A 72,089-nucleotide genomic window follows, 5' to 3' on the forward strand; every position below is an offset into this window, starting at 1 on the left:
TATTAAAAACGTGCTAAGAAATGAAGGTTGTTCAAAGATGTTTCCCGTTCATTGTTCAATGCTTCCCTTGTAGGGCTAAAATATGAACAGAAAAAAAAAAATGAATGATGCTCACTTTCAGCTTGATGAAAAAGCCAGTGACATTCTTTCCCTAAAAAATAAGATTTTTTACTTAAGATATATAATAAAATGCCTTTTTTTAGGGAGAGTATTATCTGTTCTTTTTGAAAGTAACATTTTTCTAGAAAAGGTGGAAGATACATTTTTTAAACAATGAATAATTATTACCATTTTTGTCCATAATTTTGCTACTGTATATAATAATTTAACCGATAAATATAGTTAAATACGGAAAACACAACAAAGTCTAATTAAAAAGCAAATTAAATTTGTATGATTTTCAAATAAAGTTAATTGCTATGCCCATAAATCAAAATAAATAAATAATTGTTAATGAAATAAAATTAACTGTAATTATATATGTAAAATATATGGATGTCAAGGCATGTATCTAATACCAATTAAAATAGCATAAATCATATATATTAGTAAATAATGAAGTGTATCTGTCTGTCTGTCAAACTGTTTGTTTGTTTATGTGCTGGATGAGGACTCATTTTTAGCAACGAGCTCATTAAAAAAGATGAAGAAGAGGGAAGTAAATAGAAAGTAATTAATTTGACTTTAATGAGGTTGAACAACGAGCCTGGGAAGCAAAAGCTCAGCCAGGCAGCGTTTTAGAGACTAGAGTACTCCCTGGCTCATCATATCATATTAAAACAATAATTATCTAGCTTTTATCAATAATTTTTCATACTTGAGGAGAGACCATCTAAGTAATGAGTAGCTACGTGTGGGGCTGCTCATGAAAAACGGAGAGTCACACTCATTATTTCTTGGGCCAATGATCAGGAGCGTCCAGAGGATTATATTTTGGAGGGGGCTTGGTTTTTGTAATTGAAAAAAAAATTCCAAAATTAAAACCTTTAAAAAAAAAATTCAAATGTTAAATTTTCTGATTCTGACCCAAAAAAATCTATTAAAAAACTTCCTCAATTTGGGGGTGTGGATACAGCCCCTTCATGGCAACCCCAGCTGACGCCCTAATGACGTTTCATTAAATGAGCTGTGAGATTAAGGTGGAATAAAAATAAATCCTTGCTCCGTATTTTGCTAGGACATACGCAGAAATTACAACGAGTTCGATACTTAATTTTACTCTGAGTCCAACAATCCTTTATTGGAGAAATATTACATATTATCTTTGAGGAGCTTATTGATCAACACGCTCGGGAAAAGTAATTATATTGAAACCAGTGTACACGAGTTTGATACATTTGTTACTTATATTGACTCCAAGATATTTCCTAAGTCAAATCCATTAGATAATTGTGATTCGACAATGTCTACTAATATATCATCGATGCAAATACATCCAACCAATAAGGAAGGGGGGAAAGACTTTAGTTTGAATCATCTTTATTTATTACATCAGAAAAATACAACACAAAATAAATATCGTGTTCATATTTCCTCAGTATTACTCACATTATTATGGAAAAACAGTTGAGATATAACGATTCTCATAATTGAGAAAATATAATCAAAATATTCATCGATACACATATATTAATCCGGAACATCTTCAGATAAAAAATTCTATAAAAATTATCATAATACCTTATACTTTTTGTGTTGGGTTGTCAAAAACCTCAGGGAAGAGTTTATTTTGGGATTTGAAAAAGATACTATCCGATGGAAAGTTAAGAAATCTTATATAACTGACTTAATTCCCCGGAACTACGTTTTTTCAAAATGTGGGAGTGTAGAACCGTATCCCACCTCCCAAATAATAAATGAATAGCTGTGTACCACCTTTAAAAAAAACAATAACAATCTATGAGTGCATGATGACTGATTATATTAAAATTAGTATAAAATTTCCTCTCCCTACATGCTCCACCATAATTTTAACATTTCCTGATTTTTTGGCAGCTAGCACGACCCCCCCTTTAAATGTACAACTTCCAGTTTGAAAACCTCTCCTCTAAACTTCTCAACAGTTATAGATATACTTTTTATTTGAAATAGGTACAAACGAAATAGAACTAAACAATTTTTTACCAGCGCTGATGAAGGAAATCTCACTAAATGCATCAGTGATGATCATAGAGTTGGACGAATTTTTAGATGTTAATACAAACGAACTGGCAAATGTGTTTCAAGAGAAGAATGATAGGTAATGTCTATGGAGTATGTACTTTTCCTTAAACTCCTTTCATCTCTCTTAGTCCTGTTTTGGTGAGCTTATCCATTGATCATTGGCTCAAGCATTTGAACCAAAAGTGGACTCAAGCACACATATCACTAATTTTTGGAAGATTTAATTCCTTAAAAGATTTTTTAAAAGAGGTACGTAACAAAAAATGAAGAGAAATATTGTTTTTTTTTCCTTCTATTTTTCTATTCGTGCAGATTTGGGACAAATCATTGTGTAGTAATTGTCAAAAGTATGTTTTCATCACAGACGAAGACTCATTAAAATTAATCATTGGGGAAAGAAAAATCCAAGATGTCTTTCATTTAATCATTATTAGTATGAATGAACAAAGGGATGAGGTATGTCTTTGTAAATATGGAGGCTCTGACAATTTTGCAGTTAAATTCATAACCAATGCAATTATTTTTTTAAAATGTGAACTAAACGAGGGCAAAAAATTTCAATATGCGGGCGTTCTAATATATCGATACACATGCATCATCTAGTTTTAATTTTAAAATGATTTGATATCTCTAAATAAAAAGTTATGAAGTTTTCACATCGAAACAATGATGAAAATCACAGACTTAATTGCCCTTATAAACTATCACCTATCCCTCCCAGTTTTCTTAAATGATCTATTTTTAGTTACCTTGTCATCTCTAGGACCAAGGATAGCTTCTGAGATCAAGACTGTTATTAATTAATCAATTAAAGATTGGAACTTATCCATAAGCCAAATCAGGATAATCGTGTAGAAGGCTAAAAAAGAAGATGGATACCATTAATTACTTCACGTCAAAGAAAAAAATAAGAGAATGATATATACAAATATAGATATCCCAAAGGCAAAATTCGGTCTAGTTCCGTCCCAAAAACAAATTGGTCTAGACCTATTTTACAGATAAATTGTTTATAACATGACATCATATGTTTTTTCAAATACAATGACGTCATTTAAACAGAGATAGCTCGGATTAATTTTTGATCCCGCCGTCTCTTATATGTATACAGTATTTGTTCTAGAACTTATCGTGTACTTTTGAGATTAAAAAAAAAAAAAAGGAGTCCATGGTCACATAGTGCTTTCCGTACCAAAAAATTGGTCTAGAAAAAACTGCTTGAGACCGAACCGAAAAAAAATTCGGTGCTGGACCGAGTCTCAACACTAGTGATTACATCCAAAAAATAATATTCATATTTCATGTTCGAATCTAAATTAATAAATTAGTTATTGACTTATACGGATATTGAATTTTATTAATTTCGGATAATAAAAGTCGAGTAATTAGTTGCTAAAAATATTAATTAATCCAACTTAAAGATATCCACCATGTAGCTAAGCGAAGACCACATAATAAATATAGCAACACGACAGCTAGTTTGTCTGCTGAGGCGTATTGAGTATATTTGAATATTACTCTATAACCTACTATATGTACAACTTTCATAAATTCATCCTTTTAATAAAACTGCGATTTTATTTAACCCAAATTATGTCAAATTGCTTCAAATCTTTTTAGTATGCTCCTGAAACATCCTTAAGAACAAATGATACTTTTTGCTGTTGTCAAATATATATTTATTTAGTAAATTTTGCAATTTTTAATTATGTTTTGGTGAATATTATTAATTTGTTTGGCTTTTTCTTTTGCTTTTGCTATACCCTTTCTAACAATTTAAAATATACACGATGCTACTAATGAAATATTCCCTTTTATTCTATGTATCACACTGAATCTCATCCAACTTAAACCTAAAATTTGTTAAACGTGATTAATATTCTATGTAATTTTTTATCAAAAATGAAATTATAATGTTTAACTGTAGTTTCTGCACATTGTCAGTGTACCGTAAACTGATATACTCTTTAAAATCATAATCTGAAAATTTTTTCATTTATTAAAGGGTATTTTCAACTTGTATGAGGTCGATCCAAGCCAGAGGGGTCAATTTTTTAAATTTGGAATTTGGCGTAGGGGACTTACAAGTATGTATAATATTTAAATTGAAAAGATGTTATTCAAATCAGGAGATTTGATATTTTTTCAAGAGGTATCCAGAGTGATTTTTCGAAACAAGTTTCTAGACTTTAAACGTAAAGTGATAAAGTGTGCTCTAATGCCACTCTTTCCCAATGTCAACATCCTTTCTGAAAACATACCAAACCATATGAAAGTTGATGGGATTGATTATGACATTATTTCAAATATTGGGGAAAAATTAAACTTCCAAATTAAGTAAGTCCAGTTATATGATAAATCATTAAATTTTTTATTTATATGAAATATATTTCATAATGGTTGAATAACATTGACAGATTTTACCTTAGGCATTGACTTTCAATGTTTATTTGTTTGTTTTCTGTTCAATAACTCATTGTAAATATGATTCAAAAAACCTACATTCTAGAATGTAGGAATCCCAACATTTTGACGTCCCGTCTTAAATCTTGTATCCAAATCGGATTTAAAAGTTGCCCCATTGAACAATCTTGGTTAAAATACTTCTTCTTAGATGTCTGCATTGTGACGTCACCATATGTCAATATCGACCATCAAGGATTCAAGGTTTATAAAAATAATAAGTACTTCAATTCGCCGTAAATTAAGAATAATAATGACTTCAATTAGACCTAAATTAAGAATAATTGCAAACTATTACTGCATTTCAGCAATTCTTAAAGTTAAAAAAAAATAATTTAATTGGTAAACTAAAAAAGGTTCTTTAAAGTAATATAAGTGAAAATAATGGATGGTAGAGGTGGTTTAAATACTTGGACAATCTTCAAGAACCGGTAACTGGGTTCGATTTTTAGAACCTTTAAGGACTGATATACACTTTTCCATAATGTTGCTTTACGGTTTTAAACTTTTCAAATGCAAAAATTTATATAAAAAGTATAATTTGAAGAGAAAGTGAGATACTTTTTTTTTTTTAATGTTTTATGTTTATGGTAGAATTAATATTTAATTTGTTTTTATCTCAATATTTAAATATGACATTAACGGCTGAATCACAAGTTACACTGATAAAAATTACTATCTACAATTTCCCTGCAGATTGGGGTCCCAAAAAAATTTAAATAATATATTTAGCTATAATTTTTATTTATATGTTCTCCTTCACAAGCAATAAAATCCTCGATACGCCGGCGAACAGATTGGCAGTTCTTGACGATGAAGGACGTTTCCATGGTGAGCCACACTCTCATGACGGCCGCACGAAGCGTAAATGAAGATTTGACTCATATTTTTAAATTATAGACTTGTGTCCAGAAAAATAATGATTGTCACTCACTAGATAACAACCTTTTATTTTATTATTCAATAGATTTATAAAATCCATCGATGGGAATTATGGAACATTAAATGTAACAAACAAACAGTATAATGGAATAATTGGAATGGCTCAAAGACAGGTAAATTAAAAATTGTTTATTCGACATGGAATAAACCAAAGCTTTCACCACAACTTGATAAAATTTATTGTACATTAGAAACTTTTTTTTTTCAATCATCAATTTTTTTTTTTTGCAATCAAATGATTCATTCATGAGATCCTTCATTTTTACCATTTTTGATATAATTTTTTTCTGTAAATTGTCATATTTTTTCAACCTGTAGTTAGTTTCAACAGACAAAGTATTTTTGAAGCGTAAAAATGTGTGTTTAAGGTAAATCCTTTTTCTATTTGTATGGGCTTTTTTTAAATTTCTTCATTCTGTATATATTTACAAATTCTTTTCCACGCGGGCTCCCAATCAAGAGCAGGGTTCGGAAATTGTTTCAACCCTTAAAACTGGACCCAGAAATGACCCGTTCTATTATAAGTTGTATATATTTTTTGTATAATAATCAATAATTTTTCTATTTCAGGAAGTTGACGTTTCAATTGGAGGTGTGGTTCAAATCTACGAAAGGTTTGGATTTATAGATTTTTCATCTTTGACTTCTCAAACTGAAGTATCCTTTTTGATTCGTAAACCTGGTTCACTTCCAAGATGGATTGCCTTTTTTTTCTCCATTTGAGGTAACTAAACGAATAAATTTCAGCAATATAATATCTGGATTAGAGTTGTAAATCAAATCAAAAAAATAACAAGTTAATCCTGAAATGGTGTGGATTACTTTATAGTTCTGAACATAGAGATTTACACCCCACGAATGAAGGAATAATGATGAAACCTTAGAAAAATATGTAAAAAAAGCACAACAACTTTTCAGATTACCAAATACAAAAAAAAAATGCACATCAATAATTTTCTTATAATACTTACCTACATATTTATTTTGCAGTTATCAGTATGGACTGGCTTATTAATAATTTTAATCGTTTACATATCCGCCAGCTTCATTCTCATATCCATGACATCAAGATCTAAAAAAGAAACGGCATTAGCATACATTTTATTAAATATATGGGCATCATTTATGAATCAAGGCATTACACACCCTCAACGATCATCACTCCGAATTCTTCGGGCAGCTTGGTTCTTATTTTCATTATGCATTGTGTCCAGTAAGGTTCATATTATCTACAATTAAGTAAGATGCATGTGGGGAGAGTTGCAACACTTTTTATTTTAATTCGGCTCAAATACTCGGAATTTGTTTTCACTTAAACATTACAAATCTTGACGTAGTATGACACAATGTCTGTCCGCTGTTTTTTAAAATATATTTACAAATTATACAAGGCAGTTGTTTCCGCCAAATAAACCAACTACAGAGACAGTCACAATAGTTGTTGTGGACGTTTACAAAAAGCAACAAAAAAAACCATAGTTTGAGTCATAAATTAAGAAAATTAGACTTAATAGTATTAAAATTGTACGAGGGTTCGAAAAGTCTTGGAATGTTATTAAAATAAAAAGTTAAGAGGTTTCGTAGGCATTTTTTTGTTAACATACGGTTCAAAAAATTTGACGAGATAGTTTTAGAAGTGAGGTCACCTGTTTAGGTTAGATTAAATACTCTTAAGTGGAAAATGTAAGGCAAAAGAAAAAATCTTCATTAATGATACTGTTATTAACAGGAAAGATGATAGATATTAATTCCTTGATAAAGGGATTGCAAGAGAGAAACCACTTATAAAACTATCTTGTCCAAACGTTCAAGCCTAATATTTATAAAAAAAATGCCAAAGAAACCTCTTAAATTTCCCTGTTAATAACATTCAAATTATTTTTGAACCATTTTACTTTATAAAGAAGGATATAAATATATCACAAAGGTCCCGGAGTTAGCAATATTGATTTTACTATCAAATTATGGTTTTAACTTTACTGTATTTTTAAAATAAATAAATCTTAAAATAATAAAGGTTGAAATTATCTGGCCTAGCTTTACATTTTCCTCTGTATTATACTTTGTCAAGGAATAAGCGTGCAATACAAAAAATTCACAACTGTATTAGGCTGTGAAGTACCATTTGAAACCATTGGTAATACTGAAGTTTTATCCTGTTTCAACTCTTGGATGTAAATATTCTCATTTATACGAATTTATGAATTAAAAACTATCGTAACCATTTTATTTCACAAACAAAAGTTTTAATCTTCCATCAACGATTGGTTACAAATACTCGAATCTTGATCTAAACTAACCGCACAAATTTGGAATTCTTTGACAACGGGGAATCCAATAGCAACAATTATAGAACTATTTTAAATTAGCTTGTTATTCGCATTAAAATAATTTAAAAAATTATAATTTAACAAAACACTAATTAATGAGTGATCATGTTTCTCTATCTTGACAACTGACCAAAAATGAAAACAAACGGAAATGCATTCTATTAGTCACCTACCTCACCTTTTGTTTGAGGAGGGCAAAAACTCAGCCGTGATCCACGCATTCGTTATCTGGGTGAGGTCAAAGTTGGTTCCAATTGTAGTGCACGACCCTGAATATAATTATAATTTAAATTTGAAGCTCTAAAAAGGGACTGTTATTATCTTTCTATGTTTCAACAGCTGTCATTAGTCCCCCATAGACTATGTTGCACCTAATCTTCAAGGATTGTTTCTTATTTAGGTTATGCCGGCAGCCTCTTTTCATGGTTAACTGTACCTAAATATGAGCCATCAATTGATTCACTTGAGCAGCTCTTAAATTCTTCGCTGAAAATTATAACTCTAAAAGGAACTTACCACAATGACATATTCAAAGTATGTATAGGTCATTCTATAAGGCATTTTATTTTGTTCATTTTTTGTAAGTAGAACTCTGAGGATCCATTGTTTCAAAGGACTTATACACGAATTTATAGAGGTCCAACCCTATGTACAAGTTTTTCAGAGTGTTTTCATTTCATTAATAACAATATAGGGTAAGACTTTCATTCTGTAATAGGTATTTGATTTCTTTAAACATTAAAAAGATATACATAATTATACATCAATAGTTACAGTTTTATCTTCGAGATAGATGTCCTGGAATCCTTTATTTCCACGTTTCCTACACATCATGGAAGACAAATTAAAGTACGAATGGCGAAAGAAGGGTTCTATGAAATTCAATGTGCAACAGTCTTTCGCAAAAATCATCCCTTGAGATATGAATACAATAACTAGTAAAATATTTTTATAAAAAACATATGTGATTCGTCAACACAAAAACAAGTTTTATTATTTGTTTTTCAAACTTGAATCCGCATTAAATTTGTATTTTTCGACGAATTAATTATCTTCACTTATTTATAAGCAAATTATATTTAATTATTCCTTAAGGTGGGCAGAAAGGTCACATCAGTTGACAATAAAAGGAGAATAGATGAATTGGTTTTATTTGTTAGGTCATATGAGGTCCAAATTTTGTTTAGTAAATTAAATAAATGTTTATAACTATGGTTAAAACTCTTGGATATCTCATCTCATCCCAGATATTTGAATACACAGCCTTTAACTCTTTAGTGTCGATGGTATGTTTGAACACACCATTATTTAAACTAGTTTAAACATTAAATACTTTCTTGAATATATTTTTTACTAACGACGCTCATGATGATCTATCGTTTTTAATTTTTCTAATTATGAAGTACTTTAAAAATTAAAATTTGTTTGACACCTCTTCATTAAGTAATAAGAATACTTACTTAATTTTTTTTAAGTGACTTCAATTTATTAGCAATGGGACGATTAATCGGAATCGGAGAATTGTTTTTTTGTCTGGAATCGAGATCGAGGAAACAATGTTAAATTTGTGATTATGATTCTTATGTATTACTGCTTATTATCGGTATTTAACTATTATTTACTTTATGGGAATACGTTTGGTAAAGAGATCTCGGAAAGGTTGTCATTGCAAAATTTGCCTTTGGAAAGTTTGCCATAAAGATTATTCACCCTGGGAAAATGTCCTTGGGAGAAGCTCGCTGGAAAAAGTAATTAATTGCCTTCCTTTATTTTATATAAATATTATTTGCATTAAATAAAGGAAGAAGATTTTTTTTTTATCCGTTGCAATTCATAGAATTTTATAAAGAGATGTTATTTTTTGAACTATCAAACTAAGGGTTTTAATTTACTGCAATATGTCTATGAAAGATTGGACTGTTCATAGGTGTATGACATTAAAAAAAGTGCATTTGTGTTCAAGATTGTTTTTGAGTCAACATATCATATACCTATAATAATGAAAAAACTATTTCAGTTAACCATTTTTCCTAACATTAAATAGCATTTTAAAGATTCAACAATCTGGATTGGAAATTTTTTGGAGGAGTCGATACCTTTTTAAGAAAAAACTTGATAATTCTGTGATAGATTTGGATGTGAGTGATGACTTTTATTTTGGGTTATTAACAAATTTGAAAATTTTATTTTGCAGAAACATTTTAAACAGATTTTGACAAGTGGGGATGAAAATGATAAGATGGGACAACAGCCTTTGTCAATAGAACATTTTCAGGGTGCATATATGTTGTACGCATTTGGAATGACATGTAGTTTGATTGTTTTTTTACTAGAAAAAAAAACAAAAACTAACACCTACGCCATGAAATACTAACATGTTTTCAAAGTATCTTTTAAACAAGAATTCAAGGGATTGTTATAATATCTTGCTGTGAATATATGCTGCTTTAATTAAAATTTGTTGTTTCTTTTTTTACATGTAATGCTTATTTTAATGTCTCAATTTTAAGAGTATTTTAAGTTTCAAGTATAATAAACTTTATTAAAAATAGTATTTTATAAAAAAAAAAAAAACCTTGCGTATCAAAAATAAAGGAAATGGTTACAAATATTCACTTTGGTGAATGTATTAATTTGATTGTACCAGAAAGTTCAACAGGTTTACTTTTAAAAATTTACGTATTTTTTAGTTTAACAGCTTTTTTTATGGTTTTAAAGGATAATTGTAGCCTGTCAACACAAAAGCAAGCTAGAATGATTTTCCCCCCTAAATGGTGTCCGGATTACATTTGTACTCTTTAATCAATTATAGTGAATTTTTATCAACAAATTATCTTTATTTACTTTGTATGTGTCGTAAATTCCACTGAAGTACACACAGTTGATATTCACAGTAAAAGAATGAAAAATTGATAGATTTTATTTGAATAGCCATATCAGGTTCAATATAAGTATTTTAAATGAAATAGAGGTTCTGAACAATAGCTAAAATTCTTCAGTATCCTAAAAAATTATATAAATTTGAATTCAAAGCATATCATTGACTCAAATAAGTTTTTAAAATATTTGACTGTATGCACAGTTGAGTCCAAAACTAACACTGACAAAAATACCAAGAAAACATAATTAAATGTTCCTTCTGGATCTACAAACTCATTTAAAATATGCCTAGTCATTCAAAAACTACTCTCAACTAAAAAAAAAAAAAGATATAATAATTTATTCATTTTTTGAAGTGTATTAAAAAAATATCATTTTTTGCGTTTCATAAGTAGTCATACCCAAAGAGCAAAATGACTTTTGTGACCACACCTCTGGCTTTCTTCAAATATTGAATACGCTTGGGATAAGTCCTTACCAAATTAAGGCAAACACTGGGATCGATTTTAACCCACTCTTCTTGACATAATTTTGAAAGGCCATCAAGATTTGTTGGATGCCTTTTCCACAATGTTTTTTTTTTTCAATGTGTAGTCCATAGATTCTCAATAGGATTAAGGACCGGATTTTGTACTGGCCAGTCTATGAACCTAACCTTATACCTATTGAACCATTCTTGAATTTTTTCGGATGTCTGCTTTGGGTCATTGTCTTGCTGGAACCACCAATGTCTTCCAAGCTTAAGCATCTTTGCAGATTCGTCTATCCAAAGTTCCAGTCGCTTTCAACCACTGAATTTGAGAGCTCTTGTCGGATACTTGGCAACCTCTCCGACTGCAAATTCCACTTATCAACCTGCAAGTAAATTTTGACCGACCCCCCAACTTATCATGAACAACCATCTAAATATAGGCATACTACTCCACCATGACTTATGTAGCAATAGCTGTTTGGCCCTCTTCTGTAGCTGTTTGGCCCCTACTCTCCAAAAGGTTGCCGACTCCTGCTTTAAACTATAGTATAGTTGTTCCAAAATATATTATAACAAAGTTTAAATTCTACGGAAACGAGCCTTGAATCCAAATATTCACTTATATTCAGACATAAGATGATAAAATATAAAGTATTAATTGTTTTTGCCGATTCTTTATTTTCTAAATTAATATTTTTTAAATTCTAAAGTAACTATCAATTATTGATATAAAATAATTTTCTTTTTTAACAATATTACATAGTTTATCTATTATAATGATTATAGATAAGTGTGTATGTCTGTCTTTTTGTCTGCCAAGGACTCATGTTTGATTGTGCACTTAATATCTTAGAAATGTGGGATAACTTGATCCAAAAAAACAACAACAATATAGTAAAGAAGGCGTGTGATGCTTAGTGCGACATGCTAAAAAAATAATTTCAGTCAATTATACCTTGGATGCTTAGTTTATATTAAAATGGGGTTATATGTCTTGATGCAAGACGGAAGTACTAAATATAATGCTTAAAAAAAGTATTTTAGTATTTGTGTATTTAAATTTAAATATATATTTTTTATTTGATCTTTTTAATTTTCGAAGAAAAGGATTTTAATTTTCAAATAAATCTTTAAAATTAAACTTGGGCAAAATTATTCATAATTATAAAAAATTATTAAACGCCTTTAAAAACTTTGTGTTATAGTTTGACATTTAACTCTGAGCAATGTCAGATAACCCAATAGTACAGGGTTTTCCAATAAGAGTTTTTATTTTGATGTTCAAAGAAAAATTGCATTTTTCTAGACAAATGATCGGATTATTATTTTAATGTATAAAGAGAAAGGTTTTCCATTAATAATGAAAAACAATATCAGGCAAATGGCTGCCACAGCTACACTTACAGGATCGTATCCTTCTTATGAAATTTTCCATCCCCAAATCGCAAAGTGGTCGTTGTATACCATCGATAGCTTCAAGAATTCCTTTTTGAAGGTATTATATCGACACTGGACTGTTGGCGTAGACTTCATCTTTTATATGACCCCAAAGAAAGAAGTTACAAGGTTTTTAACAACGAGATCTCGGTGGCTAATTGTGATCACATCTTCGAGAGATAACACGGTACGGAAACTTTTCCGGTAAAAGAGCGATGGTTTCCTTGCTTCTGTGGTAAGTAGCACCATCTTGTTAAAATTAAACGTTTTGCAGATCAATAAATCCAATTCCAGCCATAAAAAGTCATTAATCATCTCTCGATAGCGCAATCAACTAATTCATCGTAACTGTTGCTCCAGCCTCATTTTCGAAAAAGTAAGGTCTAATTATCCTGCCAGACCATAAACCGCAACAAACAGTTACACGTTGTGGATTGAGAGGATTTTCAAAAATAAATCTTGGATTTTCTGAGCCCTAAATACTACAGTTTTACTTGTTGACGTAGCCATCGAGGTGGAAATTGTCCTCATCAGTCAAGATGATTTTTATTAATTTTTTTAAAAATTGAATTTCATTACGTTGTTGAAGCGTGTATCATTCCATTTTTATTAATGGCGTAGGTTGTACTTGTCAAATGTAAACAAATTAGACTTTCAAAAGTGACCTCTCCCGAAATAGTGAGCAATTCAAAATTACAGCTCTTATTGGAAAACCCTTATCATAATATTATAAATCTGAAAAAATCCTCGTTTTTCACATTTCGGTTTTTAGTTCATAAATATTTGAAACAAAGTTTTTTTGTTTAATATATGGATAGTGTATTTTGAAAAAATATAATAATAAATTACAAAAAACAATGTTTAAACAAATTATTCTAAAATAATTTATATAAATAAACAGCATACTAATCATCCAGACGGACCCACATGTAAAAAGTAGGAAAATGAAAGGATGAAATATATGCCGGAAATAAGTTAGGATATTTTAATTGGAGAGGGATGAACCATACAAGGATGTTATTACCGTAACAATATAGAGTCTGGCTAGGGGTTTTTGTCCTACGTCTCATCCAAATTTCGCCAATATATACATATGTAATATGTAGAGCATTAGTCCGCTCAAAAAATCCTGAGCGGGCTTTCGCTCAGTTAAAATGAGTGACCCCGATTTCTTCGCTCGTATAGCTATATTTAATATTGACAACTCTTTATGCTAGCAATTAAATTCAACATGTTTCAAGTTCAAGTGTGCTGCACAATTTGTGACAACCATACATTATTTGCAATAGCTCAGAATAGTCAAAATAATTAGTTTAATAGGTGTGTCAGTAAAATTTTATTTGTCTTTTTGTTAACCTTGGGTACAAAAGGTTTGGGGCACAATGTATTTACGAGGTTTCGTGCACGATCACACAGTTAAGCCTGATAATTAGCTTCAGCTTGAACAAAGATTCATCACGTTTATTTATGTTTGTGTGAGATTTTGGGATCTTATGTCGATTCAATACATAAACAAATAAGAAAATCGTATTTCAGCTGGGAAAATTCGATTACAAAATATATAGATTTTGTTATCTCCAGAAAGGAAGGAACTGGCAGTGTTTTTTAGGGAAATGATATCCCTAAATATTATTAGAGTGGACAGGTACATGTAAGGGAAACTCTTCTATCAAAACAGGATTGAGTCCCAGGTACAGCCTGTAAAAAAAGACAAAACTTCAACCGTCTATTCTTGCAATCTTTAAAATTATTCATTATCCCTCAATTTTTTTGATATTATGTCATGAGAGTTAGAAATTAAATTTTTAATTGAATAAATATGAAGTTAAAAAATAACCTAATTTACTTTTTAAATATTAAATACTTCAATGAATTTTACACTATACAAAAGATGGGCAGAAGTATTTACACTACACCTTAAAGCTCCATAATTTTATATATTTCTTACTTATTTATTTTTGCTCTTGGACCTTCATTTTGAAGACTGGGAGTTAAAAGGTTGGAGTAAATGTTTTTTATATTTGTTGCGCTACTTAGAAATAATAACAATAATTAAAAAAAATAAAAGCACCCCATAAAGATGTACATCAAAAACAAAACCAGAGTAAATAATTCTGCCCTCCTTTGTAAGCTTAAATAATATTTTTAGGAAATAATACATTTAAATAATTAATTATAATTAAATGTGCCAATAATCAAGACATGTGTTGTTGCACAATATCGTGCATACTTCCACTTTTTTTAATTTTGGTTAAACGGGAGCTCTCGTTGTCTTTTATTCAAATAAAGTAGGAATGTCATTATGTACGAAAAGCCACCGTCCCTTTGGAGAAACATTGACTCTTCAGTGAGATTAAAGCGAATAATTTAACTATGAATCATTAGAATAAGGAGGCCAGTGACGTCCTTATGAAACAACCCATTAATTTAATTTTCATAGAAAAATACTTTATTATATTACTTGTTAAACTTTTGAGCTCTTGGTTGGATTCAAATTCTCACGTTTGATGGCACTGATTCACAACTTCCTTTGATTGATTATGGGCGATAAGCCTGAAAATGTTTTACTCGAAGTTGATCTATTATTGCACTACTCTTTACCATTATGAAAAATATATTACAGTTTATAAGTATTGTCTAATTATCATAATAATTAAATCAAGCAGATAATGTAGTACATAAATTGCCTTCAAGACCCTTAAGATAGACCTGATGGTATCTGACAATTTTAGGACAATCAGAAAAGAGAAGGAAAAAACATGCTCCACTCTTTCCCCTGAGTCCTTTAGCCAACTCAAATGCCAATGCATCCGCTGATATAAAACTACGAGGTTTAGAGATTTATTTATTATTTTTCCGATAGTTGGGTGACATTTTGCTTTGTCGACATTGTCATAACTTGTAATACATTGCCACATGACGTATATGAATAAAAAGCACACGTTATTTCAATGAAATGGAGATTATGTTGAAAAGTCATTTGTAATAAAGTTTTATCTAAGCCCAGTAGTTTGGCTTCTATATGTTCTTTCGTATTTGTGTTGGCTATCCCCTCATACATACATATTTGTCTTCTCATGTTTCAATTACCTTTTTTTTATGCAAATATTTTGAAATATTCGTGTATAAACAACATTTTTTAAGATACATACATATGGAGAGATATAAAATGTTCTTTCAAGGAAAGGAAGGGTCTTCTCAAAAAGTATTCATTGGATTTTTTTTTGTGTCATACACTTATTGTCTGGTTGAGTGTTGCTATTTTTCAAAAGGACGAAGAGGTAGAAATTATACGATTCAATTCTTTAGCATCTTTATGAATATTCTTTTATTTTCCTATGGTTCTATTGTTTAGAAGCAAATATACTTTGTGTAGAAGGTAAGACTTATTTACATGTTCTGATTACATGCACATTACACACGTATACAAAAGCGTAGTAGAAACATAGGCAATAATCCCCCCTCCCCCATTTCTGGGGAACCAATTAATAACCACGGCAATATTTGAGTTTTTTTTAATCAAGAAGGAATAATTTTTCTAAATAATGCTACTCACAAATAATTGGGAAAAATATTAGAGAATTTATTCTACAGTTTGTCCAAAAAATAATGGTGGTACTAAAAATATCCGTTTTATTGTAAAAAAAAAATATTTTTGGTGCGAAAAAAATGCAATTGGGCTTATACAATCCTTTGGCAATATTGAATTTTTCTTATGCAATAATTTTTGATGATTACATCATACATCAGTATAAAAGGGCTCAGAAATCACCGCAGGATGTTAGTTGAAATTCAATATCCGAAATGGTGAGAGAGCACTCTTTGGTGACCAGGGCAAAGACTGTTGGCATGATAGAGGGTGGATCAAGCAAGAGAGACGTTGCTCAAAGGTTACAGCTTCCTCTCGGGACCATTGAGAGCTGGTGTAAGAAAAGGAAGGATGGACAAACCCTTGCAAATCAGAAGGGTCGAGGAAGGAAGAAAAAAATTAGGAAAGTTCCCAAATTGGTAATTTCAAAATCTTTGACCAAAAATAGGCAATCCCCAAGGAAACTAGTAGCAAGATTGACTTCAAAGGGCTATCCAATATCCAAGTCATGTGTCCACAACTACCTGAGGCACTCTTTGAATGCTTTGCCATACAAACCTCGTCTATACCCTAAACTTTCAGAAAGCCAAAGGAAGGCCCGGATTCAATTATCTCGTGAGCAGAAACACTGGACTGCAGATGACTGGAAATGTATCCTGTCCAGTGATGAAAGTCCATTTGGACATGAAATAGCACAAGATAAGGGAGATGTGGAAACCAACAGTGAAATTTCCTCTGAAAATTCAACTTTGGGCCGTTATCAGCCACCAGGCAGGGTCAGATCTTCACCTTATTCCACGAAACCAAACTGTTACGGCCGAGTACTACGTAACGGAGATTCTTAGCAATTCTCTGATGTTATCTTTGTCTCTTACTGAAGAAACTGTACCTCCTGTGAAGAGGAAAATGTTGTCTGACACATCACAAAACAAAAGACATATTGACAAACGGCACACAAGTGGTGTTCAGACAACTTGGATTCTTTCTGGGGCAAAGGCACATGGTCTTCCAACAGTTATGATTTGATCCCATTGAAAATTTGTGATCCGTGGTCCAGAGAGAACTCTATGAACATGCGCCAGCAACTTCAGAGGATGAATTAAAAAAAAAACTTGCTTAGGTTATTTCATGATTTTTTTTGAAAAAACCACCATCAATTGTTTGATATAATACTGTATTTAACTCTATGTACGTTCATGGTCGCTATCAGGGATGGGAATAAACATTATTTATATACAATTGAAAGAAATTCGTTGGTCACAAAATATAATTGGTAATGATAAAAATCGTGCGTATTTTGGCCATTTTAAAACTTTATTTGCCAGTAGTAATTGCAACATGTCATTACAGTTGTACAAAATATGATCAATAACAAATAGTTTGTAGTAGCCATCTGAAGATGCTATATTTCTATTTTTCAAAGCTGTTATTAATATAATTAAGGAGGAAATATCTAAGTATAAAGTAATAGCTAGTGATTGTGCTCATAAAAGAGAGAAAGAAAAATCCTTAGAGTATAATTGAAGATCGACATCGGATTAATTCCAGGCTATGTGTTCATACTATATATGTAAAGAGTAGGATTTTCGTATATTTTCTTTCTTTAACGGATGCTTGCAGCTAATCTTATAAAAAGTCTTGACAGCTAAGCTGCTCTCCTCCAAAACATTCTTCAAATTGTCAACATTACCAGGTTCATTTTCACAGGTCATATTTTCTATAACTCCTGATATCACTATAAACTATAGTGCTTCGTACTCGCTGATACGTAGAATTTTCAAAATAGGAAGAATAATTAGTACAGAAAAATATACTTTTTTTTACACCCACCACAATTTAGAGAATTCTCTTATCCAGAGGCGTCTGCAGGATTATATTTGAGGGGGAGAGGGGAGGCCTTGGTTTTGGGAATTTATTTTGAAATAACATCCAAAACTTAAAATTCTGAAATATTAAATTTTCTTGTAAAAAAGAAAAATTCCTTAATTCAAGAAGGGGCTACACCCCCTCCGGCCCATCCTATGTGGACGCCCCTGCATTCCATAATTAAAAACTAGAATTGAGTCCAATTCGAATTGTCAATCTTTAACTGTACACAAAAGCACAAGCACAAATATGTATTTTAAATTAATTAAGATTTTTTTCCCCCCTGAATAGATTATTTCGATATCAACGATGAGGTTCAGGTAACTATGTATTCACACAAAAAAGTTTTAATGAATCAATAACATTTTCCCAATATTTATATTTATCAAATATGTTTAATCATTATAGACTGAAAAGTCCCTAAACAGTGAAAATAGAGGTGAAAGTGATGAAGAAATTGGTGAAAATCTGGAATTTACAGAAGCACCAGGTGCATTCCAAAATATGTTAAATTACAATTTATATATTCTACCAAATACTAATCTACTTTTTTATTCTTAAATCCAGTGAATGATAAAATAAATGGTAAGTTTCCAAAAAAAAAAAAAAAGTGTCATTCCATTTTCCCCCTCATTAATTAATTATATAAATGGAAAAAGCACTGTAATTTTTGAAGATGTAGTAAATTATTTTTATTGTTAAGAGACTCTAGGAAAAGAATTGGCATCTAAGATTCAACGTGAAACTTTTTTTTAAATATGAAAGACTGTAAAGTTCCCAACTGCGCGTAAAAATAAGGATGAATTTATGGGTAGAAAGAAGGAATATGTAAGGAAAAACGCAAATCTCAATACAGTTCGTATCTCCCAACTGAAATATAAACAAAACTTTGCACCCAATTCAAAATTCGTAGATTGCTCAACAATCGTTTGTTTTTAAATAAATGTCTGCCCTACCTGAGACTATAGTAAAAAAAATTAAAAGAATAATAATAAAATGCAAAACAAACAGTCAGGGCTTTTATAAAAAAACGTCACCAAAAAATTTCACGAATAAATTAATTAAAATGTAAACTCACAGCAATCCCCCCAAAAAAATTCACACCCCTGATCCTTCACAAAATCTGGAGTCCGTAGGATTATATTTTTTTTGTATAAGTCTTGGTTTTTGGATATTTTTTCGAAAAAAAATCAACTTTGTTGATTTTTGTATAATTATAAATAAAATAAATTCAAAATTGAAATTAATATGCAGCTGACGATTGAAGGGTAATCAGAGAGGGAAAAATGATGCATTCAATGATATTCATGTCAAGTCTTTCCCTAGAGTTCTTTGGCTATTGTAAGACATGGTCATTTAACGAAATGGGATGTTCATTCAACAATATATTCTTTTCTAATTAAATATGAGAAATTTTTTTATAACTATCCATTTAATTAAAGTTTATTTTATTTGGCAGAAGGAGATGGGGCCTATAACGTTATTAAACCAGGTAGGTCTTTTTTGATAAATTTTCAATGAATGTACTGATTCAAAAAATCTTTAGGAAATGTTATGAATACAACATGGACGACTGAAGGTAAAGGGGTTCAACATTATTTAATACTTTTACATTCTAAGCAATTCCATATTTTAGGGAATACTGTCATCACAACAACAAAAAAAGGTATTTGAACATTAAATGAATAAATTACTTAAATAATTTAGATAAAACCACAAACACTCTACTTGTAATTTGAAACAATAAAGAGCTGTACTTAACGGTGAAGATTTTTATAAAATGTTTTTAATTGCTTTTTAAACAATATTTTTAACTTATTGGAGTTGTATTTCTTAGATGTCATTGCTTTAATTGATAGGAGGTTATTTAAATACTGATTATGAATACGGAAAAATTTTGGAAGACAATTTTTCCAAAAATAATTAAACTATCAAAAGGTCCCACTCCATTTACGCTTCATTTTATTGCTAGAACTTTGTAGTATGTTTCTAAAATGTATATTTTGAATCACTGCAATCTTTGTTATTGCTATGATAAAATATTTTCTAGGAATTATACGTATTTTTAGCCCTTTCTAATAAAGGTTTCGTGAATATAATTACACTTTTTACTTATAAGTTGTTTTTTTTCTATTATTTTCAATGAGAGGCGTACTTGTTGCTACCAAATCTATTAATCAAGTGGCGAAACGAATACCACATGCTCAAAGATTATAAATAATAATCGGAATCGCAAATTCAACATATAAATATTTATTATTATTTATGACTAGTATTAAACTATTAATTACTTTTCTAAGTCAAGAAAAAAAATAGCCCAAAATATAATATTTGAAATTTAATTTAACCTTTCAAATTGTTTATCCAAAAAATTAAATGTTCTGTTAATAACTATGTATTTTTGAAATGTTTCTCTTTTTTAATTAGAAATTTTTTTTCAAAAAAATTTATATTAGAAATTTAATTTTTCAATTTTTTTTCCAAAAATTTACTTTTTTGAGAACAGCTGTAGATTTTTGAAATTTTTCCATTTTTTAATTAGAATTTTTTTTTCAAAAAAATTTATATTAGAAATTTAATATTTCTATTTTTTTTCAAAAAAATTTATATTAGAAAACTAATTTTTCTATTTTTTTTTCACAAAAATTTATATTAGAAATTTAATTTTTCTATTTTCTTCCAAAAAATTTACTTTTTGAGAACAGCTGTAGATTTTTGAATGTTTTTCCAACAAATGTAATATTGGAATTTTTTCCCGGAATATTTAATATCTTATGACTACTGTAAATTTTTAAGAATAGACATGGGTTTTTGAATTTTTTTTCACAAAAAAATTACTTTTTTGTAAATAGCTGTTAATTTTTGGATTTTTTTTTAAATATTAAATTACATATTTGAATTTTATTTTTTAAATTTAATATTTAAAATTTCATTTGTAAGTTTTTTTCCAAAGATTTTTTTTTTTCAAAAAAAATTTAATTTTGAAAAATGTTATTGGAATCGTTGGATTTGAAATTCATTTTAATGACATTCTTAATACAAACTTAATTAATAGTGTTGAGTTTCGGTCTGGAAATCCTAGACCGGTATGAGATCATTATATTTCTTGATGGGGCGAACTAATTTGTTCCAACAAAAAGCTGGGGTTGGAACGGTCTCATAGAAGAATTCAGTCTAAATCGGTCCGAAGGAAAAATTCATTCTTGTTCAGTCCCAAAAATATTGGTTTAGACCGATTTTACAGATAAATCGTTTTCAAACCCAGCCCCTCCCAAAATTTAATCCTGATCTGTGGGCGGTCCTTGTTATACAATTTGTACACTTATTAAAGACGGTAAAAATCATATGACGTCATTTTACCGATGTTTGCAATTTAGAAACAGACCTGACTTCATGATAAACTCATGTTTAAAATAAGTCTAGATTGAATTTTAAATGACACCGATTTTTTTATTTTTTTTGTGAGACTGATTTATTTCAATATTATTTGAGGAATCAAATTAGTCAGATTCAACATAATTCATAACGGTTAGAGACGAAGATAGAATGTCCAGACAAAATACTAACACTCATATGTATATATAGGGTTTTCCAATCGGTTATGATTTATAATACTTTGATAAATTAAGGTTTAACCCTTTTTTTTTAACTAGGATTTTTTGCACCCCAATTTTGATAAAATCATTTTTAATATGTTTTTTGGTCTCATATTGTATTACACCTATTTTTTATTTTTTTTCGAAAAAAATCTCAGAATTACGATATGTTTTAGAACAAATACTGTATACATATAAGAGACGACAGGATCAAAATTAATTCAAGCTACTTCTTATAATATTATTTTTTTTTTTTTTGAATAAAATTTCAAAAACCCATAGCAGTGTACAAAAAACTAAATTTTTTCACAAAAAAATCTAAAATCTACAGTTTTTCACAATTTTTTCTTGAAAATCAAAGTTTAAATATAACATTTTTTTCGACAAAATTTGCAATATTAAATATTATTATTACCTACTTGGTAAATTGTAATAATAACGAGTGTTGACTGTAGGTATTTCAAAAATGTTTAGATTGATTTATAATGTAAATTATAGAAATGGATTTAATAGATAATTATAATTTCAAATGCTGAAGAATAAATACATTAAATTTTTGTTAAAAATTAAAAATAGCAAAAAAAAAAAAAAAATATTCAATACAAAAAATCAAAAACCGAAAAATTCCCTGACGGGTTGAATAGCTTATTTTTTAAATTTAATTAACCCTTTCAACTTTTCCCTGTCTTTTAAACTATAGATAATTTAACTTCGGGATCCGGAATAATTCGTGAGTATCAGAGATTAATACTCGATAAATGAGAGGTGTAGTAATTTGATTTCAATCTATTTATTTTCTGCTTCAACAGCAAAAACTACATCAAAAGCTGGTGAGTTAAAGAGTTTTTCCTTTCTTTTCAACTTTTTTCTTTTCTATAAATTATATGTAGGTAATTCAACTTTAGAATTCAAAAAATCCTGTGAGTATTATAAAATAATTAAAAATCGAAAAACTTTTACAAGTGTTACAATTTGATTCAAATCTCTGAATTTTTAGCTCCAGTAGAAAATGTTCCATCAAATTCTGGTAAGTATATACATATTGAAAAGGTTGAAAAAATCGTTAGTACTGAGGTTAGTGTAAACAAAAATGTTTTTCGAAAATTTGTCTAAAAGTCAGAAAAATGATGTTGGATTAATATATATGTTGTGTTCTAGTTATGAGCTATGTACAAGTATGTGCAATTTCTTGGTCTTAAAATGCACTACTTAATTGCGATATTTGTTATTCTAATTATGGCTATTGTGTATTTACGAGTAATATAATTGTGGGCATTTTAACTATTTAATGTGTGAGATTATACTAATATTTTTTGTATTAAAATAGCCAAAAATTACATCAATCATCCATCGAATATTCAATGATTGCGTTATCCTCATACAAAATACAATAACTCCTTCATTTAAAATTATTCATATCATTTTTTGGTTGCAACTTGTAGACAAAATATATAGAGATTAGCTATATATTAAGTCATATCTTTTAATTAGCTAGAGGCTCTTGAAAAACTTATAATGAGTATGGTAATTTTTGACGGCTAGAATGTTGTATTTTTTCAATTGCATTAGTCAACTATCAACTTTTTACTATCCTTTAATTTCTAGAGAATTCGACATCAGGATCAGAAATATCTCGTGAGTATTAGAAATTAAAACTCAATAAATGACTAATATTGTAATTCTATTTCAATCTTTGGATTTTTTTAGCTTCAACAGCAAATGTTACATCAAATTCTGGTAAACAAGGACATTTAAAAACAGTTTTTCTAATAAAAAAATCAATGGCATCGTTAGTTCCTTCAAAATTTGTAGGAAAATCATAAATATAATGGAAAAAACAAACAAGAATTGCATTAGTTTATTGCAATTTTTAATTTATTTGAATTAATTAGATGCTATTGCCAACCTCATTATCAGGATGGTAACAGTTGAATAGTCTAAGCTGATTCTTTTCTTTCCAAAATTATATATAGATAATTCAACGTCAAGTTCCGGGATATCTCGTGAGTGTCATAAATTATGACTTGATAAACCACTTCTGTTCTACTTGCATTTCAATCTTTGTATTTTCAGCTACAACAGCAAATCCTCAAACAAACTCTGGTAAGCAAAGGCTATTAAAAGAAGTTATCTAAAAAAACTATCTAAATCAATCATTCTTAACTTTGATAAAATTCGTCTTTTTCGGAAATTTATTTCTTTGAATGGATGAGATGTTATTGCAATACTTATTATGAGATTATCAATATTATGAAACTAGATATTTGCCTTTTTTATTTGAATTAAATCTTTTTTTATACTTGTCTTCAAAATTTTAGAAACTTCAACTCTAGGATCGAGAATACCTAGTAAGTGTTTGAAATTATGACTCAATTAATTTTTGACAAAAGAAAAAAAAAAAAAAAACGAAATCAGTCGCAAAAAAATGAATGCATCATTTTATAGAATGTAAAACTTTTTATAGATTTGCCTGATCATAAAAAAAAAGACGGATTGGGAACCAAAACTTGTAGTAGTTATGACTAAATTACGAAAAACGTGATTTTTATGTTGTCAAGAAAGGACAGGTCAAAACCAATTTTTCAGATGTTTAAATACTATATTTAGCATTATTTTTATTCATTATGTCTTCCTTTACAAAAAATAACAGACTCGACACGCTCGCAAACAGATGAGCAGCGCTTGTCCATGAAGGCTGTGTCCATTACCTACCACGCTGTTACAACGACAGCTCGGAGAGAATCCAAATTTGGATGAGATGTGACAGTCATTCTCTTCCAAGACACCCCCAACTGAAAAGTCAGGAGGGCGGAGGTCAGGGCTGGAGGAGGGCTACATTAAAGCAGCCCAGAAATCAGTTATATTGTTGCTCCAGAAGTTTTGAGTCTTGTTAGCTGTAAACAATTATAAACACCATTCCCAATCTTATTGGCCTCTTGATATTGTAGGCGGTCTGGATGGAAATGTCAACAGACTCTGCAGCCTTCTCGGGGCTAACACTTGCACAGAGGACATGCGTTGTTTTTTGTTGTTGCTCTGAAATTTTACACTTAAAGACATGGGATAAAAACAAAACATGCTTATTGTCCACCTGCTGTTTGATTGCGTAATGAAACCTGGTAATTAAAAATAACGGGGATAAATTAATTGTTAGATGATACTTCAAGTTTTTGGGACCCCTCTGTATTTTGGATTTCATTTTTTACAAGTTTTTATGTTACTTAAATCATTTTCTTTATTTTGATCCTTCCTCTATTAGTAAGAGGCTCTAAAAAACGTACTATGAGATGATATCATGTAAAACAAATTTTGATAGTCTGAGTTGCTATTTTGTCAATGGATTTAACCTATTTTAAATTTCTCTTTTCCTTTAAATTGTAGATAATTCAACTTTAGGATCTACGATATCTCGTGAGTGTGAGAGATTATTATTGTAATTTCATTTCAATCCTTGTATTTTCAGTGTCAACAGAAAGCACTCCTTCAAATTCTGGTAAGCAATGGTAATTGAATACAGCTATTAATAAAATTGATAGCCTGCCCCCCGCTTTTTTCCAATGAATTATCCTTTTTTTAACGTTTTTCAACTCCAACAGAAAATGCTCCATCAAATTCTGGCTAGTAACTAGAATCAAATCAACTCAGTTTTGAATAACATGATAACATAATTATTTCTTAAGATAAAATATGGGACTTTTTTATAAAATTTGTCTCCAAAAGATCAAATTTAAGTGGGATTTTATTTATAAAAAAGTATTTTTTTAAGGGCATTAAATGATCTCTTGAATTTGACAAAAATTTCTTCCTGGACAAAATCCTCAAACTGCTTCACAATAACGGTATAAATTAATCCTACAACAATAACATTTGCTCGTCACTCTTGAGAGTAGCCGGTTTGCTATTTAGGATTTAGAGTTGAGTAAAGTTAAATCTGTAGCTTTGTTTTCCCGTGATACTTTTCTATTCCAATTGGAAATCTTGAACAGAACCATAAACTTGCCAATGTAATTGTTAGTTGTTCTAAATCTTTTATGATGACCAAACATTTTACAACACCCATTAGAATTTATAAAAACAGTTTCCTCATATTTGCTACTTCTTTTTCCTCCATCCAGACATTTGATTTTGATTCGGGGTTTCAAAATGTATTGTATTAGAGTTTTAGGGTTAAATTTTATTTATTCAAATTAAAAAAAAACCATAGAAATACATTATATAAGTAAGAAATTTTTTGATTCCCTTGGCTTTTTCTTTAATTAATTGAAATTCAACTTTCTTCTTCCATACAATATTCTAGATAATTCAACTTCAGAATCTGGAATATATCGTGAGTGTTATAAATTATGGCTCGATCAAATAACTGTTGCTGTAATTTAATTTCAATTCTTGCATTTTCAGCTACAACAACAAACGCTCAAACGAATTATGGTAAGTAAAAACAACTGAAGAAAGTTAATTAAAAAAAATGATAGGATCGATAATTCTTACCTTTTTCATTTATTTGAATGGATTTTGATTTCTTTATTCAAATGAGTCAATTATTTTCTTCAACTTTTTCTTTAAATTATAGAGAATTCAACTTTAGGATCAGGAATATTACGTAAGCTTTAGAAATTAAGACTCCATAAATGATTGACGTTGTAATTTGAATTCAATTTATCCGATTTCAGCTTCCACAACAAACGCATCATCAAATTCTGGTAAGAAAAACAGTTGAAAGAAATTTTAAAAATACTGATATTTACTTTTCGAAAATACATAATATTTTCAAATTTTCCCTAAAGAGACAAGAATAAATTAATTAAATTTCTTTGAATAAATTCGAAGCATACAAAATCATGATTATAATTGTAGCAAATTTTTAATAGCCTGAGTTGATTCGTTTTTCAATTGAATTAATATTATTTTCTTTTTTTCCATTTTTTTATTTTTCAATATTGTAGAGAATTCAACTTCAGGAATACCTCGTAAGTATTATAAATTACGACTTGATACTGTAATTGGTATTTTTAGTTTTAAAAGCAAATGCTCAAACAAATTTTGGTGGCAAAAACAATTGAAATCAGTTATTAAAAATTGAAAACATCAATAGTACTTACTTATTAAATATTTATTTTTGTATAAAATTTGTCTGAAAAGGATAAAATGGATGATGCTTTTTAATTTAAAAAAAAATATATTTCATTGAAAAATGTTTTTTTAATATAATGATATTGAGTTGAAGCAATTAAAATTTGTGTTATGAGCAGGAAAAAAGTTGAGTTGTCTTAACTTTTTTTTCTTCAATTGAATTAATGTTCAAAATTCTAAGAAAATCTACTTCATTAATACCTATTAAATATTATAATTTAAGACTCTATAAATAAATTTGTAGCTTCAACAGCAAAAACTTTATCAAGTTCTGGTATGTAAAGTGTTTTTTTTTCGTTTTTAACCTTGTTTTTTTTTTTTTTTTGTATAAATTATATTTAGATAATTCAACTTCAGGATCTGGAATATCTCGTGAGTGTCAGAAATTTAAACTCAATAAATTATTAAAATTAAATTAGAACATTTATAGTTCCATTTTCAGCTCCCACAACCAACACAAATTATAGTAAGCAAAGACAATGGAAAGCAGATATAAAAAAATCGATATCATTATTAATTCCTTCCTTTAAAATATGGAACCTTATTTAAATGTGTCTGTGATTGATAAAACGGACGTTGGAGTACATATAAAAAAAAAAAAAAAAAAAAAACACACTTCTTACAATATTAGACATTTATTTTTTTAAATTGATTAGAGGTTGTTGAAATACGTATTCTGAGTATGGGAAAATTTTGAAAAGCTGTTTGTGTTCTTTTTCATTTGAATTAAATTGAAATATAACTTTTTTAATTAAAAAAATAAATATATATATTTAGAGAATGGAACAAAAGGATCGGAAATATTTCGTGAGTCACAGAAGTTAAATCTCAATAATTGGCAAGTATTGTGATTTGACTTAAATCTTTGCATTTTCAGCTATGACAGCAAACATCACAACAAATTTTGGTAAGTAAATAAGGACAAACAGTAGAAAACAGTTTTTTTAATTGATAACATCGTCAATACATGTTATAAATACATCACTTTTTTTAGATTATTCTGAAAATTAGTTAAATAATATCGACTCAATATTATTATCATAACTTTTGATAATTCTATAATTCTTTTTTAATATTCTTATTTCAATGAAATAACGAATTTTTAAATAAATATTTATGCTTCTTTGATTTTTTTTCCTTTGTATTGAATTTTATTAAATAGTAAGAGGGTATGAAAACATATTATAAGTTTATCTCATGTTTGCCAAAATATTATAGTCAGAGTGTGCTGTTTTTCAATTCAGTTTACCTATTTTCAACTTTTTCCTTTCCATTATATTGTAGAGAATTCAACTTCAGGATCCAAAATATATTGTAAGTATTACAAATTAAGATTCAATAAATTGTAATTGGATTTCATTCTTTACATTTCCAGATTTAAAAGGAAACACTACATCCAGTTCTGGTAAGTCAGGATAATACAAATCCTTTTTTCTTTTTTTTAATTCATACTTATCAATTAAATAATTTCTTTTAAAATAGCCTGAAAAGAATTAAAATAGTGTAGATTATTAAAAGAACAACTTCTTAGCTAAATGAAACTATCATTTTTAATTAATATGAGGCCCTTTGAAATAATAGCAAAACTTTGATAGCCTGAGCTTTTTATTTGTTTAATTGAGTTATATAGAAATTCAACTTTTTTCTTTCCTAAAAAATTCTGAAGAATTTGACATTAGGATAAGGAATACCTCGTGAGTGTTACAAATTATTACTTTATAAACGACTGATATTGTAGCTTAATATCAATTATTGTATTTTAATCAGAGAGCAAACGCTACATCCAATTCAAGTAAGCAGAATGCAGTTTTAAAAAAATGATCACTGTTAATTTTTACCCATAACATGATACTTTAAAAAAAAATGTTTTTGAAAATATTAAAAATGCTGATATAACTTTTGAGTATTTCTTTTTCTATTTTGATAAGAGTAAATTATTTCAAAGGCTATCTAAAAATGTATGAATGATCACATCAATTACAAAATTCTGAATGGCTAATGAACTTTTATTTTCTCCCACAAAATTTTAGATAATTCAATATCAGGTTCCGGAGTACTTCGTGAGTGTTAGATATTATGATTCTATAAACTATCAAACTTGTTCGATTTTTTTTTTTTTTTTTTTCATTTTCAGCGTCAATAGCAAATGTTACATTAAATTCTGGTAAGTAAGAAGTGCCCTACATAAATGGATTATTGCATGCTGAGTCAGTGTTAGTTAGAGCTTTTTTTTTCCTTTATGAAAAGGAGTGAAAACTTCATTTTAAAAATATTTGTTTCTGCTAGTTTCTCTCTTTTGTCCAAAAATATAAATATTTTCAAAACAAAATTGTAACATTCTCGATAATGTCTTAAATTTATTGATTCCCACATTACTTTTTTATTTCCTTTGAATAATAGATAACTCAACTTCAGGAGAAGAAATACCTGGTGAGTATAAATTGATTTCCATCTTTGCATTTTCAGCTTCAATAACAATCCCACTTCAAAAACTGGTAAAGGTATTCTAATTAAACTTCAGTCAAACATAAAAATCAAACGAAATGTCATTTACTTATAATTATTGAAAAATAATTTTGGAACTCAATGTATTATTGAACATGGAAATTTGATTGTTTGCATGTTTTGCTTATGAAATTCGAACAGGAGTTTATTTTAGTGGGTGTATACATAATACATATGTACACTTACAAGGTGGTCGAAAATTACATTCTCATTAATTTCAATGTCATTAAATTAAGAGTATTGTCTGTAGGGGGTTTTCTTATACAAGTCTGAAATATTGCAACAGTGAGATGGGACTCAAACTACATATGACTTTTTTGGACATTCTGAACGGTCCTGTCCTAAATGTTATGGAAGGAGGATAACAGCTTTAAAAATAAAATACACTCTTCAGGTTACCAATACCAAAAAAAAATCACACGTTAAAAATGCTAAGGATTTACAACCCTAATTATATCCTTCTTGTTTCTACATACCTATATGAGCTCAATAGCTTTTCATTGGAGTGGTAAAACGGATATACTATCATAACTTTATTTTTAAACGCTGAATGAGCTCATTTTTCCATCTCTGCTAATAAGATTCCCATTAGATACACCAACATTCTTAACTGGATTGGATCAAGCAAATTTCTTCTACATGTAGAAGGGATTTTTTTTTTAATACGACTTAATTTAGGATCGATATCGGAGTAAATCCTGTCTATATCATTGCTAGATACAATGAGTGGATTGCGTGAATTTACTTAATCCCAAAGCTGCTCGCAGCTAATTTGATGAAACATCATGACAGCTAAGCTGCTCTCCTCCCAAACATTCTTCAAACTTAACATTCAGTTTCTTTTTTAAATTGTTATACCGGTGTTTCATATTATTTGAATCTTTGCCTTTGAGTATAGAGTGACTACGAATAGGACGCAAAATCAGTCCAATGAAATATTCTTTGATAAATGACATCATCATAGATATTTACCATTGTCGTCATCATTTAATTAGTGTAATTAGGCATACATTAAGAAAAATTGGGAAATATTACAGTATTTTAAAGAAACTAAATTAACTAATTAATTGGGAAGTTTTTGAAGGACCTTTAACTGGGACGAGAGGAGGCCAGACTGGACGGGACCGATTTTAAATCTTATATTAAGACGTTGTGGGTACTTCCTGTTTGTCAATTCTAGGACAATATTAAACCTGCAAAAAAGTATAAATTCAAACCATTATTATCTAAGTGATTGATTTTTTTTAATGGGAATCTATTTACGGACCAACCTGTACAGTTTAAACGTAATGCCTACGTTTGTTTATAGTTTAAGTCAGGATTAAAAGTAATAATTAAGAAGAGGTACGGTTTTTTTAATTATTAATAACTAGCAGAGGATGCTCACGTTGTAGGACCGAATAGAGGAGAATAAAAACAAAGAATGAAGGTAAAATAAAATAGACAGATGTAGAAAGAAATAGAGGGAAGAGATAATAAGAAGGAGAGAGATATAAAAAGAACATTTTATTTCGGTTAAAAACAGTAATAACTGAAGAGCCTCAAAAAATATCATAGGAACATGCTTGGTTATTTTACTTACTAAATTTTAAACTTGTCTCTTGGACCGTTTTAGATTCCATGTCTGATATATATAAGATGAATTTTTTGTTATATTTTACAGAATCTGTTCTGACTGCTCTTGGAGATGAAATTAATTTTACAAACCTTACGAATAATCTGGACATGTAAGCATATGTTTTTATCTATTTTTTTTTCTTGTAATTTTATCTAGGTAATATGACTTTTATTCAAAAGGAAATCTAGGCTAGATCGATTCAAAATTCTTCAAGAATATTATTTATCCGATGATTTTATGAGGTATTTATTATTCTTTTTTGAATCAAAACGTTATTGAATTATCATTTTTTTTTTTTTTGTAACTAACTATAAAAATATGATATATTTAATGGTCACAACTAATATTTTGTTATTTTGCTGATATAGACTGAGATATTTAGCTAATAATGAGTATGGAGAGAGAACAATTTGGTAATGCCATTTTCTTGTAAATGATGATTTGTTCAAGTTAAATGTGACATACATCACTTTTTTTTTTATTTGAATTTTCTTTTGAGTGGGTTACTCAAGCTTCTATAAATCACAAATCAAAAGCTGTTTAGCTCAAATAGGTACTAGCAAAAATTTTATAATTAGGGTTGTAAATTCTAAGCTTTTTTTGTTTTTTTGTTTTTTTTTGACAACCTGAAAGGTGAATTTTATTTTTGAAAGCTACTATTATTATTGTTTAATTATTTAGGAAAGAATATTATAGTATATAACTCCTTATATAATTGAGGATCAACATCGGAGTAATTCTTGGCTATATGTTCTTGCTATTTACAAAGTGGGTTTGTACTTATTTCCTTCTTTCCCTCCTACTTGAAGTAATAAAATGCACTAACAGCTACGCTGCTCCTCCTTCTAATGGTTAAGGTGATCATATTAATTTTCAGGGTTTTTTTATGTGCCCAAATGCATATAATTTACAACCCTAGATTTAATATTTTAGTAATTTAATTTTGTACTACGGATATTTATAATGTTTCTCGCAAAAACGTTTATTCTTTCAAAATAATTAATCTTTTCAATGAAAAATATCACATAATTTCTCTCAGTTACTTAAACAAACTTTAAGTGTAAAAGCATGTAGCTAAATCTTTGAGCAATATTGATTCTTTTAAGACCTTCTTAAAAGAAAATTCAATTTTTTTAATGACACACTCTAATACATATGTATTTCTAGAAAGAAAAACTTAAGAATTCCATAGAAGATCGAACTATACGGAACGATGATATATTAATTTATTCTTATTGAATGTAACTTTCCTTACAATGTTATTATTTTAACCAATATAAACATTCACATTTACCTTCTTTGTAATTTTACTAATACTAAACACTGAACCATTACTCAGTCAACTGTAGTTAATTTAACTAATAAAATATAGTTTTTATTGAAAACTTTGCAATCGACTCTGACTTAAAAACATTTAGATAGGAGTCCTCATTGGCGAATCAAAGGTCTATTTAAGAAAAGATCAAAAAAACTATTTAAGTTCATATTTGAATAACTAAAAATTTATTTTTGCCACTATCTTTTTCCCCATGCTTTCATGTTTCCTACATTTCTAAAAAATATTTATTTGAGAGTGTCAAACACTGTCGCATAATCATGTAATATTGCTTTTATGTGACTAATTTCTGGTGATCTGGCAATGAAGCATTACTGAAATTATAAATCTTGGAAACATTTTCAAGGTTGGTTGAGTGCAAATTAGCGAGGGCGTGGCTACTGATGGATTTTAGATGAGTAGTAAATTTAGATAATTTATGTAGTGATTGTAAAAAAGTTGAAATGATGATCGTAAAAAAAGATAATTATACCTATATATGAGTCGGTAAAAAATTGGATGGTCTTTTACCATAGAAAGGGAAAAAATGTTTCCAAGTAAATAAAAGGATAGTGAGGGGTGGGTATAAGAGTGCAAGGAGAAGGAGACAGAGAGATATATATATATCATATGGTACACTTGAATTAAGATCCTTGTTTATATCAGCTGCCTGTTATATGATTTTGGAGGAACAAAATGAATTACTTCTATACAGTAGGTATGTTACAAAATGTCGATTTACGGAGAGACAAAACTTGCAGGAGGCGTGCGGAGAAGTTAAGAAGTGTTTCGGGAATCCCCATAAGAATGCTGAATTTTCATTACTTAAATGGGAGAAATCAATTTCATTTGATTGATATTTAATGCAGATAGCTTCTTTATCTTTCACTCAGTCAGAAAAAATATCAATCAGTTGCTTCATTAATTGCACCACACACTGGAAAATAAGTGATCTCAAGATAGCCTACAAAATCCAAAATAAAGTGTAATGGATCAAATAAAAGGTATAATGGACGTTAAAACATTTATTCATCTAGTACTCTGTAAAGTTCACAACCAATTTGTTTGTGCAAAGTTACCATTGTTTATTATATAAAACAGGTTTAAAAGAAAAAAAAATAATTTGAGATTTTTTGTAACTTACCTTTTATAAAGAGGAGAACCTTCTTCATTTAAAAAAGCATAAGTGCATGGAAAAATTTTAATCCCTTGATACCTACTCATAGACTCTGACATATTTCTATTAAAATTATTGAATAATTTTGGCATTTCCGATGTTTCGTAATTTCGTAGTACATCTGCATAAAAATAAGAACAATACTAAAATCACGACAACTTACAAAATGGCCTCAGTTGCACGAAAAACAGGTCAAGGACCTCAAGTTTTACTTTTCAACAATATTTTAGCTTCAAGACCGTCACGTTTTTCCATCATTTCATGTTTCTCATTAGATTAATCATATATTTTGTCTTTTTTGATATCAAAGGGAATGTCAAATAATTTCGAATCTTTGTTTTTACAAATGACCTTTGTTTAAAAATAATTGCTTTAGTTTGATTATTTGAAATACTGAACATCATACATTTTATCCACAGATCAAATAAAATCAATTTTGAAAATCAGTATTCGAATATTCATTGTTTGATTCAGATTTATATTCCTAAACATAAAGATGTATTACAATTACATATACTTTTAACAAGGTTTTTTATCTAATACAAAATAGGCAATAGAGAGTTCCAATTTGAATATTTACATATGGAGTACTTAACATCATTTAATGTCAAGCAATCAATTATTTACTCTACTATTTCTATTTAATTTTTTTAAATAAATAGATATTTACGAAAATACGGAATATTTTATTAATATAATATCGCAACCTTTTACTTTTTTTTCTTCAATTTAAATTATAATGTGTCTAAAAGCTATTAATTAGTTAACCTTTACCTTACATTAGAGGTTATAGATAACTATATGAATAAAAAATAATTTTTAAGCTAATTCACACTCTTATTAGATATATGTCAATTTCCTATATGCGCCAAATGATTTCAAATCGTATATGAAATGGTGTCCCAGGACGACTCATTTCTTGAGTTCAAGCTGAGTCGCAAGTCGTTTTACGTTCAGTCCGATTCGAGGATCAAGTCGCAGTTGAAGGATAGTTATGTGCGATTTGAGTCCGAGTTGCGAGCATGAATCCCCAGCGCTAAGTGGTTCAAGGATCATTATTACGAGTCAAAAGTTATTTTCGCATCAATTAGGAGTCGGTTCTGAAGTCCCAGTTTAATTATACTATTATGTTTTCCTAGTTTTGTCTCTCCTCACTGGCAGGTAATAAGTATCGTTCCTCATCCCTTCGGAATAAGGTGGTTTGGTTCGAAAATCCTTGTAAATACATCACATTTTTGAACTCTTGAAAATATACATCTTTTATATAGAAATATTTCTACTAACAAAGAATTAATTATGCTACGAACTAATTAGTGTGTAAAATTAGAATGGACTAAAAAAAAGAATCGTCCATTACATTCCTCCTATAAATAGAGTCAAATAAGGAGCTATTTGAATAAGGTATACTATTTCTTAGTGATTGTTTACTTCTAAAACGACTCTAAGAGCAAAATTCCATTTTAACAAACGTAATTTGCAAAAATATCTACGTAGAAAATTAATAAACCATGTGTTCAAAAGTAATTTTTTATACATATTCCTGCTATTATGTTTCCCAGACATCAACATAACTTAAATCCTATTTAGAAACATCGAATAAATTATTTCACTGTTAGATGAGGCTACATAAATATCCATATGATCAATTTTTAGTTGACTATAAGAATACTTTTCTGTTCAATAAGGAGACGCAGAATTGCCATGAATTACTTTTTAACTAACTACAGAACCTCCATAAGATAATACCTTTAATAGAATTAGCAAGGTAAATTCTGTGAAGGAAAGAGGAAAAATAAAGTCATTCGTGGGAGTTTTTTTTTCATAACCAATGTGAAAAATTGTCAATCTATTGTTTTATAACTTTGGATAGAAAGAAAAATCTTAATAGCAAAAACAAAGAAAAATGACTGATTTTACTATAGAGATAAAATAGGTTCAGTGATGTGTATATGTAGTTGACGACGTCAAAAAGAACAAATAGTTAATTAACCAAGCCATTCCAATTGTAAAAGTTATTTATGTTAAAAAATAAAGAAGGCGATTCAAATATATTTTTGGTTTTTTAACTGTTAATTTTAGTATGAATTATTTACTACTATAGTTTTACGAATTTAGAGATGTTTATAGGTTACAAGTATTTTTGAATGAATGATTTTATGAAGTATATTAATATTTTATTCCAACTTTTAAATTTAAATTTAAGCTTACTTTATTTAGCTTCCCAAAATATTAATCATGGATTTAGGAGATTATTCTGACTCTAATTTAATTCAAGAATCCGTAATCTTTTATTCCTAAATTGAATAAAATTCGTGAGTATGCTCTGAACATTGGTCCCTTGAATCCTCTAACTTTCACGTTTTCCCTAACGATGTCTAATTTATATGCTTTTAAAACAAAATGAGATTTATAAAGTAGACTTAGTCCATGTCTACTTTTTTATAAGACTATAGCCCAGATTTTATGATCCTTAGTAAGGATCATTCAAAAAATTATTAAAGATTCACTAGATCTATACTACAAATATTCAGACTCCTGATAAACCAACATAATAAATTAGTTCTAATATTAAAATACTTACGCGAAAAAGTATATAGTTTCCTTGTTGGGGCATGCCTCACTATCCTTTTTAATTTGATTACCAGGTTCTTAAATCGTTTTGTTGCTCGGAGTCATAATCTTCATGATTGATCTGATCATTGTTTCCATATTTGGAGGATATTGTAAAAGTTACCCCTCTGGAGGTACAATGATAGGCCACAAAAGATGGCATGTTGAACCTTGGACGAGATATAGATCTTATTTAAATAATATTCACGTCTAGTAAAGATGTGCAGGTTGATGTGATGGAATAACTAATGAGATCCTAATTATGCCTTAAATTTGTAAAAAAATGTTGGATCTTGTAGCGGAAAATATTAAGTTTTCAAATGTTTTGGTCAACTATCAATTTTCTCTTGTCCGCTGTCGCGACGTCAAAGAATTTTCCTGTTCATCACTCTATGAATCTTATATAGAAAACAATAATGTTTCTAATTTTAAATAATAATGAATTAAATTTGTGCCCGTCAACACAAAAACAGACTAGAATGATTTTTCTCAAAATTGAATGTTGACTACATTTGATTCTTTGAAAAATTATCGTCAATTTCTATCAAATAAATTATTTTTACGAACCCCTTTCAAGACTCTGCAAATTGAGCTTAAAGAAGCCAAAATTGATCGTTACAATAAAAGAAGAACAAATGGATAGATTGTATTGAGAAGGTCTTATCGGGACCAATAAATGTTTCTTATGTCAAATAAGTGTTCTTAACTATAGCTAAAAAAAATGGGTATCTTAACTCATTCCTCAAAATTGAATACAATGCTTAAAATTGACTTTGATATACTTATGAACTATTGTGTTATAAGTAAGTATATATAGGTATATGAATAAAAATATATATTTGGATTTTCTCTTTTTCTTGATTTTTGTTCAAGATTGTTTTTATGTTAACACACCACATATATAATATCTACTCATTTGTTTTACATTGAGTTGTAGATGCAATTAAAATAAGATACGATTCCTGATAAAAGCAATATTTTTATATAAAAAGGGGTGTTTTATTTAAATGAATTTGATTATAAATAAGTAAAAAACCTATATTTAGGTCATTCTATATATATCAAAGGCCATGCAATTTATGTGTTGATTCCCTATTACTTGGCATCTTCTTTCGTGTAACCACATTAAATATTTTTACATAATAAATAAACATGTTTGTGGATGCTTCTAGGTGATGTTCATAATAATTTTATATTAATAGCCTAGAGTGCTCAAACATGTTTATGAATTACTTTAATTATTAATACTTATAAGCTAAAGAAATTCGCAATGATTTACTTCATTTCAAATACATCGTTGGGATGGAATCTAAATTGTACCCTCAATAAGGGAATGAATACTAAAAATGATATACCATTCACTTGTTCAACAGGTAGTGGATCTTGATACTTATGAGACATACGAAAATATGCCATTTTGTTGTTCGCGGACTATTTTTCCACTCATCCTCCCCTTATTGAGATGTGTACGTTGATTGGTTGTATATTTATCAGTACTTGCTAAGCAATGAACAATTCTAACAATTGGAAAGAATATTTGAACTAATTACCAACAGATTTTGCTCATTCTATTCTGTTTTTTTTCGAAGAAAGGTTGCGAGATACGTGGTGAACTCTCAATGAACAGAGGCTTTCCTAGAGATATAATCTGTAGATAGAGGGCCGACCAAAACCAATATAACGCGATGTATAAGACTTTAGATGGCGCCATAAGCTTTTTGTATGGATTTCGAAAGGGGGTTTCAAGGTATTTCATATATTAGTTGAGGGGGGTCATTTTCCCTTTCTCCATTGATACATACTTTCCATTTGTCTATACTGCCTACTGCCTATGTCATGGGCCGTCTTATCGATATACTCAATAATGATTCATTTATCATGAACAAATAGATCTCCCCTGCCTCCTACTTTGTCAGAAACAATATCGATGAAAAGTTGCGTCATCAATGATGTGAAGTCATTTTTTATACTAGCCTCTACTAATCAAAAATAAGGTCCAGATATAATAGGATAAATCTGGATTGATTACTTAAACGAAATTAATTTTATGCGGAATTACGCTGTAACTTAAAATACAATAGAAAATGTCTCTCATTTATCCTGAGATTGTAGTGGACAAATCGTATTAACAGTGATTTGGACTCGTACAAGTACCCATTTTTTTATTTAAACAGAATTGCAAGCTAATATTTATAGTTTCGTCACGGCAAAAATATCAATTTATTCAACTTGGAGCTGTTTTTCTCAAACCTTTTCATATAACATTTTGACATCTGTGCTTCTTAAAAAAATTGAATTTTCTATTTGTGTTTTTCCAAAAAAAATTGAATTTTTGATTTTGTTTTTCTTTTGAAATAATGAATTTGTTAATTGAAATATTTTTTAACAACCCCTCGTTTCCTCCTCGGTTTTACTTTGCATCGTATTTCAATAAATAATACCTCAGAGCAGGTATGTCCAACACGTGGCCCGCAGGCCACTTTGTGACTCACTTAATATTTAAGAGCGGCCCACAACTCATTCTCACTGCAACTAGTATTTTTTGAAATATTATTGCTCTGGAGAGAAAAAATTAATATAATACAGAGAGAAAAACTATTTTTGAGGATTTATTTTCTAAAAAAGAAGTATTTTTTTTTCCAATAAATTAAAAAAAAAAAAAAAAAAAAAAAAAATCCAGCAGATCCTACTAAACAGGGTTACTAGATTGGCCTTTTTTAAGCAGTTTGGGTTTGAAAATTAGAATGACCTAAATTTCAAATAAAATATTTATTTAATAGTTTTGTTTTATAGAATTTTTTTCATGCAGTTGAATTTAATAGGTTATGTGGCAATGCGGCCTATTATATTAAAATGTTGGATATCCCTACCTTAGAACAAAGTTTTTCAACCTTTTTTAGACAAATATGATAAAAGAATTAAAAGTTATATAGCTCAGATACCAAATATGAAATGCCACTGTAGTTGTCGAGAAAGGGGCATTCCTAGCGTTTAAATAAATTGGTTATTTGATTTTCTCAAAACCCATATGGCTACAATGAATAACATTATATTCGCTCATGACATTTTGGTCTTAATAAACAGGAGGCCGTAATGTTTTTGTTTTTTGTAAGATTACTATTATGTTTCAGACTGATAACATTTTGGAGTGACCGACTCTTCTTATAGAAATCTACAAATGGAAAAAAGGAACTTAAAAGACTATATCCGGACTCCAAAGTTGAAAACACTATATAAGAAGTATAATGAAATAAGGTTGTCCCGCTTTAATTATTAGTTTGTCCATTTTCTACCTCATTTACCTCTTACTTGTGTTTGGAACATTGATTACTTGAACTTAATTAGCTGTGTTTTTTCTGGTTTTTAGGGAAAGTTGTAATATATTTTAAAATAATATCGTTAAAAAGGCTAAAAATTATATAGTAGCAAGTCAATTACGTCATTCTCGCCAACAGTCGAACTATATCGTATTCGATGGTAAGGAATTAATTATGAATAATTTGAATTGAAGAAATCAACAATCAAAACACTAATAAAAGGCAAACGTAGTTGATTAATCAACAGCTGACAAAAAGTTCATAGGAATAGCGGATGTTTTATTGTGCTAAAAACATCATATTGGTATAACTTTTATAGATTGAAACCGAAGACTTATTCCAGTCTTTAGTAAGAAATTGCAGCTACATTGTTTTATCCTAATAAAAACATAGAGTAACATATTTCAAATACATATACTATGTACTAGAAATCTCAAAGATGCACCAGACCCGGGTACATAAATCTTTCCATAAAGACAATCTTTTCTATATGACATCCTCATCAATCTATCTCGACAATAAAGGGTCCAATATTTATAAGAACAATAAATACTTCAATTAGCCCTTAGTTCAGAATAATATTCAGCAAAATATTCAGGTTTTTTAAAAATACATAAAGTTGTAATAAAAACATAACTCAATTACACTCAGAGACTTTAATAAAATATTAGTGAAAGCGATGACTTCTCAGGAACGTCCCCAGGGGTGGGCAGGAGTGTCTGTATCCCACTTCAAATATTTTTTTATGGTCAAGGGTATTTATTACTCTCCGAATAAATTTTAAATGTAACAAACCGTGAAACATAAAAATTCAACTAAAACAAAGGTCATTCGATCAACTTCAGCCTCTTGTAAAACAAAATATAACTGCAAAAAGCTTTATGCATTTTTTTAAAAAAAGCCCACCCCAAAATAAAATCCTCCTTCTTGAGGATACTATAAAATTTGGAAATTTTTTCTAAAATCGATATCAGAGACAAGATGTAGACTGAGTCAAATTTTAAGGTCCATATGAAGGACCAGTACTATGATTTATGACCTAGAACGTATGTGAGATATTTTTTATTTTTTTTCAAAAGCTGATAAGATTATTCTTTGTTTCTTGAAGATAAAAAATCTAAATATACAGTAATCCTTAGTGCTTGTGCCCATGGATTTGGGAGAGTAAGGCTGAGGAGCTTTTGCGATGATACAAGTGTAAGTCCATGTTGGACTCAGGGTAAAATTATGGACTGACATCAGATTGATATCTTCCTATGTCACAGCTAGATACAGAGTGGGATTTGTATTGACTTTCCTCACTCCTGCTTGCAGGTAATCTAATAAAACTCTATGACAGCCAAGCTGCTGTTCTTTCAAATATTATTCAAACTGTTATGGTTACCATATCATTTTTCGGTCTCTTTTTTTCTTTTACAAACCGTTAGTTCATATTTTCTACATCTCTATACATGAAGAGGAAATACTTGTTACTAACTATAGATTTTGTATTACGGTGGTTCTCAAGTGGGGGTACGCGTAACCCTTGGGTTATTTGGAGGCACTCCAGGAGGAACATGAAATTTTGAAAGAATATTTTACAAGAGGTAAATAACTCAGGGATGTCTGCAGGGTATGGGCTGGAGGGGCTGTAGCCCCCCTCCCAATTTATTATTTGAAATTTAATTTAATTTTCTATGAATACCAATGAATTTTTAAATTTTTGTACAAAAAACTTAATATATAATTTTTTTTCAAAAATTTTTATAAATAAAATTTTTTGTGTTCAGCTGTTGAAATTGAATTTTTTTTCTAAAAAAATTAATTTTTCTAAGGGTCGATATGGATTTTTGAATTTTCTTCAAAAAAATTTAATATGTTCAAATTTATTTCCTACAAATTTAAGTTTTTGGGTTTCTTTGAAAAAAAAAATTCAGAAATCCAGCCTCCCTCCAAAATATAATTCTGCAGACGCCACTGTTACTACAGCTAAAATTGCTTTGTGCTGTTAAAAAGGTTTTTGGGTTAAATAAATATTTTACAAGTGGTACATCAAAAAAAAAAAAAGTTGAGAATCCCTGTTGTATTATATTAATTGATTATACAGAAATAATTTTATGCCTTGCAATTATTCAAAAATATGTTTGGACGTCTTATGTACTTATTAAATCTGAAGAAATCGATATATATTAGTATATTCAAATCTCCATAGGTATCTAATCTTCATTTATTTGATAATAATAGTAATTATTCTGTAGTATTTTTTTATCCAGCAAATGATGATGAAGCAAGGATTGAGATCGATTTAATCAGATATTTTTGTATAGAACATGATCTATTAAATTTATTTAATAATAAATTGTCGTAATTTAATGTTGAGCAATACTAATAAAGATGTCATTAAGGCAAATTAAATTATCATAAACATGCCTTCTTAATCCTCATCATCCGTCTTCCCCCCATCATTTTAAATGATTTGCAATAAAAGAAACTTTTTAATAATAATAATTTATTTGTCAAATAATATAGAGTTACAAAATAAGGTATGAACGAACTTAAAACTACTTTATATGCGTATAATAGGTCGGGTTGTTGTGCAACTTTAGTCGAATTTCGATTACAGATAAAAATGATTTTGATAAACACTTTTCTAACCTATAAAATATTTTAATAAAAAAAATTTGAAGTCACCCTATGGGAAAAAAAAAGAGAGAATCATGGTAGAAAATTTAAAAATATAGCACGTCGTTACTTTTATTATATCACACAACCTTTTCTTTTAAAAAAACCACTATTTTTTACAATTTAAAAGGAAAAAATTATAACTCAACTAATCGACGTAGTGATAACTGATTATTCGGGGAAAGCAGAAAAATGGAAGGATGACAAAAAATACATAATAAATTTTAAAAAAAAAGAATGTTTTATATTAGTACCAACGGGTTTAGCCGGTATTGTTCAGAGTTATCAGGTGTCTACAAAAGGCAAACTTTGCTTTTATTTGTATATATATATATATATGTATCTCATTTTCTTTTTAATATGGCATGCTGAGCTTTAGCTACACACACTCATTGCTATAATTGATAATATTGTAGAGAAAAACGTGTTATAACGAAAGTATTTATTAGCAAAATGTTAAATAAAAATATACTACGTATAATTGACTTAGACGGTTTTTATCCGTTACAGTAGATTTGAAAACGTCACACTCCATGAAATTGTAATTCATTATGAACCATATTCTCAGAATAATAACTAATAAGACGACAAAATAAGAGTATTTCGAAATATATTTCAAGTTCCAAATTTAAAATAGAAGGGTTAAATTAAATATAATCTACATACTAAAAAATAAACCATCATACATTTAAGTAAAATATACGAAATTAAACCATTAGAATCAAATAACTAATAATAACAATAAATTATAAATACAGAATATTGAAATAATAGATTGATCCAAATAATATTATTTTCTTGTTCTAACATCGGAATTCAGTTCAATATGTTATAACTTTAAATTGCAAAACACAAGCCAGACATGGAGTTTAATCAAAAAGATCATCACCCTTTTTTCCTCATGTACAAGTTGCATATACAATTGTACACAGGATAGATATATCTCTACCAATGATATCTTAATAATTATTAATAATAAAGTAAATGTCAAAATCATAAAATAATGTTCGATTTAAATCCATATCTTCTTCCAATCTTAGTACGAACAGCTTTTAGAATCCCACTTTCATTTATTTCTTGTTTATCTAAAAAAAAGAAAAGTTAATCCATGCAGTCAAATTTTAAACCTTAATTACTTATCTTAGATATAAAAATAAGACTCCTGATAAGACAATTCAGGCAACCATTCTTGACTTAATGTAGTTTTCTAACATGACATCGTAAAGATTTAGAGCAAAAGCTAATTATATAGTAATGTCCGGGGGATATTACTCCTTATTAAGAGCATCAAAAAAGATGTCCCCCCGGTTATTAATGCTTGTATAACAACATACTATTATCATGAAGGATACACACAATTGCTCATTATAATCCTACACCCAATGCAACTACCCCCGTTGTTGTGACCATTTAAGCCGTTGTTTTTACCTTTTTATGAGTTTTCTGAACAACATTTCTTGGAGCTTATGAACCATAGCTAATCCTTAAGTGACAAAAAAGTAATATTTATTGACTATGTAATATTGGAAAACCTAATGATCATACCCAAGCCTTTCAGTGAAGAAAACTAGTGTCAGACAAACTAGTTGCGAAATCAGTAAATATTTTATACTTTTTACTGATAACTTTGATCGTAATTTGGTGTGAATGACTCTAAACATGCTGAAAATTCTCTCGACTTCACATTTTACAATGGGGGTATTTCTATAAATTGAATCTTCAACACAGGCTAGGTCTCGCAATTCATTGTAAGCTGGATTTTGTGATAGGAAATTAGTCAATTTAGATCGGAATGGCTCTAACTTAATATCCTTTCGTAGCAGTTCAACGATGGTAATGCTGACAAGTAAGGGTAATCGTCCTTCTAAAGCTGTGATGGCCCCAGAAATTTGATTGAGATTATTATGAATAGTGGTCAACTCTTCAAATATATATTCGTCAGCAAATATCTCCTTTGCTTTAATTATAGAAGGCATTTTTTTTCATGGAGGCTACTTAAATATTCATTGATTACTATGAAGGGCTTGAAATAGTAAGCTGCTGCTTTTAACCAAGTTCCCTAACGTATAATGATTGGAACTGGGGGTAAGGGAATTTGGTAAGAAGCAGCGAATCTACGTTTTCTTAGTCCAGCGTTCAGAAATATTTTTTTGATTTCGGATGTTAATTCATTTGTTACGGGCAAGTTCAGCAACGTTATGGAGCCCATGGGCCACGCAGATAATATGTTTCAACTGAGGGTAGTATTTTTTTAGGTCTTCGTCAGCTTTTTTGCAATAAGAAGCTCTAAAACGTGGATGAGATATGGACGACCCAAGAAATAGCCGTCCAAAGGACCAATCAATAAAGCAGTCATTGATCGCTCCTGATTATCTTTTGTCTCATTGACAGCAACAAAAATATCCTTCTCTTCGACTTTTTCTTTGATTTTGGAGATGACATCGTTACCAACATCCTCCATTAATTTAATGATGGTTCCTCGGGAAGGGACGGGTTTACCCGTGTATTTATCCATAATTTTTTTGAACGTCGGATGATTAGCAATGAATAAAGGTATATTACATGCAATAAACATATTTGTGAGATCAAAGTTAAAGCCTGACTTGATTTATTAATCATTAACATGATTTTTTAGATAAATATCCATGCTCTTGATATGAGATGAGGATAATGAGTAGTGTTTAATTCTAGACAGGGGACTAAAGGCACATTTATATCGACAAATCCGACAAGCCATCTGTTTCTCGGCGGGTAAATATTTCCAAATTCCTGGGTCTCCATTTTCAGAAATCCAGACAGAAGGCGACGTTATTGTAGGCATTTTACTCAGTTCTCTATCGACTATCAGCATCTAATATTATATTAATATTGAATAATATAGGCGGGAATGACAACGTTCTTGATGGAAGAAGATGTATAATATTTAAACAATGATGTCATGCGTATTTACTCCTTTATTCCTTCCTCCTCGCCCGCTTTTCTATTCTTACCAAAATTATCACCCTAACTCATTGCTAAACCTCATCTAAAGTCATATTCATTACTTTTTTTTAACTGTATTCCCATTTTTATTTTAAATATGACGTGCTGAGCTTTAGCTACACACACTCGTTGTTAAAAATGAGTCCTCCACAGACAAACTTTGTTTTGTTAATTTAGATATTTACTCTCATTAATTTTTTTAAATGACGCTTGAGCTTTAACAACTCACTATAGCTATTATCTTATCACCTGACAACTTTTCAGCACCAGTTGTAATCGGAATTTGAAAATAGTAGAGTAATAAATCTTCCTAATGTAAATTTATATGTATATCTCTGCATCAATTCAAAGAGACAGTCTTGCACTTCTCATCCACCCACTGAATTACATATTTACATACCTATACTTATAATGAGAAATAAATAATTGATGAAGATATAGTTTTGATGTAAAAACTTTCTACTTTAATTTTTTTATCGTTAAATCTCTTCTTTTTCAATTTATATTCGCTGTAAATACATTTTGGTATAATATGTACGTTGGACATCTCCGAGTTTGTTTTTTTGTCTTCATATTTTCCGCCCTGTGAAGTCAACTTTTCTACTGGAGACAATAAAAAAACTGAACTTGCAAAATTCGGAGGTTTTTCAGGTTATTTTCGGCGTACAAAAAAAAATGTATTTTTGGCTTGTAATGATCATTTTTAAGCTCCTTGTTACTATGAGTCAAACATTGTACTATATATATTTTTGTAGTGTTTTTTGTAAGTAAGAAGTGTAGTGCCTTTTTTAACTCATTTAAGGGGTCTAAGATATGCTGCTCAATTATTTATGATTTCCTTGTTATATCAAAGTTTGTTCAACGACTATCACTTTAACCATGGCGTTAAATTTTTTTAGATGTTCAGTGATGAAAATCCGGTGTATTTTTTAGCAGGCTATTTTTTTGGAGTTAACTAACATTAACATTATTTTCCTAAGCTTTAGTCATAATTATTTAACTCTTGAGGCGTAAACTTCATCTTTTACTATATTCAAAACCTGATTGAACATTCGTGTATACTCATAAAAGACGGGGAGAGTAACCTTGAGAATTTGTTGCGGAGTAATAATAATAATAGTAAGTCCTTGTTGGACTCAGAGTGGAATTGTGGATCGACATGGGATAAATTTTTCCCATTGTCCTTGTTCATTTCCTTTTTCCCCTCCTCCCTCGTTCGTCATAGCTGATTGTTGCTGATCTACTGAAACGTCATGAAAGCTAAGCTAAATACTTCTGATTATGCTTTACTAAAGTCAGAAAAGGGAAATCCTTGAGCACATAGTACACCCCTTAAGTGATGAAAAGAAACGATGTTATACTGATAGAACAAATACGTAAAAATATTAACTTACAATTATTGACTCATATCATCATCATTTTTGGCACAATGGTAGAACAAGCTTACCCATGCTCAATATTCAGAAAAAAATCTATTTTTTTTATCTCTTTCAAATTACTATAACTTGTGCCAGAACAAAAATGGCATGAGAGGCATCAAATTTTGCCAAAGTCAGCTTTTATATTTTTCCAACAGGAAAAGACGTTGTGCAGTCTTAAAAATAATAACCTAAAAACAGGACACTCTATTATACATTAGGATGGCCCTTACATATCAAATTTTATACTTTTTCTTTTTTCATCCTTCCATTGTGTTCCTTTCACATTATAACTTTGCTCTGCAAATTATTTTTAATTTAAACTAATATTTAATAGTGGCCCTTGCTCCTTAATGGTTAATGTTCCCTATATTAAAAACGGGATATTTTCTATGTTAACTAATAACATTAAGTCACAATACAAACTTTTTCTGTAAGCATAAATCAATTGTATTGCAATACTAATACATTCACTAGTAGTGTGGTAGTTTTTGGTAGTTTGAATATTCTATTCTTTATTAGTTAGAAACTTGAATATTTATTGTATTACAAAGTACTTTATCTACAAAACGAATAATTATTTGGCGCACTTTTCTCCTCTCGATAGTAGTAAAATTGTAATTTATTCTACATTTAATTTGTGTTTAAAAATAAAAACGTCAGCAAATGTTAAGAAATTTACAATTTTATATATAAGTAAATTTTGAGAGCCAAAAGCCACCTCTGATGTCGCTGAAATGTTAAAAAAATTTGAACAGGAATATTGAGTACAGCTGGTGCTTAAACATGATCTTTGAGCGCCTGCAACATCTACATGTACTCATGTAGGACGTTGTTTGTTATTTTTGCGGTTAGCCAGAAGTGTTTGGCGTCACTTAAAAAAATGACATTGATCAACAGAGGGATCAGGATTTCCTTGCAATTGTATCCCCAGTACCTCTCAGCTTATTTAAAATGCCTACATCAAAGTCCTGGAAAGTCATGTCAAACCCTGTGTTGAGGGAGGTGGAGCTGGGAAGCCATTTGTCTAGCAACAAGCCTCTTCTCCTTGCAAGTACAGAGAAAACATTGACTTTTTTGGACCCTGTGTTTGTCCTCAAAGCTCACTGGACCTCAAACACCATGGACTTCTTTATGTGGGAACCAGTTGAGCTACACACAAACAGATCCTCCTGCAACACAAAATTTGAGCTGATATCCAGTTTCTGGGAGGAATTCCAGAATCTTCCAAAAGAGACTATCCTCAATACCTTTTTCCGAGGTCGAGTCGAGAAGGATTATATTGAATAGTTAAAAATACAGCTTTTATTTGCCATTGGTTTTCAATAAGAATCGAATGATTAGTTTAGAAGAAAATACATTTAAAGAAAAATCGTGTTGGTTGTCAAACAGAGATCTTACCCTGTATACTTTCACTATTAGAGCCGATTGAGACAGTGGGTGAGAGAATGCAAAATAAAAATGTTGATTTTTGAAACTACAGTAAGGTCCACCCTAATGTACATATATCTAAAAAAGGTATTGTAGGTAGGAGGGGTATCCAATTGAATAATCATGGAGTTTAGAACTAACTACATAGATTGGTATATCTAACAGTTAAAAAGGTACTCTTATAATTCCTTATAAGTACATATTCTATACATTTGAAAAAATAATGTCTTTAAATTAAACCTAAAACTTATATCTTGTTACGGCTGTAACATGAACCACACATACCACTAAAGGTACACATGTAGATAACTAATTGTCTAGTTAAATATATGGAGATGGACAAGGCACTATGTAGGTAATGCATTAAACATGGAATCATACCTACATGTCATAGGTATACAAATACAAAGTAATACTACAAAAAATGCATATGTTATTAATTGCAATACAAAAGATTATTCAGTTAAACTAAGACTATTATTATTATTCCTTATGAAGACCTATTTTCCTTTTCTTTTTTTATCAAAATGAGTAGAAGTACCACATGCAATCATTGGTAAGAGGTAGGCTTGGCCATTTTCAAACTAATTCTGTTCATTCGTTCACTCGCAGATCTCTAATAAATATCCATTCAGGCGTACATTAGTTAATTTATTTCCATTAATTCGCTCAATTTTTTGTAAAGCAAAAAAACGCCCACGTGATCAATTTCTGTCCAAATTTAGGTATGTACGAAAACAAGTTTTCCCTGACGAGATGTCACGTTTGAGCAACCACAAATGACGTCATTATAACTTTTCTCCTATTAATGCGTGCATTTTTTTCTTTATTTTCAGAATTCCCTTGTGAGTTCATGGAGGTTGCAAAGTCAGTTATACAGATATTCATGATACCTTCAAGGCCCTCTGGTGAACAAAAAAGAATTATTGTAACCCATTAAATTTGGAAAAGAATATATAGATGTTGCTCTCTTTTCACTACTAGGCTTTACCTTTGGTCTTGATGTAAAACTTTGGAGATCAATAAAAAATGACTGACAAAATGAGTACTGTTCAAATATAATATTTTTTACTGTTAAGGCTCAAATTTCCCCCCCTTCAGATGGTCAACCACTCTTAAAATTAACGGGAAGTAGTGTTGTATTGGTCCTTATATAGGAATTAAGACTGCAGTCCCGTCCAGTTGAGTCTCGTTCTGGTCCAGTTCAGTCCTACAGATCACTCCAAAAACTTATAAAGTTCATTCATGGATCACGTTACTCAACTTTATTTATTCTGTTTTTAATCATTTATAATACTAAAGACCGACCGACGATCTGAAGACTAGACTGAACTGCACTAGACCGAATAAATGAGAACCGACACAACACTAACGGAAAACATGAATGCCGCTTGAATTTGGCAATAGGTACAGACTCTATTCATAGCATGTAATATCCCCAAACCAGCTCCTGTATATATTTGCTTGTCAGCTGTCAATGTTCTTCTATTCGTAATCCTATTATTAGTGCATTGAATGTTGATTGGTTAACCAGCAATAAGCTATCGTTATTCTGTTAACCATTCCCCACTTAATTTTTGATTTTTTTTTTGGAGGAGAAAGGTTGAGAGATGCAAAGGAGATGATGAATTTGTGTATTTGAGAGCCAGTTATAAAATATTTAATAAATACATATAGGTAGCACTCCACTAAAAATGTAAAATATAATTATAACCAAAGGTACGCAGGATGTTATGTAATAGACTTTGGTTAGTTGGCCTCAATATGAAATACATTGTATATATTCATTATTTATTGATGACAACGTTACAAGTGCCTATTGGAAAATATATCAGAGTAGTTTATAAAATGTGCATATTCATTCATGTTTCAAAACATGTGTGGACCAGGAGGGGGTATCAATACCTATTCAGATCCTGTAAATAATGTTTTTATATGCTTTTTAGAGGCTTTAAAACATCAAACCCCAATCTCAAATTTATCCAAGCCTTTAATATACATAAGTAAGTACTGAAGGAGTAGCTGTGGGATTAAGGATTTGATTTTTTTTAGATAGTGGCTTTAAGGTATAACATGCATATACATTATAGATCTGCATTAAAAAATCAAAGCCAACTTAAACATTTTGTTACTCTTTTGATATAATAACTTAATCATTTTTGAGCTTTTTGGAGAAAAACATGTAAAACTTGGATTTCTCACCAGAATACGGATAATTCTGATTTTACGTTATAAAATTATAATTTCGAAGTAAAGATTAAATTTTGAACCAAATACATATATATATTTATTTAGAATTGATGAAATCGTAGTAATATAGCCATGTTCAAAGGATGAAGAAAAAGTAATTACGTATTTTTCGCTTTATTCTAATCCTTTATAAGAATTCAATCCAAGTATGTTCCGTCCTTTTGGATAACTTGTTCCCACCGAGAATCCAACTTCATAATGCACTTTTCTTAGAAACCCTGTCCCTATTGATAAAAAACCCGGACAACCAATTCAAGCCAAATTTGTAACTCCAAGACCGTTGGCCATAGAAAGTAACATGTGATAGTCACATGGTGCCAGGTCTAGACTTTAGGGTGGATGCATAAGAACTTCCCATCCGAGCTTCCTGGCCTGTCATCAAAGATTTGTGTGGACTTCCGTTGTCTTGATGAAATAGGATTCACCAATGATGACCCCTTTTGTTTGATCGGCAACTTCAAACGGTAAAGTTCTTCATAGTAGAGGGGAGTGGGAAAATATCGCTCGAACCACTGTTGTGCAACACGAATCTAAAGAAAATCGGGCCCGTATACATTGGAAATTTTCTTGGTCGCTTTCGACGCGTTTCTCCCTTTCAGGTATAGCAAAAATGTAAAATATAGCAAATTTATTTTTTTGTGACCTCCATACTCGACGCACGATAATTTATGAATGCGCCAGTAAGCACAGTACTGTCCAAAAGCGTTTCTAGTATACTCTCACATTATTACAGCCCCTTATCGTATAATCTGATGTGACCAATCATAAACAAAATATACTTAATTAAAAAAAAAGGGTATTAAATACAGCATTTTCCCCTACCTAATATAATTTACTTTTTTTTTTTTAAACTCTGAATCAATGTTTTATTCCCTCCCTCCCCAACTAAGAGCCTTGAGGGATGTACCTAGATTGTCCCGTTAATGTATTTTTTTTGAGCTATGCAAACACAAGAGGTTTCAAAATTTGCATAATTTTACACAGACTATGAAAATAGTAATAAAATAAATTCTACCGCTCGTTACAGTTTTGTCAAAATTTACGTCTTCACAGATTTAAACTGTATGTCAAAAAAAATAATACAAAAATTAATTTGTAGAGTGATTTTATTGTTAAAACAAGAACGGACACTCGGAAGAGCTCAAAACTTCCACTTATATTCATTGTTGCGTGTAACTTGATATTTTACTTTGACCTTGACCTCTCAAAATGGAATGGTCTCTTACTGTGACCAACTATAATCTTAGTACCAAGTTTGATCAAAATCGTTTCGTAACTTTTATTATTATATTTTATTTTATTATTAAAATAAATACTACTAAAATTTGCATCCTTCTACTGGTCTTCAATTTTTTAATTCTTAGGATCAATATACACTTTTAAGAATGATTGAATAATGCATGATGTCGTTATTTACCTAAAGTGGTGAAATTTCTAGGCCAAGAACAATCAGGGGCACACTTCGAAAAAAGGAGGATGTCCGGTCACCTTGCTATTAAATACTATTATTCATAGTAAATTTCAAAAACAATTACATATATTTTGAAGACCCAAGTTCAAACTTTTGGTGATTTTAACAATCCTTTTATAAACCAAGTCCAAGCAAAGTCTTGTTTAATACTTGAATTTTTATGTAATCTGAAGATGTGTGCTAAGTGGGACACAAAGCTTGCATTAGATTATCCTTCCTGTTATTTATATTTACGATGTTTAACTACGCAGCCATACAACAATTGAACCTAAATATATATAGGTATAAATACTTACAAATGTATATACAAATGATATCGAGAGAAGAGTTCCTCTTCCAAAAATGCACAAGTGTTTTGAACGTTGATTGACCATAGTTGAATGAGCTGTTGTTAAGTTTTAAACAATTTTTTGTCAGTTAAATTAAGAATAACTCTGGGGATGAAAAGTAATTGACTAACAAGTGACGGATTTTAGGCTTTTTTTCTTCCTCTTTTTAGAAGAAAGCGTAAGGGATAAAATAAAGATCCCTATGTTTGTTTGGTTTTTTGACACTCCTTATTGGTGTTTTGGATGTTGATTGGTTTAACTTTAATTAGATATTGCTCAGTTGTCAATAATACCCTACTCTGATTAAGGAATAATCCCACAGTTGAAAAGAATTGGTTAACTACCAAATGGTTTTAAGAATATTGAGGGATACAATAAGGATAATGGCGTCATAAAGATCCATTGTTTATTAGGATTTAATTATACTTTACTTAAGTCCTAATTAAAAGTAATGGTAAACTTTTCTTGTGGATTTGTCTGTCTAAATCATCGATAAATATTCTTTGACTGCTTGAGGGTTATCGCACGTTTTCATGTCAGCTGTTTTTGGGATGAATGATATAAGAATGCGTTCTTTGTATATCATAGGGATACTTTAGACATTATTTTTGTAAATTTCATGCACCTTCAGGAGAGGTGAGATTATCATTATTCATCCTTGACAGTACGAGAGTGGTCTGAAAAGCTTTCAACCTAATAAAGATACAATAAATTTTGTCTGTATTTTTATTATACATATTTTTCAACAAAGTATCCTTGTATCTCTACTCACTTTTCCCATCGATGCTCCCATCTCTGTAAGCCGTCCCAATAGCTATCAACGTTTTTCTCTGCAAAAGAATTGTTCACGAGACACTTTTTGTTTTAGCTCAATATATACGAGTTGGATTGACTTAGTTAAGAATTTATTGTTCTTTACCATAGAATATATATACATACATGACTAAATAGTACATACATACATACAGCAAAGAATACGGCCACACAGAGGGGTATATGTGCTACTACAGCAGAAACTGATCTTAAGTCCTACTTAATTTTATATTCAATTAGTTATATCATTTCTGTACATTTCATTAATTTAAGAATACAAAGATCTTCATCCTTTTCTTGCATGGCTTGGTGTCTCTCATATGAGAACAATGGATATCTGTTAATAAGGTGGTCTGCGCTTCGTCGTTGTTCCGTGCAAATATTGCACATTACACCTGTATTTTTCCATTTGCTCAGATGGGCCAAAAAATGGCCTATGACCATTGTAGGCTTGAACAAGTAGATTCATGTTTTGACGCAAAAATTTGAGTATGTTTCATTCTTTGATCTTTCCTGTATCTGTTGTAACAAACTTCGAAGAAGAAGTCACCCAACACCTTCTTTATGTACATAGGAGTCGCTCCGACGCACAAACTGTAATGTATTTCATATTTCCTTCCCCCTTGTTCTTCTTATCTTCTTATATTTTCTTTTATGTATTGAAGTACTGTATTTTACATAGTATAAATAGTCGTGTATTTTCTAAAGAAATTAGAGTAGGTTTTTGTATTATAAAGAATACAGATGATCTTATAAATAATTATTGTATTATTTCCTCCACGCAATTCCTTGTCCTCATGTCTCTCGGTCATCCTGGATCTCTCCAACTATAAGTTTGTGTCTCCTCTCCCTCGTCAAGACACAACACAAACAATTTTGACTTTCAGTACCACTTTTTCCAAGATAGTTTGCAAAATTGTTTCCTGAAATATCTGAATGGCTTTTGAACAAATCGAGCTATATGTTTATTTCACATTTTCTGATGTTTAGTATTTCTTTGTATTTCTTAATTGTATATCTTTTTGTAAACTGATTTAAAATAGTAGCAATTGCAATTGAATTATTACGTTTTTTGATGGCTTGTCTTGGTTAAGAAGAGCAACCACTGATCGTGTAATGGCGATTATTTCTACTTGGAAGACCGATACTTCATTATTTAATGATGCTGGTGATTGACATGTCACCTCAAGTGATCTTGTAACTGTATTGACTTTATCATCTTTGGATCAGTCTGTATATATAATTGTATCAGAGTGTTCAGCAAGTTGGATTAACACTTAAACGTGTCAAATTTTAACATAACAAGTCTTTATATGTCTGCTACGGCTTGATTGAATCTATTTAAAGGTTATACTTTCAAACTCAAATGTTTAATAACAGCTCGATACTCGATTTTGTCCATTTTCAAATAAACCCTCACATCAACTCACTCAAACGACTGTCACGGAACAACTGCGAGTCCAAAATAGTTGAAACTTTGTGCAGTGACTGTCAATAGATACTAAATAGATGTGAATAGCTTTTATTTACGAGTACTGCCATGTTCACGTTGAACTCAGAAACTTTTCATACCAACCTCGTATTACAAAAGGTGCAAACAATTACAAATATGACTCAATTAATAAAACTATTCATCTGGCAACAGGTGACCTGAAAATACACAATAACAATGATGTAATGCAAAACTTTGTAGTTATGTATAGGTATTATCAATTATCCAAATAAAGATAACAATGATGGTTAAAGTGTTATTGGACAAATTCAATTGCCAAAATGAAGTAAGTCTCTTAAATTTAAGCGAATATGATGCTCAGTAGAAGGAATTATTATTTCTGTAATGTTAAATATAATTAGGAGGATAAACCAAATGAATTTCTACACCACTTATTATATAATAGTAGGCATGGGATTTCTAGAGAGCACGAGGAGAAAATTGAATGGGGAGGGGGGGGGATTTATGGTTTAAGTAAATTACGACCCTAGTCAACATCAGCTGCCTGTAATATGAATAAGGAAGGAAATGAATGAATGCATCTTTTTTACATTTTAAAGAGCATTTGTAAAGAGGAAAAATTAATACTATTATTATATAGTACATTTGTTTAAAATACAACAAAGATAAGCAGGAATTATCCTTTCAATTGTAGATGTTAATACCACGACCAACTATTAAAAAATTGGCAAAAAAAAACAAAAAAACAATACATTCAAGAACCGTTTTTCCTCTTATAATCTCTAAGTTGTGTTTCTCATTACAAAAATGACATCCCTAATTATCAGTTACTTATAAGTAGGGATGATATTTTTGGAGCATAAGTAAAGAGAATGTGGGAGCGAGACTTATGTTATTACCGGGTTATGACTCTTGCTAACATTAGCTGCATGTTATATGAGGAGAATCATCTAGGGTGTGCATAAACAAAAATATATTAAAGCACCATGAGTTCAAACGTGATTAAGGTGAACACCTTAAAATTTATTAATTTTAGAAAAAACACCTCTTCTTTGCTTAAAATTCAAAATGTTTACCCTTATCCTCAATTGCAGGCTCTACAAGAGGTCGGAAGGCCTTGCACATTATGATGCAATAATCATCAAACATTCCCTCTCGCTCAATGGAGGACTTCAGCTCAACAAGTACTTCTGGGATAGACAGCACAGTCTTTGGCCTTAATCGCACCCCTAATCCATTAGTTAAGTGGGTTCAGATCTAGTGAGAAAGAAGGCCACAATGTCCAGGGTAAAAAATTGTCCTTTATGCAATTTAGGAGATCTTTTGGCCTTGGTCTATCTGGTGGCCATAACCGTTGTTGCTTTGAGTTGGCGTTTCTGATGGATGTAGCTCTTGAGGCCCATGTCTTTCACAGTATTCCTGATCGGACCTTCACTAACATTTTTTTTTTTTTTTTTTTGTGAGATTGTGCATCCAGGTATGAGGATTTTCCTCAATAATGTATCCCAAGGCACTTATTAACTCCTCCGTTCCCTTTAGGTTGTGTCCCTCATTCACATGATTCTGTTCATAGCTGCCATCAGCTCCTAACGCCTTCTTGATCCTCAAAAAAGTTTCACTTTCACAACCTTGATCCCCTCACATATAGAAACTTCCGCGTCGAACAAATCAAGCACTCTACGTTTCTTCGACGACATCACGAAATATACTTCATTTAGAAAAAAAAATGTCTGAACTGAAAAGGAAGGTCTCAATTCTGTTCTTTCAAACAATCTATGTTTCATTGCCCTACGATAATTTTTTTGGAATTTATTTAAGTTTTAATGCATGATGCATTTTTGCATACGAAGACTGTACATTTAGATAAGCATTAATGTAAGGAAAATATTATAGTTATATTAAAATACTTATATATATAAGTATATATATTATATTATGCATTTTGAAAAGAATTTTTACTCATAATAGGAGATAATTCTTCTTTCAGGGGGAGATGTTAACACCGCAAATATCTGTTAATTTAGGTAGAAAAGAAATTTTTTACCAATCCTTTTGGAATCTCTATACCATGTGTTTCTCTACAAAAATCCCATCCCTAATTATCAGTAACTTTTAAGTATATAATCCACAAAAAAAATAATGTATAATAAAATAGATGTTACACAACTTGCCTTAGTTAATGAGGATAATTATTATTTGTGTTGCGTATTGGGTAGACTGTTAGATTCTATTAATGTGTTCTGGTTGTAATTTTAAACTTCAATTGTATTAATCAATCTCATACACATAAACATTGGCATTAATCTACATTTTTTTTTAGTCGTCGACAAAGGATTCATAATAAATCCAGTGAAGCATTTCGCGAGCCCAACTTCAATTCAATAAAATTGTCATTTATCCACCAAATGACATCTCGTTCTATAAAAATACATCAAGTAGTAAAAAGAATATGATAATAATTTAAATATGAATTTTTGAAGAACCAATAAAATATATACTTAAATATTTCTTCAAATCATACAACTCATGTTGTTCGATCTTCTACGCAAAAAAAAAAAAGAAAGAAGAATTTTGAAATGAGTAGGAGCGTCGTTTCATGGTGTGCCCATGGTGATTTCAAGGTAATTCATACATAACATGATTAAAGCACGAAGGAAAAAAGATACTAAAAAATTTGAAGGGATGGGTACAAAATTTTTTAGAGACTCTGTTGTTGAAAATATCCATTAAAGTACAGCCTTTCCTATGTTTATTTATGTAATAGAAACATATTTTCGCTCATATAATATTTTTTTTCGAGTAATGAAATTATGTAATCCTTGTCTAAAAGTTGTAAAAAATTATTTGTTTTCTAATCGTTATACACCTGTAATCTATTTATAAAAATTGTAAGTGTACTTAAAAACAAACTTAGTTGATATAATTTTATAAATTGTAAATTAATCAGTACGTAGTATATACATAATGAATAGGATGGGGTAGGGGAGTATTCGTAAGAATATCAGTGTACAAAATACCACTCTATTACCCACAAAAATTAATTTTTTTGGAAAAAAACTTGTTAAATTAAATTTCAAATATTATTTTTTTTATAAATTTCAAATATTACATTTTCTAGTAGGAATAAAAAATTCCTTTTATTTATAATTTTTTTTTTTCGGGGGGGGTAGACTACAGTTAGAAACAATTATGTGTATACCAAAATACAAAGATATTACTAATTAAATTTGTAATAGAGGAGGCCTAGAAATCTTCAATATAGAAATTAATGGAGGTGGAAGACTTAATCAATTTAATATCAAATAAAAATGCAAATTTTGTTATAGTTTCCGTAATAAAGTGAACATCATTGCGGGGTAAATGCTCTCTTTATTCATGAGAAATTGTGTTACAGAAAAGAGGGATCCTATTCAACAAAGTCATAAGCGAAAAAACTTTGATAAGAAAGATTGTACTACTAATCCAACAAGAATATCAAAATGGAATTGTGCATTGTAAACATTTTTAAAAGACAAATATAAATTATTTAAAACAAAAACTTTTCTACGGATGTTGCACTCCCATTTTTTTTTTTTTTTTCAGCCATTTATATTTGTTATATTATGGACCCATATTATTGATCTCATTTCTCGAAAAGTGTTCAAAAAATCCAAATTTTGAAAGAATCTCTATGATTTATTTAGTGAGCGTAGTTATGTTTGTTATCACGACTGATGTAATTGTTTAATTCTCCGTTTCTATGACTTGTTAGTGTACTCCATGTGTTGTACGGAGTCGACCTTCCTCATTTCAAATTGCAAATTAAGACCTTCCAAATGATGATGATAACTAAAATCTCATTCCATGTATTCCCACTTCCTCGATAATAAAACATAAATGCTCGTAACTTTTTTACGGCCTCCTCATTATATTAATCATGATACAAAACATATAATAAGCCACCTGTATTTATATATATATGCATAATATATAAATGATATTAGAATGTCCTGCACTAAATTTGAGCCTCATGAGAAAAAGAAACATATGAGGTATAGTCCAAAGTTGTCATTGCATAAATTTACCTGCGGAAATGAAGCTTCAATTTATGTTTGACTCAAAGGAATGTACCTATAGATATAAAACATGTTTATTTCTGGAGAGCCAATCATATGTTGCTTAACTTATATACTCTAGTATATATAGTGCATTAGATGAGTATTTTGAAACAACTCTAGTACTACGGTTATCCATCACATGGGAATTTTGAATGTATCTCTCAATCATTACTTCAATGAGGTGAAAGAAAAAAGGACTTGAAATAATATGACAATCAGTTACGTCGTTCAATCCGATTGTTAGACCTACATATACATTTATTGCATTGGTAGAGGAGCACAATATTAAAAGTGCAAGGGGCAAATGTATTTTGCCTCTCCTCTTTCCCCTTACCAAAATAATCATAATAATAGGTAATGATAATTTGGTAAAATGGAAACACATACTACGCCCCTGTAAATGGCGTAAATGTACTTACAACTTATCAATATTTATTTTGAATTACAGTTGAGACTAAGATCAAAAGCTTAGTATTTATACCGAATGATTTTGTCAGCTGTCGATTTAAAAGCTTCTCTTTCCTATATTTATTTATGAATAGTTCATCAGTTTGTAAAAATTGCCTAACCATTGACCACTTACTGAGCATCTTATTATCTAAATGAAAAAAGGGATCTTAATTCAGAGAAAATGTGGCTGTTTATTAGGTTCCTATATTTAGATATATATTTATTTATTGAGGTTTTTATTTTGTATGTACAAATGACATAAGAAATAAATGAAGGTAGAAGGATGACATAAAAAAGCAAAAAACAGAAATAAACATTTTTGTTTATAATTAACCTTCTCCTAAAAAAAAAAAAACCTATCTAATCTTTGTACACATATCACAAAGCAAAAACAACTGAATAAAATCCCTCAACATACAGACTTCGGAAGACTTATACAGGCATATAACAAGAACCGAAACAAGAGCAAAGAAGAATGAAATATAAGAAGCAATCCATCATTAAAAGTACAAACAGATTCCATAGTAAGACTATTTCTTATTATAACCTTTTAAGACTTTACTTTAAAGAGTCCAAATATTTTGCCGTCATCAAGGAGTAATACCTTACAACAACAACACCATATTTACATTCAGATACAGAGGACTCCGGAACCATCAATGAGAAGGCTGCATATCTTGCAATAGCCAAGATGATTACAGCTCTTACCTCTTCAGCAGCAAAAGGTTCATAATTCATCTTTTGCAGGCAATAAGAGCTTTGGAATTCAAGAAAACTAATTCCAACGCCTTTATCTTTCCTGGGATACCTTTCATTTTCAGAGTCGAAACAAAACCAGTGTTTTTTTAATTTTGATTCTGAGTCATCCAGTCTCTTTACGTTTAATGCAATTTATCATTATAGAATTCAAATAGCGGGACAATTTAGAAAAGCATTGATAGAGCTGTTAAATGTTTTTCCACAGTCCTTACATGGAGCATTATAAAAAATAAGGTCAGCCGAGATATGTTCATATATTTTATTCTAATACCGAAGAAATGAATAGTTTCCAAAAGGTTATCTACGAAAAATGCGGGCAGTGCACTCCATACGACACCTCCACTAAATATTACGACGCGTCAGAATAGTAAATACTAAAAATTAGGGATGGCACTTTTATAGGGCACTACGAAAAGGTAGGATCTTATTGCAAGCTCATTGTTAAAATCAGTGGTCTTGTTATGGGTTAAGAGGGAGAAAAATGTATTACTGTAATAGGAAGGGGGTTTTTAAAAGTCTATATAAAGAAGTATTAGTGTAGGGAGAATATAATTTATGCATTAAAATGTAAAAATGTTTGATACACTTCGACGTAATTTTTAAATTATCAAAACGTCAATTAAGCTTTTATCAAGAGAAATGCTTCTACTCAATTTAATGATCTAACAAAAAGCATAATTCTGCAAAAGAACAACGTTACCAACTGTTTTTCATTTCTTTTCGAATCTTATTTTTTTCTTTAGTTTCATCCAAAGGTTTAGATTGTTGGACAAATTAATAGCTAGCTGACAAGTGGAAAAAAATATGCATTTAAGTTGTTTTAGGAGGATGGAGAGTTGTAAAAAGTATGCCATTGGACGAGTACGAGGCTTTTTGTAGTTGCAACCTGAAGAATATTTTTTCCTTTACTCCTATAATTATTCTTTTATTTTTTAAGAGAGACCATCTAAGCTTAAAGTAATCACTAGTGCGTGAAAGATGAATAGTAACACTGCTGATTTCTTGGGGAGTTTTGAATGTATGTCGTAGATTGACTCGGAGTAGAATAGAGGATCATCACTGTTGTAATGTATACTTTATCATTGCTAGAGATGGGGTGGGATTTGTGTTTATCTCCTTCCTTTCATAGCCGCTCGCGGCTAATTAATGATACGTCGTGACAGCTAAGCTACTCTCCTCCAAAACATTCTATAATCGGTCAGGAATAATATGTTGAGTTTGGGCTTCTCTGTTTTTAGTATAGCGAGATGTCATATTATTTACAGGCATAGGATTCTAAGTTGACATAATTAAATTGATTATAAGATATATTACGAGTTTTTTCAACTAGAGATGAAGGTTAGAGTCGAATATCATTGTGGTATAATTAAAACTATTGTCAGTTTACATTGCAATTTTTCGTTAATTTATTATACATACACAAAACTATTTTACTATAAAATTGATGAAATATGTCTTCCTTTAACAAATTGTATATATATGCTACTATTTATTTAACGAACATTAGATGCATAATAATATCAGACTGACATGAAACTTTGATATATGATTTTGTTCTACAAAAAAATCTTTCAAAAAATTTACACAGTGCAATTTCATTAATTCAAACAAAAGTTCCTTGTTAATGATGTAGTTTGAGGGTCCATTGCCAAAAAATCTATTGGTAATTTCTTATGTTATGAACATTTTGAAAAGTTGCGAATTAAAACTATTAATCTATATTAATAAAGCAAAGTTTGTTTGTTAATTTGTCTGAGGAGGACTCATTTTTAACAACGTGTGTGTGTAGCTAAAGCACAATTCAGTATAGTAAAAATAGAAAAAAAGATGAATACATAAATTGAGGGTTATAAATCCTAAGTAATTTCTAGCGTACGCGTTTTTATGCTTGCAACTTGAACATTTATTTTTATTTTCTCAAACAGTTATAATTATTACTTCATTCTTGAGGAGAGAACATCTAAGTATTCAGTAAATACATGTGAGTGTGCTCATGGAAAGAAAGGATGAAAAACTCAAGATTTGTTTGGGAGTTATCTTCTATATTAATCAAGGAAAAATTGTCTGTTCCCCTACGTTTAATCACTTCGAGCAATGCCGGTTGCTACCGCTAATTGATCATATAAATTCATTTGATCTGTTAATATGACTCATTTATTTTGTAATTACGAGATATAAAACTGTGGGCAATGAGTATTTGATATATATAAATAAATAAATCTATTGTGTGACAGAATACTTAAAATTAATTAGTATGGTTCATCAAAAAAGTCACAAAATAAAAATAAATTACTTATAAAACATTTAACGGAATTTTAATCATTTCAATGTACTTATCAAAAGAGTATGAATTCTTTATTTATAATCCTTCTGTTATACTTTTTTATTTCATTTTATTCAAAACATATGGACATACATTAAGATAATGTAGGGGTCTAATTTGCAAAAAAACAAAACAAAAAACAGAAGGCCATGTCTCATAGCCAGATAATATGGCAAAACTAATTATTTTGCTTAATTAAACAAAAAAAAAAAATTTTGTACATTTATTATTTTCCAATTAGCCAATTACATTTGAACAAAAAATGATCACGTTGTTTCATTGTATAGTTTGTCAAAAAAAGGAGTTCGTGTGATTGACTTATTTGGCTAACTACCAGATGATTTAAAGCTTATTTTTTGTTTCTTTTTGAAAGAAAGGGTCCATGATCGAATAAAGGTAACGACGTGTAAAGGAACATCTTGCGAGAAACAAATCATTTTCGTAGCCTATTACATTTGAACAATAAATGATCACGTTGTTTCATTGTACAAAAATGAACAGTTGAATAGAACAAAATTAACGACACAGTCCCTGAAAACATTTTCTCAGAAAAGAACTGATGATCGGAAAGGGTATAAGCGTGACTTAACCTTTAATAGAGCTGTTGATATTTTTTGGTACCATTGTGCTAAACAAACGCCCAAGTAAACAATGATGATTTCCTCTTCCAATTGATTATTTTTTACATATCGGTCGACATTTTTTTCCTTGATTTTTATCTGTAGATTTGTAATCAAGAAACAACGTTAATGAATAAAGAACGAGTCCTGTTTAATGTGACTCCATATTTTAAGATCAAATTATAATTGATATTTTTTACTTTTATTGACGTTTTTTTCTTTGCTCCTCAAAAAGTAGTTCATTTTGCTACAGAATGACTATTAAAAGCACATCAGAACATTCATTATACATACAAAATGTTCTAAAATGACAATAAAAAGTTAAATCCACTAAAAATATATAATAATAAAATAAAATTATATGATACACCATTTTTCGTTCTTTTAAAAAGGGCTTCTTATCTAGTTATATAATTTTATACATTGATGCTCTCTATTTCAGGATCAGAGTATTTTCTATTCTTGAATTAGTGGTTTAGTTATCAAGGGGCGTCATAAAATATATGTTAGGGAATATCTTGCCTTTTCCAAGTATATACACAATTGAAAAAGCTAAAGAACATCTTCTCTCGCTTCATTACACAGTTTGCAACGACCTTCTCCATTCTGTTTAATCAATGTGTTCAGTGGTAGAGAGTATTCAGTAGATAGTTTACCCACCACTTGTAATGATATATTAGAGGTTTTTTATATACATCGAAGCTAGTCATTCTTCCTTCTTTTTATCTTCCATCTTTAATAAAGTAAATTGATTAATCCCAACCCCAATGAGGTGGTCAAATAAATTAAGTCCTTAACGTTATTCTTTGAAAATGGAAGCATTATTGCGTCTTACAGGCTTACTTAAACAAGTATTCTTCCTATATCTATTGACGTTTATGAATATCAACCCCTTCTCTCACAGCTCCCTTGTCTTCGGTAATATTCCAAGCTATAGAAGGTTGTCCTCACTATTTTCTCCTAATATCCAAAATGTCCAACTATATTTTATCACAGGTTCCACTCCTTTCATCTGAATGTGTAATACTTTAAGAGTATTTATACAAGACGAGCTTATATATCTCCAAAACACACTTGTATTTTTAAAAGATTAATGATATTGTTAGGCCTATCCTCTGGCTAGTTTTCAGATCATACCCATACTTAGGATATATTTCAGTGTTGATTGCATGTGCCCAAGTACAATTATCGTTCCCCAAATTTTGGAACCACTCAAAGTTACTTTTTATTTAAAGTGTCTTCGCATCTACCAATAAAGGTCTTCGTTGATCAACTTTTTCTTGGAGTTTCGTCCATGGATATTATAAAAATACTTTTTATTATTATATATATGAAACTCCTCTTCGCCTGGTCAATTACCTTTTCCTTCTCATCTGTATAGGGAACAAAACAAATCAGATGGGCAATGCTGATATTTGGTACCATAATACAACAGGTTCCGACATATCCCAGTGATTTTGTTAAAAATATAAACTCATTTTCTTAACTCTCCTTTCAATGTCATTAACATGACGAAGCAGTCTTTTTTTATGTCGAAACCTAAAAGCTTTCTCCTGATTTTTGATATTATGTTAAAGTCTTAGTAAATCTTCCGTATCTTCTTTAATTGTTATTATTATATAATTTGATAACGAGATATCCTCAGCCCACTCTCCAAATTCCAGTGAGAGGTTGTGTGATTTATATAAGTCCTTTAACTCTTGATCCATTTTATTTGTTGTTCATCGTGTTGAATATTTTATATTCTATCTATTTTATTTACTATATAATTAATAACGACCTATAGTTATAAATGAAATCTATATTTATAGTCTCTCGACTCAAATGACTCAATAGTATTTATATAGGCTATATAATATATTATTGTATAATTGTGCGTTGGAGTCAGCGACATTTAAAATACTGGAGTCGGAGTCCGAAATTGTATTTTCCGACTCCGCAGCCCTGGGTCTGTGTATTCATTCTGACAAGCCCACAGAACAGTCATATCCTTTACATAAGATTCCACCTTCACTTCTCTATCACCAGCCACTACACATCTTATTTGGCACCTTTTATATATTATTATATATATTAGTTCTTCCTAAGCAACGATAAATAGACATTTGACTTTTATTACCTTTGTCTAATGGTCATCTTGTGATACGCCGTGAGCTCATCAACAGCCGTCATTTGATACCTTAGTGTATCTTCAAAATTATCCTCTCTTGTTAGTCATATCAAGTCCTATTGAAAATTTCAAATGTACGTCATAAAACATGGATTCGGACACAAACATAATATGTAAATTGTGACGGAGTCAATTTGGAAAAATATTTTAAATGTAAATTATAATCTTCTCGTTAAATATTTTTTTCCCACACTTGAAGGCATGGATAAATATCATCAATATACTTAGAGTAAACATGACTTTTGAAGTATTTATTTTCATGTTGTGCAATGAACGTGTATGTGATGTAAGTAGTTGTAATATTTTTAAATTGATTACATTTAAAGCAGAACATTCTGTAAATTGATTGAAAGGAAAATGTTTATACATATGTTAGTGTTTCATCTATTGCTCAAATGAATGTTCATATGTGTGTGTTAGGCTTTCTCATTTCCCAGTTAACAAATTTTAAATATCGAGATCCCGTTATTAAATAATAAAGACTGCCAAATTGTAATATTTCATTTTATACATTAAGAAGAAATAATAAATTTTACCCATTTTTCTACGCAATAACTACTTATATTCCCAATTGTCCTTTTGGGACAATTATTTTTCTTCAATAATATTAATGCACAAGTTGGTTTCTTTTAAAGCCTGCGGATCCTACTTTTTGAAGTCCGTAACCCTATCCGACCCGTAACGAAAAACTTTAATAGTAAGTGATGAAGGAGCTAATTTTTAATGGAACTAGGGGTTGAATAATGGTGGATACATAACCCGACCCGAGGCTTAAAAGTCAACTCGTGTATCACTACAATCTATCTAACTCCTTTTAATGAAAATATGTATAATTTATAGGTAGAATTGACATGTGTGTAATGAAAACACCATATAATACTATAAGCCTGACAATGAAGGCTCAAATCCCCGCTACGAATGGGGTAGAAGAACTGAGAAATTAGAAACATGACATAACATAAGGTCAAAAGACCATTTGTAAATATTTTTATGGAAAAAAAAGTATTTTATAAGATTTAAATAGACAAAAATATACCTATATTAAAAAAATCAGGCATGTGAAATTCATAAATTACAGTTTCTAGGATATTATATAATTCCAATATCAAGCCTATCAACTGTCTCTTGATTTTGATATAGATATATACATTTGACTATTTGAATCTAAATAATGGCCGTTGTTGTTTTTTTTCAAAAAAATACGACAAATGGCCTGATGAACTTATCTTATGTCATTTTAGCAATTTTTCATTTCATCTAACCCATTTGAAGCGGGTTTCTAGTATTATATAGAAAAAACTACAATAAAAAATTAGAAAAGGAAAAACAGTTGTTGGAAGTGTTCTTTCTTCTTTTTATTCATTATGAAATAGGTGATTGTGGTGTTAACATCTCCCTCTGAAGTAAACATTATCGCTTATATTTGGTATAAAATGTTTTAAAAATGCATTTTAAAATAAATATATGTATTAATTTAGAATTAAAACTGGTTTAAATGTAGAAGGTTCTCCACTTTATAGCAATCATTCATTTTTTACTCCATAATAATACAATAGGCAGCTGATATTAACAAGGGTCATAATTCAGTAGTACCATATGTCTCACTCTCGCCTTCTCCATGCACTCTTTTTTTCCATTACAAATATTTCAACTCTATGTGTAGGGTATAAAAAGAAAAAGAAATATTTTCCCGAAAATTTTCCGTTGGAAAACGGTAGTCGGAGAGAGAATCCCTAATATGTATATAAAATAATAATAATCATAAAAAAAATCTAAGAAATTAATTGTATTTACATTAAAGTGCTCCAGTTTTTTTTATTTATAGAAGAGTATTAAGTAAAAGATATCTTCAAAGTTAAAGGTACTTTTTGCCATTTTTGACATAGTAACATATTACTTATTATTAATTTGGTTTCAAAAATTCAAGGCACCTCACATTGGCGTAGGCGATGATAATTTTTAGAGGGGACAACTTCAATTTCTCCCAAAAAGTAATGACTAATGCAATACTAAATAGAGACTTTTTTTTATTTTATGAAAGTGACATTTTTTTTACTTTTTCAGGAAAAATTTGAATGATTTTTACTTTTAACTTTTAAAATTTGATAACCTTTTTTTTTTAAAGTCATTTTCATTACTGGAATTATGAAATTTTTAACATAAAATCAAATTCTGAGAAAGAAATCATAACCTTTATTCAGAAAAATCAAAAATCTTCGATTTGACAGTTTTTCAAAAAAATGAAAACATTTATATTAGTAAAAATGGACAAAGATTATAATCTAAAAAAATCAGAAAATAATGAAGACCCATTATTGTCGGATTGGTCTAAAATACTATGAGGTCCTGATTAATTTTGTGTCCTATGAACAATTCCTATCATTTTTTATTTTTTTTGGTAATTAAAACAGCTAAAAAGACGTAGTTACTAATCACGTTTTTTCAGCTGTTGAAGTTTTATTCTTAACCTCTTTTAAAGAGACGAGATACCTGAAGTTTAAAGTATGATGCGTTTCTCTAGAAAATAAAGTATTATTCGTTCTAGCTATCATTCTTTCTTCAATTGTAGCTAGAAGTGAAGAAAATTTAATGATAGATTGGACTGATAATTTGTAAAAAAAATAGGATTGACTAAAAAAAGACTGATTAGGAATGTAGTAATGCATTCTTGCAAGGGTTATAAGGCTTAAATAGTAGTAACATGCTAAAAAGAGCTTTAAATTATGACAAATAGTGTTTTCTTGATATTTTCCAGCAGAAAAGACGAGAATGTAGATAAAAAACTTTACTCTAAAACAGGACAACCTAATATATTGTTGTTCCAGAGGGAATTAAGGAGATAACTAAAGCCATTGGGTGCACCATTAAACTTGATTTTGGATTTTATTTACATTTAGATAACAGAAAAATAAATGTGGCCAAAAACCATTGAGCATAATTTGAATAAAACTGCTCGTATGTATATTTATGTTAATATTTAAGACTTTATAAAATTTACAGCTTACATATTTTTCAAAAGTTCATAGAAATGGACAAATTAAACAAAAATTGTCATATCATTTCTCCAGAATTTTAAAATGAATTGGATAAATAAGGGTCATGGATTTTTCCCGTTCAACAGCTCCAAAATGAACGAAAAGTATAAATGGCACTCATACTCCGCTTAATATAAAACCATGGCTTATAAGATGTCGTTAATCTATAAAGAAATCCTTACTTTTATAATTGAAGAATAGTCTCATGAACTGTAGAGCCAACTGATTTCAAGCCTTTATCTTTATCAATATAGAAGAGAAAAGGTTTAAAGATACAATAAAGATTGATACAACCAGAATCTCTCGCCATCTTACGCCTATGAATATTTTTGCACAAATATTTTTTGGGGCGAAAAATTAATTAATTACTTTAGGTAGAGTAACCATATTTTGATTTCCAAAAAAACAAAAACATTATTCAGTGTTTTTTTAAGCGAAATTTTTATATATTTAAATTTTTAAATTATCAAGTTTATGAATAAAGTATTGACAAATTTTTTGATATTTTTTCCTTAAGATTTTTGTCTTGCTTTATCTTCATTTTTAGTAGATTGTCACAATGCACTACTTTATGGAAACGGGACACTCCATGAATTTATAAAAAGTATCCGGATAAGAGGGAAAAAAAGAACATGCCCAGGTAGAAAAAAGGGTAATTAGTCACCCTACTGGAGGAACATTGATTTAATTCCAAAATAAATGTTTCTAATTGGTAGATAAGAGTCATTTGTGTATAAAAATAAATACAACTCATAGTTTGAATTTGAGTCAGGGAACGATCTAATCAATTCTCAAATAACCTTTATTCATCCATTTGGTATAACAAGTAACACTTGATAGTATATTTCTAGACTACAAGAGCCTTTTCTCTTAAAATATAGGAACATTTCTTTAAAAAAGGATTAAAACATGCACATTTATAATCTAATGATCGATCTTTATTGAAAAGATATATATAAATGTACCATCTATAGTCTATACATAATAATATCATGTTTATCAAGGAGTTGTCTCATTATTACAAAAATTAAAATGTACTTTGGATCAGCTGTAGTTTTTTCTACAGCCCCTGTCCTTTATTTATGTTCTAAATATTGATTGAGTGAACTTTAATTAGCTCTTGTTAAGCAACGAACATAGTTTACAACGATTAAATTACAGTATCACGGATGGGAAGATTTGAGTTACAACTGCCCACTGATTTTGAACCTTTTTTTTGTCCCTGTCTTAAGGAAAGGTTATGAGATTTTAAAAAATGACAATGTGTTTTCTCAACGATTCGTTCTCCAATATTGAAGCTTCGAGCTTCTGAAACAAATGTTTTTTATGAAAATAGAATATTATTATACAAAATTTCCAATAAGCCATCCCCGTTGTGGTTTTATAATACTACATACTTAGTAACGGCTGTCAAAGATAGACACATCTATAATAATCAATCAACGTTTGTCTGAATGTTTGCTAATACCTCATTTTTGAGTGTTACTGCTGAGTGCTCTCACTGGTATTAATAAATGAACAAAAACATTAGTTTCTTGGGGCGTTCAATCATCGGTGCTCCCATTGCCTTAGGCCCTGATGAACAACTCAACTTTAACCCACGCATTAGAACTGTTGATCAATACTAACATCAACCAGTGAGCCGAAAAGATTCATAGGAAACATTTCCGATTGGATTCTTCATGCAAGGGCCACTTCCTGCTAAATTCCTAATAGGAATTGGTTCATTGGAAATTAAAAAATAGAAAAAAACATGACATCAAGTTTATTTGTGGCAAAGCGCTGGAAGAACCTTAATATGGAAGAAGAAGCAATCAACCCAAGAATAATACGCTGAAACCCATTAATATTAATTATCTTACAATGTGAGGATAATATTTTTTTTTTTTTTTTTAAAGTGGTTATCTATAATACCAAAAGGTTTGGCAAAGACTCTCACGGTAATTTATTCATTCAGATCAAAAGAAAATCCTTTTCCTGCATGTCTGAACAAAACAATCTCGATATATATTTACTCAATATACTTTTAAGTTGATCAACATTTTATAAAGGGGACTTTCTACCTCATATTTTCATAACTTTTAAATATTTCATGAATTTTAAAATGACTGGAGAAAACTCCGCTTTTTTTAATTCGTTTATTCTTTGTAACTTAAAATAATAATTTTTAGTTTGATATGTTGAAAAAATGACGTATTGTGATAATAAGGTTGGAATAAACTTTAAAAAGGACAAGGAAATATTCAATGTTTTATACCCAATGCTTATAAAATAATTGGTTTATGGGTTATTTGATCTCGTTTTAATGGAACTGTTCCTACAAAGGTAATTATGAATTGGTTCTGGCTACCCTAACTTGCTTGTGTAAACAGAGGTTGAAACTTGAGTACCTATTTTGAAGACTTTATTTAATCTCAGAATAAAATACTCATTAAAAACGACTCGAGATTTCATTAAAATTCAAAGTATCTTTGATGGTAAAAAGCTCAATTCAACTCAGAATAAGTAATAAAATATTAACATTGAATAATATACTACTTAATAGTGGAACATGAGCAAACTAAAAAATATTTTGAATCTGCAAGGGATCTTGACAGTACACTACGTAGTTTGGTGTGCTTAACTAAATTAATAAGGGTATTTATTTTCATTGTTCCCCAAATACAATTCCGAATTTGAATTTAAAAATAATAAATATTTTTTAAGAATTTTAAGATTGTTTTTAAAAGCTATATTTTCAAATTGTGAAAAAAACTCAAGCTTTGATTATTTACTTTCATTTATTGACATAAAAAACCTGCAGTTTCTACAAATTTGATTTAAAGATTATTATCGTAGGGCTGTAACACCCCTCAATAACCCCTTCCCTCTTAATCATGGGCTTTTTTTTGCAAATTTAACTTTAGTCTAGACTCCGCTCAAGATAAAACCGACCCAGGATCGTAACTAAGATTTTTTTTCATGGGTATTGGGTTTTTGACAAATCTTTTACAATTTTGAGCGAATTTTTTTGGTCATAAACAAATGCTAAACTTTCAAAATGTGACAACCAAGAAAAAATTGACAAAAATATTTTTATTTTCCACAAATTTGACAACAAGCTTTTTATTCAAGGGGTTTAGCTTGAACCAGTCCTAACAGAGTCTTTCAAATCAATATTTATTTTAGAACAACGTGGCTCAATGGGCAATGCACTCACGAGAAATTATTACCTTGAACTCAATGTACGTAGGTTTGCGTTTGGTCGTTTCTAGAGAAGGAAATGTACTTCATGTAAATTGGTTTCTAATACGATTCCCTTGGTCAGATAGAGTAGATATATATATTAGAATATTTACTTTTACTTAATCAGTGCAACTCCATCTGACCAATTAATCGAACATTATTAGAATAAGAATAATTTTTGTATGAGGGAATTAATTCCTTTCATGCTTCATTTGGGATTCATATAAAGTTTAATTGATTATGTATTCAAATATTTCAGGCATTCATGCAAATTTCATGCAGATGGTGTGCTGTTTGTAATTAAGGATATCATTGAAGCACTAAAAGAGTTTTCAAGCATGAATTCAAATCCTTTTTGGCTTCATCAAATTAGATCATATAAAAACGATACTAGAATGAAATTATTTCATACTTAAGTAAAGTGTTATATTCACATAGCACTTCAATGCATTAGTTAATCTGATATTTACAAAGAGAAATAAAAGTTAACTATTACATCTCTTTTTGAATGGGGGAGGGGAAGGGCTAGATTGTTCCCATATGACGTCACCATTGTTGTTGTCAGGGATTTTGTTAGAGGTATAAACAACCAAGTTACTACAATGAATATCCTTTCTTGATGAATGCGAGTAGCAAGGGTAAAGGTCAACTATTGGTTGTCAAGACCAACAAATAAAATAACTTAAACCTTACCTCAAAACCTTCATTGACTTGTTTTATTAAATATCCGGCACTAAAATGCGTTCAAAATATGTTATTTCATCGTTGTACAATCTTATTTACATATTATTAGTGTCAACTGACTAATTTCCTAATCAGTCTTCCTCCCTCTTTTCCGCTCTTTTTTTTCTTTATCAGTCGGATCTTTTTTACCATGTATCGGTCATTCAGGCCTACAGTCCCAGTTGTATTTTTTTTTTTCACTCCTAGCTAGGATTGAAGAACATAAGAACTAATCAAATCATGAATGATAGCTAGAACGTATAAAAATACGTCCAACTTTTAACTTCAGGTATTTTTTCTCTTTGAAAGAGGTTATGAATTAGGATGAAACTTCGGGGGCTCAAATGACGTAGTTACTAGTACCTAGAAAATTTCAGCAAAGCTAGTTTCCATACAAAACCAATCAATGGTGCGGTCCTAGTACTGAAAATTTTTTATAGTATCAGAGCTGATAGGACTGCTGTCTTTT

At 29.8% G+C, this 72,089-nt stretch overlaps 3 protein-coding genes and 1 long non-coding RNA gene across 8 annotated transcripts; 3 read left to right on the forward strand and 1 right to left on the reverse strand.

Moving 5' to 3' along the window:
* The first annotated feature begins 2,079 nt into the window (after nt 1–2,079).
* LOC121115437 (uncharacterized) lies at nt 2,080–6,786 on the forward strand. Its single transcript, XM_071886921.1, has 7 exons — nt 2,080–2,239; nt 2,292–2,412; nt 2,476–2,619; nt 4,169–4,250; nt 4,314–4,500; nt 4,593–6,292; nt 6,559–6,786. The coding sequence occupies exons 1-6, from the start codon at nt 2,133–2,135 to the stop codon at nt 4,597–4,599; spliced, it is 648 nt and encodes a 215-aa protein (XP_071743022.1). The 5' UTR covers nt 2,080–2,132; the 3' UTR covers nt 4,600–6,292; nt 6,559–6,786.
* An 8,979-nt stretch (nt 6,787–15,765) lies between these two features.
* On the forward strand, nt 15,766–25,245 carry LOC121114186 (uncharacterized). Its single transcript, XM_040708060.2, has 17 exons — nt 15,766–15,968; nt 16,043–16,066; nt 18,434–18,462; nt 18,551–18,632; nt 18,710–18,727; nt 19,602–19,634; nt 19,689–19,721; nt 19,779–19,808; nt 22,439–22,468; nt 22,548–22,568; nt 22,629–22,658; nt 22,736–22,765; nt 23,712–23,741; nt 23,812–23,841; nt 24,057–24,086; nt 25,120–25,149; nt 25,202–25,245. The coding sequence occupies exons 1-17, from the start codon at nt 15,842–15,844 to the stop codon at nt 25,243–25,245; spliced, it is 651 nt and encodes a 216-aa protein (XP_040563994.2). The 5' UTR covers nt 15,766–15,841.
* A 599-nt stretch (nt 25,246–25,844) lies between these two features.
* On the forward strand, nt 25,845–32,376 carry LOC139904898 (uncharacterized). 5 transcript variants are annotated; one of them, XM_071886924.1, is made up of 18 exons: nt 25,862–26,065; nt 26,137–26,166; nt 26,309–26,338; nt 26,409–26,438; nt 26,682–26,705; nt 27,211–27,240; nt 27,311–27,334; nt 27,646–27,675; nt 27,746–27,775; nt 28,153–28,182; nt 28,244–28,273; nt 28,899–28,928; nt 29,003–29,032; nt 29,269–29,298; nt 31,037–31,100; nt 31,171–31,233; nt 31,360–31,404; nt 32,159–32,376. In XM_071886924.1, coding segments are annotated over exons 9-18 (351 nt in total). In that variant the 5' UTR covers nt 25,862–26,065; nt 26,137–26,166; nt 26,309–26,338; nt 26,409–26,438; nt 26,682–26,705; nt 27,211–27,240; nt 27,311–27,334; nt 27,646–27,675; nt 27,746–27,747; the 3' UTR covers nt 32,160–32,376. The 5 variants fall into 5 exon arrangements, 4 of the variants coding, with proteins under 4 accessions (XP_071743026.1, XP_071743025.1, XP_071743024.1 ...); XM_071886923.1 differs by having other exon boundaries at nt 25,863–26,065; nt 27,299–27,334; XM_071886922.1 differs by lacking the exon at nt 27,311–27,334 and having other exon boundaries at nt 25,870–26,065.
* A 10,288-nt stretch (nt 32,377–42,664) lies between these two features.
* On the reverse strand, nt 42,665–44,225 carry LOC139904899 (uncharacterized). Its single transcript, XR_011779159.1, has 2 exons — nt 43,406–44,225; nt 42,665–43,156 (listed from the first exon to the last, which is right to left on the reverse strand). It is a non-coding gene; the product is annotated as an uncharacterized lncRNA (long non-coding RNA).
* Nucleotides 44,226–72,089: the final 27,864 nt, after the last annotated feature.

The sequence above is a fragment of the Lepeophtheirus salmonis genome, chromosome 3, assembly GCF_016086655.4.
Source record: "Lepeophtheirus salmonis chromosome 3, UVic_Lsal_1.4, whole genome shotgun sequence".
Lineage (NCBI taxonomy): Eukaryota > Metazoa > Arthropoda > Copepoda > Siphonostomatoida > Caligidae > Lepeophtheirus > Lepeophtheirus salmonis.

Excerpts from the sequence above, each read along its gene's own strand:
- LOC139904898 (XM_071886924.1), top strand. The coding sequence starts at position 27,748 with ATGACAGCAAACATCACAACAAATTTTG. Across the intron at positions 27,776-28,152 it reads AAACATCACAACAAATTTTG|AGAATTCAACTTCAGGATCC; the intron begins GTAAGTAAATAA and ends ATTATATTGTAG. Across the intron at positions 31,234-31,359 it reads TTATCCGATGATTTTATGAG|ACTGAGATATTTAGCTAATA; the intron begins GTATTTATTATT and ends TTGCTGATATAG.
- LOC121115437 (XM_071886921.1), top strand. The coding sequence starts at position 2,133 with ATGAAGGAAATCTCACTAAATGCATCAGTGATGATCATAGAGTTGGAC. Across the intron at positions 2,620-4,168 it reads TGAATGAACAAAGGGATGAG|GGTATTTTCAACTTGTATGA; the intron begins GTATGTCTTTGT and ends CATTTATTAAAG. Across the intron at positions 4,251-4,313 it reads TTGGCGTAGGGGACTTACAA|AGGTATCCAGAGTGATTTTT; the intron begins GTATGTATAATA and ends TATTTTTTCAAG.
- LOC121114186 (XM_040708060.2), top strand. The coding sequence starts at position 15,842 with ATGGAGAGATATAAAATGTTCTTTCAAGGAAAGGAAGGGTCTTCTCAA. Across the intron at positions 23,742-23,811 it reads GTCAAGTTCCGGGATATCTC|CTACAACAGCAAATCCTCAA; the intron begins GTGAGTGTCATA and ends TTGTATTTTCAG. Across the intron at positions 24,087-25,119 it reads TCTAGGATCGAGAATACCTA|ATAATTCAACTTTAGGATCT; the intron begins GTAAGTGTTTGA and ends TTTAAATTGTAG.